This window comes from Bufo bufo, chromosome 4, assembly GCF_905171765.1.
Source record: "Bufo bufo chromosome 4, aBufBuf1.1, whole genome shotgun sequence".
Lineage (NCBI taxonomy): Eukaryota > Metazoa > Chordata > Amphibia > Anura > Bufonidae > Bufo > Bufo bufo.
In genome coordinates this window covers 35,801,394-35,873,482 of record NC_053392.1, presented here as the reverse complement: position 1 = coordinate 35,873,482, position 72,089 = coordinate 35,801,394, and positions in this window count along the sequence as shown.

Here is a 72,089-nt window from a genome sequence, read left to right as displayed (position 1 = left end):
GCACGGCTCTCTTGGAGAAGTAGTGAAGGCTGGGAACAACATACTGTGGGACAGCAAGCGACATGAGCTGTTTGAAGCTATGTGTGTCCACCAGCCTAAATGACCGCATTTCATAGGCCAGTAGTTTAGAAATGCTGGCATTCAGGGCCAGGGATCGAGGGTGGCTAGGTGGGAATTTACGCTTTCTCTCAAATGTTTGTGAGATGGAGAGCTGAACGCTGCCGTGTGACATGGTTGAGATGCTTGGTGACGCAGGTGGTGGTGTTGGTGGTACATCCCATGTTTGCTGGGCGGCAAGTGCCAACGTTCCTCCACAGGCGGAGGAAGAGGCCGAGGCGGCGTCAGCAGCAGAAGAGGCCGAGGCGGCAGCAGCAGAAGAGGTAGCAGGGGGAGCCTGAGTGACTTCCTTGTTTTTAAGGTGTTTACTCCACTGCAGTTCATGCTTTGCATGCAGGTGCCTGGTCATGCAGGTTGTGCTAAGGTTCAGAATGTTAATGCCTCGCTTCAGGCTCTGATGGCACAGCGTGCAAACCACTCGGGTCTTGTCGTCAGCACATTGTTTGAAGAAGTGCCATGCCAGGTAACTCCTTGAAGCTGCCTTTGATGGCGGCGGTCAGTAGCAGGCGGAGTCTCTTGGCGGCGGGTGTTCTGCTTTTGCCCACTGCTCCCTCTTTTGCTACGCTGTTGGCTTGGTCTCACCACTGCCTCTTCCTCTGAACTGTGAAAGTCAGTGGCACGACCTTCATTCCATGTGGGGTCTATGACCTCATCGTCCCCTGAATCGTCTTCCACCCAGTCTTGATCCCTGACCTCCTGTTCAGTCTGCACACTGCAGAAAGACGCAGCAGTTGGCACCTGTGTTTCGTCATCATCAGAGACGTGCTGAGGTGGTATTCCCATGTCCTCATCATCAGGAAACATAAGTGGTTGTGCGTTAGTGCATTCTATCTCTTCCACCCCTGGGGAAGGGCTAGGTGGATGTCCTTGGGAAACCCTGCCAGCAGAGTCTTCAAACAGCATAAGAGACTGCTGCATAACTTGAGGCTCAGACAGTTTCCCTGATATGCATGGGGGTGATGTGACAGACTGATGGGCTTGGTTTTCATGCGCCATCTGTGCGCTTTCTGCAGAAGACTGGGTGGGAGATAATGTGAACGTGCTGGATGCACGGCCACCCAATTGACTAATGCCTGTACCTGCTCAGGCCTTACCATCCTTAGAACGGCATTGGGCCCCACCAAATATGGCTGTAAATTCTGACGGCTACTGGGACCTGAGGTAGTTGGTACACTAGGACGTGTGGCTGTGGCAGAACGTCCGCGTCCTCTCCCAGCACCAGAGGGTCCACTAACACCACCACGACCATGTCCGCGTCCCTTACTAGATGTTTTCCTTATTGTTACCGTTCACCACAATAAGAAAAATATTATTCGGGCCAATGTATTGAATTAAAATTCAGGCCTTTTTTTACAGACACCTAACACTAAGTCTATCTGGCTATCTATTTAGGTACCGTATTACACTAATACACGCACACCAGTAATGACAGATTTAGCTGAATATAAATTTGAGGCCTATTATTTAGGCGCTGGGTGACAGGTATACGTTTAATCACAGAATTAGACTTGGATCTGCACTGTAGCGTGTGTGTTAAGTTTTTGAGAATTACCCTATCAGCACCTTAAATCTAATATACCCTTTTAGGGATAGATTTAAAGTAGGCCTGATACAGCAGAAACCACTAATTTTGAGAATTGCAAATTTGGGAATTGTTTTTTAACCCAGAACAAAAACTGTGCTTTGACGGACAGTAAAACTAACTTGACCAGCTAAAACAGTACAGATTTGGATGAATATAAATGTGAGGCCTATTTTTTAGGCGCTGGGTGACAGGTATACGTTTAATCACAGAATTAGACTTGGATCTGCACTGTAGCGTGTGTGTTAAGTTTTTCAGAATGACCCTATCAGCACCTTGAATCTAATATACCCTTTTAGGGATAGATTTAAAGTAGGCCTGATACAGCAGAAACCACTAATTTTGAGAATTGCAAATTTGGGAATTGTTTTTCAACCCAGAACAAAAACTGTGCTTTGACGGTCACAAACAATAACTTGACCAGCTAAAACAGTACAGATTTGGTTGAATATAAATGTGAGGCCTATTTTTTAGGCGCTGGGTGACAGGCTCAACTTGCCCCTGATGTAGTATATGTCCAAAAAATAACCACACTATTGATGGTTAAATGCACTTGATGAAAGCTTGACCCTGATGTAGGATATATCAAAAAATAACCACACTATTGATGGTTAAATACACTTGGTGGTAGCTTGTGCTGGCGCACCACAAGCCACAAAATGGCCGCCGATCACCCCAGAATAAAGTGATATAAAAACGCTCTGGGCAGCCTAAAAACAGTGAGCAATTGAATATCAGCACTTCAATGATCCACAGCTGTAGATCGATCACTGAATGAAGTCTTTTGGAGGAGTTAATCTGCCTAATCTCGCCCTAACGTCGCAGCAGCAACCTCTCCCTATGCTTGAGTCAGCAGAGTGACGTGCAGCGCTACGTGACCCAAGCTTATATAGAGGCTGGGTCACATGCTGCACTGGCCAATCACAGCCATGCCAATAGTAGGCATGGCTGTGATGGCCTCTTGGGGCAAGTAGTATGATGCTTGTTGATTGGCTGCTTTGCAGCCTTTTAAAAAGCGCCAAGAAAGCGCCGAACACCGAACCCGAACCCGGACTTTTACGAAAATGTTCGGGTTCGGATCCGTGTCACGGACACCCCAAAATTCGGTACGAACCCGAACTATACAGTTCGGGTTCGCTCATCCCTACTTATAACTTGTTTGGCCTCTCTCTGCCTAATCTTATAAATTTGTCTGTCATCCTCGTTTTGTTTTTTTTTATAATTCCTAAATGCTATCTTTTTGTTTTTAATGATTTTGGCCACTTCTGCTGAGTACCACAGTGGTCTCTTCCTTTTTTTGCTTTTACTGACAAGCCTAATGCAATCTTCTGTTGCCTTCAATAGTGCCACTTTTAGGTAGTCCCATTTCTCCTAGACTCCAATTAAACTGTTCCAGTCTGATAGGGACTCGTATACCACTAATCTAATTTTAGAAAAGTCAGTTTTTCAAAAATCTAAAACTTTTGTTTTTGTGTGGTGTGACTCAGTCACTATACTTATAGTAAACCACACTGATTGGTGATCACTAGATCCCAAGCTTTCCCCTACAGTAATATCATATACCAAATTCCCATTTGTGAATACTAAATCTAAAATGGCCTCCTTCCGGGTTGGCTCCTCCACTACTTGCTGTAGAGATAATCCCAGTAGGGAATTTAGAATATCTGTACTCTTGGCAGAACTAGCTATTTTGGTTTTCCAGTTTACATCTGGAAGATTGAAGTCTCCCATAATGATAACTTCCCCCTTCAATGTAATTTAAGCTATTTCCTCAACTAGTAGATCATCTAATTCTTTGACTTGGCTAGGTGGTCTATATATCACAACTACACGAGTTACCTTATGATTATCAAGCTGCAAGGTAATCCAAACTGACTCTAAATTGTTCTCACTAACTTGTATCAAATTAGATTTTATGCTATCTTTCACATACAGGGCCACCCCTCCCCCCTTCTTGCCTTCTCTGTCTTTCCTGTATAGAGAGAACCCTGGTATTGATATATCCCAGTCATTACTCCCCTTGAACCACGTCTCAGTAACAGCCACTACATCTATATTCTCATATGCCATTATAGCCTCAAGCTCATTGATCTTATTCCCTAGACTGCGAGCATTTGTAGACAAGACTCTGAGCTTGTCATTTCTTAACCTTTGTGCTACTGGCCTCTTCTGGCATTGTTCCGGGGGGCAGTCGGACTGCTGGAATATCACTCTTTTGCCCCCCTTTCCTAGTTTAAATGCTTCTTAGCAAATACTTGGAACTGTTCAACGAGGACATTCAGTCCCTTGAGAGAAAGATGCAAACCATCTTTCTTGTACAGTTCTTTTCCATTCCAACAAGAGCTATCATGAGACACAAAGCCAAACCCTTGGTTCAGACACCATTCACCAAGCCATACATTGAATTCCTTAATGCGCATCTTCCTGTCATGCTGAAGGTTATGCACAGGCAAAACTGCAGAGAATGAAACAGTTGATGCAACCTCCCGTATATCCTTTCCAAGTGTATGAAAAGCTTCTTTCACCTTTGAAACCTCATTGCAATCCAGATCGTTTGTCCCAAGATGGAGAATAACATCCACTTCCCTTTCCTGCTTTGCTTGCCTAACAATATTTAGGATCCGTCGTCTATCCCTGCTAGCGGTAGCACCAGGGAGACATCTCACAACACCATTCTCCTCAAACTTCACACCTCTTATGATGGAATCGCCCACCAACAGCTGCTTACTATCAATCCTCACCTTCTCCTTTTTGTCTTTGGCTGAAGTCTTACATACTTTAGGCATGGGAGATGATTGTTTCTCACCCACTGTGCTTGAGCCATCCTCCATGTTGCTCTTGCACTCTGAAAGTGCTGCAAATGAATTATGGAGAGCCACAGACTGTGGAACATGCCTTCTATCCACAACTCTCAGTCTACCTGAACCTACAGTAACCCATCTTCCATTTCTAGGGGGCCTCTGTGGCAGTGGCATTGCAATGTTCTCAGCCTGAGTCTGTTTAGTGGTTAATTTAAAAATCTGTTGTTGGATTGTTGGAAGAAGTTGCTGTTGGAGGGTGTTTTGGTACCATTCTTTATTCATGGCTGTGTTTTTGGCCAAAATTGTGAGTGAGTCCACTCCCTTGGATGAGAAGCAACCCCACACATGAATGGTCTCAGGATGCTTTACTGTTGGCATGGCACAGGACTGATGGTAGCGCTCACCTTTTCTTCTCCGGACAAGCCTTTTTCCAGATGCCCCAAACAATCGGAAAGAGGCTTCATCGGAGAATATGACTTTGCCCCGGTCCTCAGCAGTCCATTCACCATACCTTATGCAGAAGATCAATCTGTCCCTGATGTTTTTTTTGGAGAGAAGTGGCTTCTTTGCTGCCCTTCTTGACACCAGGCCATCTTCCAAAAGTCTTCGCCTCACTGTGCGTGCAGATGTGCTCACACCTGCCTGCTGCCATTCCTGAGCAAGCTCTGCGCTGGTGGCACTCCGATCCCGCAGCTGAATCCTCTTTAGGAGACGATCCTGGCGCTTGCTGGACTTTCTTGGACGCCCTGAAGCCTTCTTAACAAGAATTGAACCTCTTTCCTTGAAGTTCTTGATGATCCTATAAATTGTTGATTGAGGTGCAATCTTAGTAGCCACAATATCCTTGCCTGTGAAGCCATTTTTATGCAACGCAATGATGGCTGCACGCGTTTCTTTGCAGGTCACCATGGTTAACAATGGAAGAACAATGATTTCAAGCATCACCCTCCTTTTAACATGTCAAGTAAAAATATAGAGTTCGGACCGCGCATGTCATCAAGGTCAGTATGCAAACAATTTTCCTTTCTTCCTTCTCCCTTTTGACAGAGAACCAAGGGCTGCAAATACCCTTTTGTATGGATATCCTGCAACTAATAAAAGTTTAGAATAGTGTAAGTCCGTATGATTAGGTGACCTGCACTGCACAGATTATACTTACACAGCGCTATGTCAACCAAGGCGTGTATATAATCCCTCCGTAGCTTGCTGTTCTTATTTTGGCGGAGATCCACGTTCTTGGCATTTAAGACGCTGGGATTTTTAAATGCCAATTTTGAAGAGCGTGTTTAAACCTCTAGGAAAAGAAATCGAGATAAAAAACAGCAGATTCACCTGGGGTATATCTGAAACTCCGTGTGCAGATCCTGCGGTATTGCATGAGAACGTGGATCTCCGCCAAAATAAGAACAGCAGGCTACGGAGGGATTATATACACGCCTTGGTTGACATAGCGCTGTGTAAGTATAATCTGTGCAGTGCAGGTCACCTAATCATACGGACTTACACTATTCTAAACTTTTATTAGTTGCAGGATATCCATACAAAAGGGTATTTGCAGCCCTTGGTTCTCTGTCAAAAGGGAGAAGGAAGAAAGGAAAATTGTTTGCATACTGACCTTGATGACATGCGCGGTCCGAACTCTATATTTTTACCTGTTTAAACGTGATTGATCCCACAACACTTTTCGGACCTGCAGCACAGCATTGTTGCGGACTGGTGACTAATTTCTTTTATATTTTAACATGTCAAGTCTGCCATTTTAACCCAATCAGCCTGACATAATGATCTCCAGCCTTGTGCTCGTCAACATTCTCACCTGAGTTAACAAGACGATTACTGAAATGATCTCAGCAGGTCCTTTAATGACAGCAATGAAATGCAGTGGAAAGGGTTTTTTGGGATTAAGTTAATTTTCATGGCAAAGAAGGACTATGCAATTCTGATCACTCTTCATAACATTCTGGAGTATATGCAAATTGCTATTATAAAAACTTAAGCAGCAACTTTTCCAATTTCCAATATTTATGTAATTCTCAAAACTTTTGGCCACGACTGTACATCATCTCTACAAGTCAAGAACAGCCAGACAAGCAGCCGAAAACCAATGCCATTGTCTGAGATAAGGAAACAGAAGGTTAAGGGGTATTATCAAGGTCAATGCATGGGCAAAGATAGTGCATGTTTTTTTAGGCTGTGGACTTTATTGCATTAGGTTGTGGAGAAGTCTTCAGTATCTTGCCTGCTGGGCATTGTAGCACAATTCCCTCCTCTGGGCATTGTAGTGCCATACGGAGTGTGAGAATTTATTGCACCCCTTGGCCAAATAGGGATGTTTGCTTGGATTCAGAGAGGTATTCATTGTGCAGCCTGTATCCCCATATACAGGCTTGGGAAGATTACATTATGCATGTAACTTGGAATAACTAAACTTATTTTTTGCAAGCGCCTGTGTGTGACTTATGCTCGAATTGCCTCAGTAAATTATGGTGGACTTGTTACACCAACAATGGCCTCCACATTGCATTGTCTATCTGAACTGTCACAATATTGCCTCTCTTGTTGGTATCACAAGGGAGCCCTGAATTTAAACCTACTGACGTCAAGGACATCCAACCTACCACCAGGCAGGAGACCTCAAGCCAGGATGTTCCCAGAGGAGAAAAAAAGGATGTGCCCCTAGCTGGGTGCAGCCCAGAGTGAAGATTGCTAACATGACCATGAATACTCCTTACCTTGCCATCTTCATCACTCCTGTCCTCTTCTTCTCCCAGGTCGCTGCACAAACCCTCATTACACAAGGACATATTTTGGCGTCACATAACTTCCAACTTGTACAGAGGCCTAATAGAGCACCTAAAAATCTATATTCTGTACCTTCGCATTCCAGCTTACATACAGACTTAGAGGCACTTGCAGTTTTTTTATTGCTTCTAGAGGAGAATATCTATGACATAAATCACTGCATGAAGCACTTTAAATAAAGGGCACAAGATTGTAATATGTATCTTATCCGTGGGGCTCCAACCACTTGTGATTAGTGCAATGGTCAGGAATGCACTCTGCCACTCCCTTCAGCTCTATGGGACTAACTAAGAGAAGCAGGGTATAGCACAAAGCTACCTCTGACAGTCATATAGAGATACACGAACCATTAGGATCACCTATCGTAGTCGTCAATAAATTTACTGTACTTTATTAAAAAATAATCTCAGGAGTGGAAGAGGTGGATTTCTACAAGTGACTGGAAATAAAAAATTAAGACTCAACAAACTTTTGATCACTGATATTGTAAATTTTTTGAGACGTGGAAGGTTTTGTGGATTTCTGTTTCTATTTCTCTCTGTCAACTTCACTTTATTCATTTTTTTGCTTGTGTTTCATGGCTTTCTTTATTTGGTTGTAACTTTTTACCTATTTTATTTATTATTTCACTTTCTTTATGTCAAAACGAGATGATAGGAAGATAGCCCCTTCTTTAGAACTAATGTCTCTTTGAATCTGAAGAACAGGTTTATGCCCTGAGACATGTCATTTTGAGATCAATAAATGATTCTATTTCTTGATAAACTGGATTATGTCCATGATTGGGGTAACTCTGTTACAGTGGTGGCATGAGGCTGCCATTGCCTTGAACCAATGCCCCCTGTGGCACGGACCAGCCTGTTCTTCTCTTCCTGCCTGGGCTCCCTAGTAGCTCTGTCTCTCCATGCAGGCTGCAGCCTGCTTGTTGGCTCAGATTTTCTGACTATGCCCATAGCACATTTACCTCTGCTTCTAAAGGGCATGCTCACCCTAATCTTCACTAGCTAATGGCTGACCATTTTGGGGTATATAAAGCATGTTTTCCCTCCAGAAAGGTGCCTGAGCAATAAGTTCTAGTCTGCTAGTGGCCTGCAAAGGTGTATTGTATTTGCATTTGTCAAGGGTGTTGGGAGGTGGTCTTGTTTTATCACCTCAATGGCTTCCACATTTAAATAGCATAATCCATAAGATCTAAAATGACTATGCAATACTGCTCATGTAGGGGATAACATGGTGCTGTACAGATGCAACATTGTCAGGTTTAGGAAAAAATACTTCATCATTGAAACACCTCACATTTTTTTCTGAAGGGAAATCCATATGAATCAATAAGAAAATAACTTTGTATCCTTCATTATAAAAATTGGTGGTGCATGAAGGCTCAGTATCCAGCAATCAATTTCTATCAGTTGTATTTTATGGCCCTGTACAGCACAGACTTCATACAGAACTCTTGGAAGAAGGTGAGCATGTTTGAATTACTGTGAGAAGGAGAGGAATACAAATCTCCGCTCCTCTCGGGTTCATGTTTGTTAGTCAAGTAAAGTCTAGTGGTCAATGCTGGTAAATAATTTAATATAATTACAGTATTAATTGACAGCTGTCTTCAGTCCCCTTTCTATTTCACATTTTATTTTTTGCTAAATAACCGTAGAGCCCCAGTTATGGGTCTTCAACACAATGAAAGCCAGATATCCCTCAAATGAAGGAAAACCAAGCAAAGGGGTGTCTCCATTACATAGTTCACCAGATCCACCATAATAAATGGCTCCTATGTCAAGATCCCGCTATTTTACAAGCCTTAAGGATGTGACAGGGGAAAACCTAAGCCAGTTATCCATCCACAGAAAACTGTTTCAGGGGTGTTGCCCCTCATCAGTGTGGAGTAGGATTCTGACTAACCAGGAGCAATGCCTTGGAGACTACTCAAACACAACAATAGCTGATCTTAGCGAGACCAGCTACAAAAAACACCATGGAGCCTCATTAAAGAGTCTCAACACAACAATTCAAAGTGCAAAGCTCCCTGGGGCAACACCCCGAAACAGCTGTCTGGTTTTCCTTCCTTTGAGATATATCTGACTTTCACTGAATTGAAGACCCATAACTGGGGCTGCACATTTATTTTGCATGTTACTGTTTCCCAGGGAGCTTAGCACTTTGTGTTGAGACGCTTAAATGAGGCTCCACTGTGTTTTTTTTGTAGCTGGTCTCCCTAAGATCACCTATTGTTTTGCTTGACATTTTATTGTTTGTGACCTTGTGCTCAAATAAAAAAAAGTTTTCCTCATCATAGTGCACTTAATACCCCATAATAACAAAGTAAAAACAGAATTTTAAGCATTTTTGCAAATTTATTACAAAGACAGAAACTGACATTTTGCATGGACATAAGCATTCAGACCCTTTTCTATAACACTTTATATTTAGCTCTGGGGCCTCCTGTTTATCTTGATCATCTTTGAGATTTTTATACACCTTGATTGGAGTCACCTCTGGTAAATTCAGGTAAATAGACATGATATGGAAATACACAAACCTGTCTATAGAAGGTCACACAGCAGACAATGGATATTATTGGAGCAAAAACCAAGCCATGAGGCAGAAAGAACTGCCTGTAGATCCCAGAGACAGAATTGTGTGGAGGCACAAATACTGTAGTTACAAAAAATTTATGCAGCACTGAAAGTTCCCAAGAGCACAGTGGCCTCTATAATTCTTAAATAGAAGAAGTTTGGAACAACCAGGACTCTCTTCCTAGAGCTAGCAGCCCCATCCACTAAGTTATTGGGGGAGAACATCCTTATAAGGGAGGTGATCAAGAACTTACTGATGACTTTGGATGAACTCCAAAGATCCTGTATGCAGATGTGAACTTCCAGAAGATCAGCCATCACTGCAGCACTCCACTAATCTTTATGGCAGAGTGGCCAGAGAGAAGCCTCTCTTCAGTAAAAGACACATGGAAGTACTCCTGAAGTTTGCAAAAACATGTTAAAGACCTCACACTGTGAGAATCAATATTCTCTGGTCTGATAAAGTCAAGATTCAATAAAAGGGGCTGAAGATTTTCCAAATGCACTGTAATATCATTGACCCTATTTAAGATCTTTTACATTGACAGCTTAGATTTCCATCCCTCTTCTCACTAAATGTAATACACCAGATCTGTGGGTATTTGCAATTGATATACTTTATATGTATTACTATGTATTTTGTATGTATTGGCTATGTATTCTACCAGAGGAGGTAATGGTTGACAATGGTTGGCAAGAACAGGGCTAACTCTATTGTTCCTCCTCTCTTGATAGGAGTGGGCTGGTCCTGCTTCCTGCCAGGGGGGGATGTTGTAGTTCAAAGATAAAAGGGAGAGAGAGTTCCTGTTCTGATAGTGGGAGAGTGAGGAAGCACATGCAGAGTAGTTCCCCTGTGAGTAGGGATGAGCGAACCCGAACTGTATAGTTCGGGTTCGTACCGAATTTTGGGGTGTCCGTGACACGGACCCGAACCCGAACATTTTCGTAAAAGTCCGGGTTCGGGTTCGGTGTTCGGCGCTTTCTTGGCGCTTTTTGAAAGGCTGCAAAGCAGCCAATCAACAAGCGTCATACTACTTGCCCCAAGAGGCCATCACAGCCTTGCCTACTATTGGCATGGCTGTGATTGGCCAGTGCAGCATGTAACCCAGCCTCTATATAAGCTTGGGTCACGTAGAGCTGCACGTCACTCTGCTGATTCAAGCATAGGGAGAGGTTGCTGCTGCGACGTTAGGGCGAGATTAGGCAGATTAACTGCTCCAAAAGACTTAATTCAGTGATCGATCTGCAACTGTGGATCATTGAAGTGCTAATATCGACTTGCTCACTTTTTTGAGGCTGCCCAGAGCGTTTTTAGATCACTTTTTTCTGGGGTGATCGGTGGCCATTTTGTGGCTTGTGGTGCGCCAGCACAAGCTATCACCAAGTGTATTTAACCATCAATAGTGTGGTTATTTTGTGCTATATCCTACATCAGCTGCAGGCTGAGCCTGTGTCACCGAAGTGCATTTAACCATCAACAGTCTGATTATTTTTTGGCCATATACTACATCTGGTGCAGGCTGAGCCTGTGTCACCCAAGTGCATTTAACCATCAATAGTGTGGTTATTTTCTGGCCATATACTACATCAGGGGCAAGTTGAGCCTGTCACCCAGCTCCTAAAAAATAGACCTGACATTTCTATTCAACCAAATTTGTACTGTTTTAGCTGGTCAAGTTATTTGTAGTGACCGTAAAAGCACACTTTTTGTTCTGGGTTGAAAAACTATTCCCAAATTTGCCATTCTCAAAATAACTAGTTTCTGCTATATGAGGCCTTCTTGAAATCTTTCCCAAAAATGCTATCTTACATTGAAGGTGCTGATAGTGTCATTCAGAAAAACCTAAGACACACGCTAGCGTGCAGATAGAAGTCTGATTCTGTGATTAAACCTATACCTGTCACACAGCGCAAAAAAAAACAGGCCTCACATTTCTATTCAACCAAATCTGTACTGTTTTAGCTGGTTTATTTGTAGTGACCGTAAAAGCACATTTTTTGTTCTGGGTTGAAAAACTATTCCCAAATTTGCCATTCTCAAAATTGTGGTGAACGGGAACAATGAGGAAAACATCTAATAAGGGACGCGGACGTGGACATGGTCGTGGTGGTGTTAGTGGACCCTCTGGTGCTGGGAGAGGACGTGGCCGTTCTGCCACAGCCACACGTCCTAGTGAACCAACTACCTCAGGTCCCAGTAGCCAGCAGAATTTACAGCGATATTTGGTGGGGCCCAATGCCGTTCTAAGGATGGTAAGGCCTGAGCAGGTACAGGCATTAGTTAATTGGGTGGCCGACAGTGGATCCAGCACGTTCACATTATCTCCCACCCAGTCTTCTGCAGAAAGCGCACAGATGGCGCATGAAAACCAAGCCCATCGGTCTGTCACATCACCCCCATGAATATCAGGGAAACTGTCTGAGCCTCAAGTTATGCAGCAGTCTCTTATGCTGTTTGAAGACTCTGCTGCCAGGATTTCCCAAGGGCATCCACCTAGCCCTTCCCCAGGGGTGGAAGAGATAGAATGCACTAACACACAACCACTTATTTTTCCTGATGATGAGGACATGGGAATACCACCTCAGCACGTCTCTGATGATGACGAAACACAGGTGCCAACTGCTGCGTCTTTCTGCAGTGTGCAGACTGAACAGGAGGTCAGGGATCAAGACTGGGTGGAAGACGATGCAGGGGACGATGAGGTCCTAGACCCCACATGGAATGAAGGTCGTGCCACTAACTTTCACAGTTCGGAGGAAGAGGCAGTGGTGAGACCGAGCCAACAGCGTAGCAAAAGAGGGAGCAGTGGGAAAAATAAGAACACCCGCCGCCAAGAGACTCCGCCTGCTACTGACCGCCGCCATCTGGGACCGAGCACCCCAAAGGCAGCTTCAAGGAGTTCCCTGGCATTGCACTTCTTCAAACAATGTGCTGACGACAAGACCCGAGTTGTTTGCACGCTGTGCCATCAGAGCTTGAAGCGAGGAATTAACGTTCTGAACCTTAGCACAACCTGCATGACCAGGCACCTGCATGCAAAGCATGAACTGCAGTGGAGTAAACACCTTAAAAACAAGGAAGTCACTCAGGCTTCCCCTGCTACCTCTTCTGCTGCTGCCGCCTCGGCCTCTTCTGCTGCTGCCGCCGCCTCGGCCTCTTCCTCCGCCTCTGGAGGAACGTTGGCACCTGCCGCCCAGCAAACATGGGATGTACCACCAACACCACCACCTGCGTCACCAAGCATCTCAACCATGTCACACGGCAGCGTTCAGCTCTCCATCTCACAAACATTTGAGAGAAAGCGTAAATTCCCACCTAGCCACCCTCGATCCCTGGCCCTGAATGGCAGCATTTCTAAACTACTGGCCTATGAAATGCTGTCATTTAGGCTGGTGGACACACACAGCTTCAAACAGCTCATGTCGCTTGCTGTCCCACAGTATGTTGTTCCCAGCCGGCACTACTTCTCCAAGAGAGCCGTGCCTTCCCTGCACAACCAAGTGTCCGATAAAATCAAGTGTGCACTGCGCAACGCCATCTGTGGCAAGTTCCACCTAACCACAGATACGTGGACCAGTAAGCACGGCCAGGGACGCTATATCTCCCTAACTGCACACTGGGTAAATGTAGTGGCGGCTGGGCCCCAGGCGGAGAGTTGTTTGGCGCACGTCCTTCCGCCGCCAAGGATCGCAGAGCAACATTCTTTGCCTCCTGTCTCCTCCTCCTCCTACTCAGCTTCCTCCTCCTTTTCTTCCACCTGCTCATCCAGTCAGCCACACACCTTCACCACCAACTTCAGCACAGCCCGGGGTAAACGTCAGCAGGCCGTTCTGAAACTCATATGTTTGGGGGACAGGCCCCACACCGCACAGGAGTTGTGGGGGGGTATAGAACAACAGACCAATGAGTGGTTGCTGCCGGTGAGCCTCAAGCCCGGCCTGGTGGTGTGCGATAATGGGCGAAATCTCGTTGCAGCTCTTGGACTAGCCGGTTTGACGCACATCCCTTGCCTGGCGCATGTGCTGAATTTGGTGGTGCAGAAGTTCATTCGCAACTACCCCAACATGTCAGAGCTGCTGCATAAAGTGCGGGCCGTCTGTTCGCGCTTCCGGCGTTCACACCCTGCCGCTGCTCGCCTGTCTGCGCTACAGCGTAACTTCGGCCTTCCCGCTCACCGCCTCATATGCGACGTACCAACCAGGTGGAACTCCACCTTGCATATGCTGGACAGACTGTGCGAGCAGCAGCAGGCCATAGTGGAGTTTCAGCTGCAGCACGCACGGGTCAGTCGCACTGCAGATCAGACCCACTTCACCACCAATGACTGGGCCTCCATGCGAGACCTGTGTGCCCTGTTGCGTTGTTTCGAGTACTCCACCAACATGGCCAGTGGCGATGACGCCGTTATCAGCGTTACAATACCACTTCTATGTCTCCTTGAGAAAACACTTAGGGCGATGATGGAAGAGGAGGTGGCACTTTCAGGCCAGTCTCTTCGAAGTGACTCAGAGGGAGGACTTTTGCAACACCAGAGGCCAGGTACAAATGTGGCCAGACAGGGCCCACTACTGGAGGACGAGGAGGACGAGGATGAGGAGGAGGTGGAGGAGGATGAGGATGAAGCATGTTCACAGCGGGGTGGCACCCAAAGCAGCTCGGGCCCATCACTGGTGCGTGGCTGGGGGGAAACGCAGGACGATGACGATACGCCTCCCACAGAGGACAGCTTGTCCTTATCTCTGGGCAGCCTGGCACACATGAGCGACTACATGCTGCAGTGCCTGCGCAACGACAGCAGAGTTGCCCACATTTTAACGTGTGCGGACTACTGGGTTGCCACCCTGCTGGATCCCCGGTACAAAGACAATGTGCCCACCTTACTTCCTACACTGGAGCGTGATAGGAAGATGCGCGAGTACAAGCGCACGTTGGTAGACGCGCTACTGAGAGCATTCCCAAATGTCACAGGGGAACCAGTGGAAGCCCAAGGCGAAGGCAGAGGAGGAGCAAGAGGTCGCCAACGCAGCTGTGTCACGGCCAGCTCCTCTGAGGGCGGGGTTAGCATGGCAGAGATGTGGAAAAGTTTTGTCAACACGCCACAGCTAACTGCACCACCACCTGATACGGAACGTGTTAGCAGGAGGCAACATTTCACTAACATGGTGGAACAGTACCTGTGCACACCCCTCCACGTACTGACTGATGGTTCGGCCCCATTCAACTTCTGGGTCTCCAAATTGTCCACGTGGCCAGAGCTAGCCTTTTATGCCTTGGAGGTGCTGGCCAGCGTTTTGTCTGAATGTGTATTCAGCACGGCAGGGGGCGTCATTACAGACAAACGCAGCCGCCTGTCTACAGCCAATGTGGACAAGCTGACGTTCATAAAAATGAACCAGGCATGGATCCCACAGGACCTGTCCATCTCTTGTGCAGATTAGCTATTAACTACCTCCCCTTAACAATATATTATTCTACTCCAGGGCACTTCCTCATTCAATACTATTTTTATTTTCATTTTACCATTATATTGCGGGGCAACCCAAAGTTGAATGAACCTCTCCTCTGTCTGGGTGCCGGGGCCTAAATGTGTGACAGTGGCCTGTTCCAGTGGTGGGTGACGTGAAGCCTGATTCTCTGATATGACATGAAGACAGATTCTGCGCTGACATAAGGCCAGATTCTCTGTTACGGGACCTCTCTCCTCTGTCTGGGTGCCGGGGCCTAAATGTGTGACAGTGGCCTGTTCCAGTGGTGGGTGACGTGAAGCCTGATTCTCTGCTATGACATGAAGACAGATTCTGTGCTGACATAAGGCCAGATTCTCTGTTACGGGACCTCTCTCCTCTGCCTGGGTGCCTGGGCCTAAATGTGTGACAGTGGCCTGTTCCAGTGGTGGGTGACGTGAAGCCTGATTCTCTGCTATGACATGAAGACTGATTCTGCGCTGACATAAGGCCAGATTCTCTGTTACGGGACCTCTCTCCTCTGTCTGGGTGCCAGGGCCTAAATGTCACGGATGGTGTACAGGAAACAAGACAATACAAAATAAACAATGACTCACTGGATCCACAACTAAGGAACAAAAGGGAGACCCCTGCAAGAGACCTGCCGCTCTCCTTTATTGCTCAGCCTATGCGACCACCCCAAAGGTGGATGGGTGCATATCCACGTACCTCGACTATCTTACACCTGAAGACCCTACAATAGTGAGGGGACACGACCACCGGCTCCCTACACAGACACGGAGGGAGTCAGGGTCACCTGGATCCAGAAAACAGAAAATAATAAATACATAAACAGAACTTATCTTGCAGACGACTGGGGACTGTGGACTGGGAACTAGGAACAGCATGCACACACACTTCAGGAAGTTGTATAAGCCGCACACTACTGCATTCTGGGGAGGAACTTAAAGGGCAGCAATCAGTCCAACTGCATGACAGCTGAGATAGACTAACGAGATGAGGAACTTAACCAAAACAAAGAAACTCAAGGAGGAGGATCTGGAAAGCTCCTGTCAGAGCTTCTCAACTGTCTGGTTGTGACAGTACCCCTCCCTCTACGAGTGGACTCCGGACACTCAGGGCCCACCTTCTCAGGATAGGACCTATGGAAAGCCCTGATGAGACGAGTGGCCTTAATGTCCATCACTGGGACCCACATCCTCTCCTCAGGACCATAACCCTCCCAATGAACGAGGTACTGGAGGGAACCGCGGACAAGACGAGAATCCACAATCCTAGAGACCTGAAATTCAAGATTTCCATCAACCATAATCGGAGGAGGAGGCAAAGGCGAGGGTACAATAGGTTGAACATAAGGTTTCAATAAGGACTTATGAAAAACATTATGGATCTTCCAAGTCTGAGGAAGATCAAGACGGTAGGCAACAGGATTGATGACAGACAGGATCTTGTAAGGCCCAATAAACCTAGGACCCAACTTCCAGGAGGGAACCTTCAATTTGATATTCTTGGTAGACAACCACACCAGATCACCAACATTCAGGTCCGGACCAGGCACACGTCTCTTATCTGCCACACGCTTATATCTCTCACTCATGCTCTTTAGATTATCCTGAATCTTTTGCCAAATAGATGACAAAGACGAGGAGAATCTGTCCTCATCAGGTAAACCAGAAGACCTCTCTCCCGAGAAAGTCCCAAACTGCGGATGAAACCCATATGCACCAAAAAATGGTGACTTATCAGAGGACTCCTGACGACGGGTTTTTAAAGCAAACTCAGCAAGGGACAAAAAAGAACACCAATCCTCCTGATTCTCCGCCACAAAACAGCGCAGATATGTCTCCAGATTCTGATTGACACGCTCTGTCTGGCCATTCGACTGCGGGTGGAAAGCAGAAGAGAATGACAACCGAACCCCCAAGCGAGAACAGAAAGCCTTCCAGAATCTGGAAACAAACTGCGTGCCCCTATCAGAGACTACTGTATGTCTGAAGGAATACCATGCAATTTGACAATGTGGTCAATAAATGCCTGCGCCAGCGTCTTAGCATTGGGCAAACCAGGAAAAGGGATGAAATGCACCATTTTGCTAAAACGGTTCACCACCACCAGAATCACAGTCTTCCCCGAGGAACGAGGCAAGTCCATTATGAAGTCCATGGACAGATGTGTCCAAGGACGGGAAGGAATGGGTAAGGGAAGGAGAGGACCTGATGGCCGTGAATGAGGGACTTTGGCACGAGCACAAGTCTCGCAAGCTGCCACAAAACCCTCAACCGACTTACGAAGCGCAGGCCACCAGAATCTCCGAGCGATGAGATCCAGTGTGGCTCTTGCTCCCGGGTGCCCAGCAAGGACCGTATCGTGGTGTTCCTTAAAAATCTTGTGTCTCAAAGCGAGAGGCACAAACAACCTCCCAGGAGGACAAAGATCAGGAGCCTCTGACTGGGCTGCCTGCACCTCTGCCTCCAATTCAGGAAAAAGAGCAGAGACCACCACACCTTCAGCCAAAATGGGACCCGGGTCTTCAAAATTCCCACCTCCCGGAAAACAACGTGACAGGGCATCTGCCTTCACATTCTTAACCCCAGGGCGGAACGTGACAACAAAATTAAACCTTGAAAAGAACAAAGACCATCTGGCCTGTCTCGGGTTCAGACGCTTGGCTGACTCCAAGTAGGCCAGATTTTTATGGTCAGTAAACACAGTAATAGGGTGTCTGGCTCCCTCTAGCCAATGGCGCCATTCTTCAAAAGCCAACTTGATGGCCAACAATTCCCTATCTCCCACATCATAATTTCTCTCTGCGGAGGAGAGTTTCTTTGAGAAAAAGGCACACGGTTGCCATTTGGCAGGAGAGGAACCCTGAGACAAGACCGCACCCACCCCTACCTCAGAAGCATCAACCTCAACTATGAAGGGTAACCTCAACTATGAGCGGAAGCAAAACTCTCCTTGATATTAGAAAAGGCCTTACGCGCCTCTACCGACCAGGAAGAAAAATCTACCCCCTTTCTGGTCATATCAGTGAGTGGTTTAACAACAGAGGAATAATTCAAAATAAATTTCCTGTAATAATTGGCAAAGCCCAAAAAACGCATCAGCGCCTTCTGATTCTCAGGAAGCTCCCACTGAAGCACAGCGCGGACCTTCTCGGGGTCCATGCGAAAACCAGAAGTGGAGAGAAGAAACCCCAGAAATTGAATTTCTGGAACCGCAAACACACATTTTTCCAGTTTCGCGTATAATTTATTCTCCCGCAGGATGAGCAATACCTGACGTAAATGTTCCTTATGAGTCTTGAAATCAGGAGAAAAAATCTAAATGTCATCCAAATACACTAATACAAATTTTCCCATTAAATGATAAAAAATGCTGTTCACGAAATGCTGAAAAACGGCTGGGGCATTCATCAAACCAAAAGGCATAACCAAATTCTCAAAATGGCCCTCAGGGGTATTGAAAGCCGTCTTCCATTCGTCTCCTTCTCTGACCCTGACCAGGTTGTATGCCCCTCTTAGGTCTAATTTGGAAAAGACTTTAGCCCCAACAACCTGGTTAAACAGGTCCGGGATCAGAGGAAGCGGATAAGGGTCACGAATAGTGATACTGTTCAGCTCCCTGAAATCCAGACAAGGTCTTAAAGAACCATCTTTTTTCTTAACAAAGAAAAAACCAGCGGCAACAGGTGACTTCGAGGGTCGTATGTGTCCTTTTCTCAGACTCTCAGAGATATAAGCACGCATAGCGACCCTCTCAGGTTGGGAAAGATTGTATAAACGAGATTTAGGCAGCTTGGCGCCTGGGATGAGATTAATAGGGCAATCGTACTCCCTGTGCGGGGGCAAATCCTGAACTCCACTCTCAGAGAAGACATCCGAAAATTCAGAGAGGAAAGGTGGTACAGTCTTAGTAGAAACCTCAGAAACAGATGTCATGAGGCAATTCTCTCTGCAAAAGTCACTCCAACCATTTATTTGCCTCGCTTGCCAATCAATGGTGGGGTTATGTTTAGTGAGCCAGGGTAGCCCCAACACTAGAGGAGTAGGCAAACCGCTAAGGACGAAACATGACACATCCTCAACATGAGCATCACTCCCAATTAAACGGATATTGTGAACTATGCCCTTTAATGATTTCTGAGAAAGTGGAGCGGAATCAATAGCAAAAACAGGAATATCCTTTCCCAAAGTGCATACCTGGAAACCATGAGTTATTGCAAATTGATTATCAATGAGATTGACAGCTGCTCCACTATCCACAAAAATCTCACAAAAAATGATTTTGCTCTCTAGCGCGAGGCATGACAAAACGGGAACTACAAGCAAACGGAAAACCTTCAATTTCTGCTTCAACCCTGCCAATAGTAACAGACGGAACATTTTTAAAAGATTTTTTCCTTTTTTGTTTCTTTATTACTCCCAGAAAACTGCCTGAATCTCCTAGAGGGACAAACATTTGCCAAATGATTTATACCTCCACAACAAAAACAAACCCTCCCATGCGGGCTGAATCTTCTATTGTCAGAGGCAATCAACCCCAGCTGCATGGGCTCCTGCTCAGAAGGGGCTGACAGCGACTGAGACCCCTGCGCACAGAAAGAGACCGCTGCACTGTACCGGGACTGAGTATGACAGGAAGGAGAGATCTCTCCTCTCTCTCTAAGACGCCTGTCAATACGAACGGCCTGAGACATAGCAGAATCCAAGGAGGTAGGTCTCTCATGAAAGGCAAATGCATCTTTCAATCTCTCTGAAAGACCCTGGCAAAATTGACTTCGGAGTGCAGCATCATTCCAACCAGTATCAGCTGCCCATCTCCGAAATTCTGAGCAGTATATCTATCACGGTCAGCGTGGCTATCACATACGTGACACAGAGGGAGGGAACGAGGAAGGCCCTGCCCAAGTGAGAGGGAAGATGGTGACCCCTGACTCACCTGGCGGCTGGCACCTGGCTGCCCTGACTTCCCTAGACGGGTTCCTCACCCGTACGCCGATCATGTGCCTAAAGCCCTGGCTTTCCCTGAGCTGAGCCCTAGGTAGTGAACAGGGCGATGGGAACACTAGTCCGCACCACTAACTCTAAGGGAAAACACCAAGGGGAAGACAGACAACACAGACTCAACATATATACCCAGGTGGGCGACAACAGGAGACAACAATAAGCCCAACAGGGATCCGGAGGGTAGCACTCAGGAGCGACAACCAGGATTAACCACTCCAGTGGGTCAGTATAGATGTCCAGGCAGGAAGCTCTATAACTGGCAACTAGAGAAGTGTGAGGGGAGAATATAAGGAGGTAGGGAGTGGCAGACAAGAAACAGCTGAGGAGGAGAAGCTACGGATCCCTGAGAGAGACAAAAAGGATAGCAATGCAAACACAGAAAACAATCACAAAGAAACAACGTGATCTTTAGATATAGAGCGCGCAGCCACCCGCTGCAACTTCCTGACCCCGGGTATAACGGAGTCAGACGTGGCTCTTGATACCCTCGTGACAGTACCCCCCCTTTCACGAGGGGCCTCCGGACACTCAGGACCAGGTATCTCCGGATGAGAGGCATGGAAAGTCTGAATTAACCTGTTGGCGTTTACCTCTGACGCTGGAACCCACATTCTTTCCTCGGGACCGTAACCCCTCCAATGCACCAGATACTGAAGAGAGCGGCGGACCCGACGAGAATCAACAATTCTGGCAATTTGAAACTCCAGATTACCAGCCACAATGACAGGAGGAGGTGGCAGCGGCGATGGTTCTAGAGGTGGAACATACTTCTTGAGTAACGATTTATGAAAGACGTTATGGATCTTAAAAGTCTGAGGTAGCTCCAGGCGAAAAGCCACAGGGTTAATGACGGCTACAATTTTATAGGGACCAATGAACCTAGGACCCAGTTTCCAAGAAGGAACCTTCAACTTAATATTCCTAGTAGACAACCACACATAGTCATTCACTCCTAGGTCCGGACCTGACGACCGTTTCTTATCGGCCATGCATTTATATTTACCACTCATCTTTTTCAAGTTAACTTGCACCTTCTGCCATACCGATGAAAGAGATGAAGAAAACTTTTCCTCTTCGGGAACCCCAGAAGACCCCCCTCTTTGAAAGTACAAAATTGGGGATGAAAACCGTATGCACCAAGGAATGGTGACTTGCCAGTGGACTCCTGATAATGATTATTTATGGCAAACTCAGCTTACGGTAAATATGATGACCACAACTCTTGGTTTTCAGACACAAAACACCTTAAATATGTTTCTAGGTTTTGGTTGGTACGCTCAGTCTGTCCATTCGACTGAGGATGGAAAGCTGAGGAAAAGGACAAGTGAACCCCCAAACGGGAACAAAAAGCTTTCCAAAACTTAGAAATAAACTGGGTTCCCCGATCCGAAACCACATCGGAAGGGACCCCGTGAAGCTTCACGATTTCACTGATAAACACCTGAGCGAGAGTTTTAGCATTAGGAAGTGCGGGTAGCGCAATAAAGTGTACCATTTTGCTAAACCTGTCTACTACTACCAAGATAACTGTTTTACCCGCCGACAACGGTAAGTCTGTGATGAAATCCATTGACAGATGTGTCCATGGCCTATTGGGGATGAAAAGTGGCAATAAAGACCCTGCTGGACGTGTATGAGAGACTTTCGCGCGTGCACAAGTAGAACAAGTAGACACGAAATCCATAACATCCTGACGCAACCTTGGCCACCAAAAATGACGAGATAAAAGCTCCAAGGTTGCTTTACTACCCGGGTGTCCAGCAAGTGCCGAATTATGATGTTCTTTTAATAATTCAAGACGCAGGTTTAACGGTACAAACAATTTCTCTGAGGGGCAAGAGGCCGGGGCGTCCCCCTGAGCCTCTAACACCTTTCCCTCTAGAACAGAGTGTACAGCAGAGACAACCACTCCTCTTTGTAAAATAGGTACCGGATCACAAACATTACCCCCCCAGGGAAACTACGAGATAATGCGTCTGTCTTGGTATTTTTTGCCCCAGGACGATAGGTGATTACAAAGTTAAATCTGGTAAAGAATAGCGACCACCTAGCTTGTCTAGGAGTGAGACGCTTAGCCGATTCTAGGTACAGAAGGTTCTTGTGATCCGTAATCACCGTGACGGGGTGGATTGCTCCCTCTAAGAAGTGACGCCACTCTTCAAGCGCCAGTTTAATCGCCAACAGTTCCCTATTTCCAATATCATAATTCTTCTCTGCAGAAGATAATTTTTTGGAAAAGAAAGCGCAAGGACGCCATTTGCCAGGAGACGGACCCTGAGACAATACAGCTCCCACTCCCACCTCTGACGCATCTACCTCGACAATAAAAGGCTGGGAGACATCAGGTTGAATTAGAACAGGTGCCGAGGTAAACCTCTCCTTTAGAGAGGAAAATGCATCTTTAGCGGCTTCAGACCATTTGGAAAAATCCGTCCCCTTCCTAGTCATGTCGGTAAGGGGTTTAACAATCACTGAATAATTTTTAATGAACTTTCTATAGAAATTAGCGAAACCCAAAAACCGTTGTAGGGCTTTAAGGTTCTCAGGAAGATCCCAATCTAAAATTGCCTGGACCTTCCCAGGATCCATGCGGAAACCTGAAGCAGATAATAGATATCCCAGGAACTGTAATTCCTGAACAGCGAAGACACATTTTTCAATTTTCGCATATAATTTATTCGTCCGTAGGACCTGCAGTACTTGCCTGACATGCACCTCATGTGTTTTCAGATCAGCCGAATAAATTAAGATATCATCTAGGTATATGACTACAAACCTGCCGATGAGATGACTAAAAATATCATTAACGAAATGTTGGAAGACAGCAGGGGCATTGGTCAGACCGAAAGGCATAACTAGATTTTCATAATGCCCCTCAGGGGTGTTAAAAGCTGTCTTCCACTCATCCCCTTCCCTGATACGAATCAGATTGTAGGCCCCCCTAAGATCAAGTTTGGAGAACCACTTAGCACCCGCAATCTGATTAAAAAGGTCAGGAATGAGAGGAAGAGGGTATGGGTCACGGATGGTTATCTGGTTTAACTCACGGAAATCTAAGCAAGGACGCAGGCCCCCATCTTTCTTTTTAACAAAGAAAAACCCTGCAGCCACGGGTGAAGAAGAGGGTCTGATGTGTCCCTTAGCCAGACTCTCGGAGATATAATCTTTCATGGCTTGTCTCTCGGGACCCGAAAGATTATACAACCTGGACTTGGGTAATTTTGCCCCGGGAATCAGGTTAACCGGGCAATCATAAGGACGATGAGGTGGTAGTTTCTGACAACCCTTTTCAGAAAAAACGTCCTCAAAGTCCGAAATAAATGTAGGTAGGGAAGCTATGGAGGCGATTAGGCAATTGTTATTTAAGCAATTCTCTCTGCAATGCTCACTCCACTCCAATATCTCCCTGGCCTGCCAATCCACCACTGGATTGTGCGCTACCAACCAGGGAAGACCCAATACCACCGGAGAGGGAAGGCCCTCCAGAACGTAACATGAAAGACACTCATTATGGTGGTCCCCAACCCGAAGGTGTAAATTACGAACAATGTGGGTGAGGTTTCTCTGAGACAGAGGAGCAGAATCTATAGCGAATACGGGAATAGGTCTCTGCAGCGTACAGAGAGACAAACCCATAGTGCGGGCAAAATGGGCATCAATCAAGTTTACCCCTGCTCCACTGTCTAGAAAAACAGAAATAGACTCCGTCTTAACACCAAAAACAATGACCGCTGGTAACACAAATTGAGATGTTCGTATGGAGGAAACGTATACCCCCCGGCTGACATCCTCCGCACAGCCCGGGGTTGGTAGTTTTCCGACGGTCTTTTGTTTTTGAGAAAGGAGGGACAGACATTAATGAAATGACCCCTCCCCCCACAGAAAAAACAAGCCCCCCCTACGGCGAACCTCGGGAGGACGGACCTGACGAGAAGTTCCGCCTAGCTGCATAGGCTCATCTAAGTCAGTACAGGCTGACTGTTGCTTGGGAGAGGTAACCAATTGCTCCGGAATTTTCGATCTCTCCCTAAGACGTCTATCTATTCTGATAGAGAGGGACATAACAGCATCAAGGGAAAAGGGGGTCTCATACAGCGCCAGTGCATCCTTAACCCTTTCAGATAACCCAGAGCAGAACTGACTCCTGAGAGCCGGGTCGTTCCACTGAGTATCCGTAGCCCACCTACGGAACTCTGAGCAATATTCCTCTGCTGACCGATCTCCCTGTAGGAGTCTCCATAACTTCGACTCAGCCAGGGCGACTCGGTCAGGGTCATCATATATGAGACCCAAAGCCCCAAAAAATCCCTCCACTGACCGAAGAGCCTGAGAACCAGGGGGTAACGAGAACGCCCAGGATTGCGGATCCCCCTGAAGCAGGGAAATGACAATCCCTACCCGCTGTTCTTCATGACCTGAGGAGTAAGGGCGCAACTTAAAATATAATTTGCAGGCCTCACGGAACGTCGCAAATTTGTCCCTTCCCCCAGAAAATCTGTCGGGAAGAGCAACCTTGGGTTCAGTGACAACCTGGTTACCCATAGCAACCGCTGGGGGTGCGGTCTGCTGCATTTGCTGCTGTTGTTGGAGAACAGACGCCTTCAATCCTGCCACCTCCAAAGACAGGCTTTGAAGCTGTTATTTTTTTTTTCTCAAAAAGTAAGGGCCAGTTATAATATCACGGTCGGCGTGGCTATCACATACGTGACACAGAGGGAGGGAACGAGGAAGGCCCTGCCCAAGTGAGAGGGAAGATGGTGACCCCTGACTCACCTGGCGGCTGGCACCTGGCTGCCCTGACGTCCCTAAACGGGTTCCTCACCCGTACGCCGATCACGTGCCTAAAGCCCTGGCTTTCCCTGAGCTGAGCCCTAGGTAGTGAACAGGGCGATGGGAACACTAGTCCGCACCACTAACTCTAAGGGAAAACACCAAGGGGAAGACAGACAACACAGACTCAACATATATACCCAGGTGGGCGACAACAGGAGACAACAATAAGCCCAACAGGGATCCGGAGGGTAGCACTCAGGAACGACAACCAGGATTAACCACTCCAGTGGGTCAGTATAGATGTCCAGGCAGGAAGCTCTATAACTGGCAACTAGAGAAGTGTGAGGGGAGAATATAAGGAGGTAGGGAGTGGCAGACAAGAAACAGCTGAGGAGGAGAAGCTACGGATCCCTGAGAGAGACAAAAAGGATAGCAATGCAAACACAGAAAACAATCACAAAGAAAAAACGTGATCTTTAGATATAGAGCGCGCAGCCACCCGCTGCGACTTCCTGACCCCGGGTATAACGGAGTCAGACGTGGCTCTTGATACCCTTGTGACAATATCTCTGCGGATTGTTTACCCTGGCATAACAGACGTAGTCTAGACTCAGCCAGAGCAATACGATCCGGATCATCATATATCTGACCCAGGGCTAAAAAGAATTCATCCACTGAACGGAGGGGCCGTGCCCCCTACGGCAGCGAAAAAGCCCAGGATTGAGCGTTACCCCTGAGCAGCGATATAATGATCCCCACCCTCCGTTCTTCATCACCAGAGGAATGAGGAAGAAGGCGAAAATGGAGTTTGCAAGCCTCTCTAAAACGCACAAAATACTCACTACACCCGGAGAACGTATCCGGGAGCGAGATCTTAGGCTCAGAACAAACTCCATGAACGCAAGCTGAACCGGTCACTTGAAACTGAGAAATAGTCTTACGGAGATCAGCTACCTCCAATGAAAGACCCTGGAAGCGCTCAGCCAAAAGTGAAACCGGATCCATGCTTGAGACGGTTTTGGCGGCTTATAATGTCACGGATGGTGTACAGGAAACAAGACAATACAAAATAAACAATGACTTACTGGATCCACAACTAAGGAACAAAAGGGAGACCCCTGCAAGAGACCTGCCGCTCTCCCTTATTGCTCAGCCTATGCGACCACCCCAAAGGTGGATGGGCGCATATCCACGTACCTCGACTATCTTACACCTGAAGACCCTACAATAGTGAGGGGACACGACCACTGGCTCCCTACACAGACACAGAGGGAGTCAGGGTCACCTGGATCCAGAAAACAGAAAATAATAAATACATAAACAGAACTTATCTTGCAGACGACTGGGGACTGTGGACTGGGAACTAGGAACAGCATGCACACACACTCCAGGAAGTTGTATAAGCCGCACACTACTGCATTCTGGGGAGGAACTTAAAGGGCAGCAATCAGTCCAACTGCATGACAGCTGAGATAGACTAACGAGATGAGGAACTTAACCAAAACAAAGAAACTCAAGGAGGAGGATCTGGAAAGCTCCTGTCAGAGCTTCTCAACTGTCTGGTTGTGACACTAAATGTGTGACAGTGGCCTGTTCCAGTGGTGGGTGACGTGAATCCTGATTCTCTGCTATGACATGAAGACAGATTCTGTGCTGACATAAGGCCAGATTCTCTGTTACGGGACCTCTCTCCTCTGCCTGGGTGCCGGGGCCTAAATGTGTGACAGTGGCCTGTTCCAGTGGTGGGTGACGTGAAGCCTGATTCTCTGCTATGACATGAAGACAGATTCTGTGCTGACATAAGGCCAGATTCTCTGTTACGGGACCTCTCTCCTCTGCCTGGGTGCCTGGGCCTAAATATGTGACAGTGGCCTGTTCCAGTGGTGGGTGACATGAAGCCTGATTCTCTGCTATGACATGAAGACTGATTCTGTGCTGACATAAGGCCAGATTCTCTGTTACGGGACCTCTCTCCTTTGCCTGGGTGCCTGGGCCTAAATGTGTGACAGTGGCCTGTTCCAGTGGTGGGTGACGTGAAGCCTGATTCTCTGCTATGACATGAAGACTGATTCTGCGCTGACATAAGGCCAGATTCTCTGTTACGGGACCTCTCTCCTCTGTCTGGGTGCTGGGGCCTAAATGTGTGACAGTGGCCTGTTCCAGTGGTGGGTGACGTGAAGCCTGATTCTCTGCTATGACATGAAGACAGATTCTGTGCTGACATAAGGCCAGATTCTCTGTTACGGGACCTCTCTCCTCTGCCTGGGTGCCGGGGCCTAAATGTGTGACAGTGGCCTGTTCCAGTGGTGGGTGACGTGAAGCCTGATTCTCTGCTATGACATGAAGACAGATTCTGCGCTGACATAAGGCCAGATTCTCTGTTACGGGACCTCTCTCCTCTGTCTGGGTGCCGGGGCCTAAATGTGTGACAGTGGCCTGTTCTAGTGGTGGGTGACGTGAAGCCTGATTCTCTGCTATGACATGAAGACTGATTCTGCGCTGACATGAAGCCAGATTCTCTGCTATGGCATGAAGAGACTGATTCTCTGCTGACATGAAGCCAGATTCTTTGCTATGGCATGAAGAGACTGATTCTCTGCTGACGTGAAGCCAGATTCTCTGCTATGGGACCTCTGTCCAATTGATATTGGTTAATTTTTATTTTTTTAATTTTTATTTTAATTCATTTCCCTATCCACATTTGTTTGCAGGGGATTTACCTACATGTTGCTGCCTTTTGCAGCCCTCTAGCTCTTTCCTGGGCTGTTTTACAGCCTTTTTAGTGCCCAAAAGTTCGGGTCCCCATTGACTTCAATGGGGTTCGGGTTCAGGACGAAGTTCGGGTCGGGTTCGGATCCCGAACCCGAACATTTCCGGGAAGTTCGGCCGAACTTCTCGAACCCGAACATCCAGGTGTTCGCTCAACTCTACTGTACCTGTGAGGCAAACACTCAGGGATACTCAGGAACTAGATCTTATTCTTCTTTGAGACCAACACTCCAGAGACATCAGCAAAATTCAAGAGCACACTTTCAAGAAAGCATAAGTGCAACAAGACAGCAGAGTGATCAATAAAATATAGCTTTACAGACAGTGCTGCAAGGAAGAGGGCTACGGGTCAGACACCAGCACCTACCTAAACCATCACTAGGCCAGACTAACATCAAGCATGCATTATAGTGTACAGTTATGTCTACAAGTGCTTGCTAGTGCTTTTGAATGTCATACTGCTGGATGTGCCACAAGTTATATTTGCACTAAGTAAAGAGAAACTGTTATATGTTTACTTCTGGCTTGAATCTTCAAACTACACTCTCACTGTACCAATCGGTACCCCTCAGGAAGTGATGGCTTAAGGGGGTACCCTGTGACACAACACCTCACCAGAACAACTACCACTCCCATCCTCTACACTGGCTCCTCAGGGATTCACTACTCAAACACCTTACTCCAAAAGTCCTCCAGAACCAATATCTAGAATATCTTGTGCTTCTTCAGTCACTGGCTAGACAAGAAGTCTCAGAACCTTGCTTACTACTTTAATTGGGGAAATATCTCCTTGTCTGCATTGAATATTCTCCGTCCACCTCAAATTTGCCACAGTCTATGTGGTGGAGATACAGCCACCAGCTAATCCAGTCAGCTACCAACTTCTTTTATCTGTCACATACAGTAGGTACTGAACATTGTACATATGATGCTCTTTAAGCACATCATTCATGTTTGATGGTCAATAAACAGCTATATGCTTCAAGAAATCTGGTAGTCTGCTAACAGAACTCTAAACAGGCTAGGTTTTTTCTTCACAAGTTGATGTCATTGAACTCAGTTGTGAAATGCCACTATTTTCTCAGGCTATCTATGCTTTCTACAGCCATATTATAGTTGGTTTCCAAAGATCTTTACAAGGAGCATGCCCTCACAGACACATGACGCTCAATAAATCAGATTAATTCGTTTTCTGTTTGAAATTTTCTTTATTTACATTTTACACTTATTTTTTTCTTTGATAAATAAGTCAAAATGTACACATATGCACTCTCTTAAAGGTGTTTTCCAGATTCTAACAAATAATTATTTTCAGTCTTAGGCCTCATTAACATGACCGTGTCCGTACTGAGAATGGAAAACCATGGATCCGCAAAACATGGACACTGGCCATGTGCACCCCACATCGTGATGCGGACTCGTTGACTTCAATGGGTCCGCAATCCATATGTTGCGGCCAAAGATAGAACGTCCTATCTTTTGCGGCACGGGCACATGGACCTGGAAGCACACTGAAGCCACTGGCAAAAACACTAAACTTTTCTGGCACAGGAGCTTCGATGCATTACTCCCGCAGTAAAAAGTATTTTGGAATAAGAGGCCCTAGTTTATTAAGAGGGGTGCTCCACCCATCCTTGGTCTGTCCATGCACTACAAATTACAATCTACATCACTTGCTGTAGATATCAGCTATAATTTATCCAATTTTCTAACTCAAAATTATGATAAATTTGTTGGGCCCCAGCCTTCCATCAAACCCTACCCAGTGTTTTAAATGTAGTGTGAGCGGAAAACTGGCACAGACGTTATTAATAAAGTACCCATTTAATGCACTAAATCCTAAGGATAGGTCATCAATAGTGTTGATAGCGAATATTCGAATCGCAAATTTTAATCGCGAATGTCACCACTTTGAGAATTTGCGAAGATTTTGAATATAGTGCTATATATTCGTAATCTCGAATATTCTAGATTTTTTTTTCATCAGAACCCTCCCTTCCTGCTTATGGCCCAATTACAAGGCTGCAATGTCTTTGTCTGAGCTTAGAAACATCTCTAGAGACCAATAGGAAAGTTGCCTATCGCTTACTATATAAGAACCTCCCCGGCAGTTGTTTTTGCAGTTCTGAGAGAGACAGCAGTGACATTGCTGTGCTCTGTGCTTAGCTGTTTAATTACATTAGATAGTTAGTTAGTTAGTTAGTTAGTTAGTTAGTTAGTTATCTCATATATATAATACAGATAGTTGGTGGGAGATAGTTAGTGTAGGTTAGATTGATCTATAGTGTAGCTGATAGGTTCTGCTGTTCATACATACATGAATACGTGAATATTCGCCCAAATATTTCCGAAATATCGCAAATTCGAATATTGCCCCTGCCGCTCATCACTAATCATCAATATCTAAGTACTGGAAAACCCTCTTAAAATTACAGTTCTCCTAGAAAATAAAGGAACTTTTATATCTATTTCCAAAGTTCTTGGAAAAAGTCAACATTTTTGATAGAGCCCTAATTATTGGTGTAATTCACATTTTGCAATTACTAGGATTATTGTGTATAACTAATCCCAGTTGGTATTGTTTTTTTTTTTTTTTTATAAGCTATCTCTACAATGGTCTGATTGTGCATAAAAATGTGGCTTCCAATCTGTTCATTGTGCTTTTGCTTTTCTGACTTTGATTTCATCTCCTGTCCATGTCTGTGATTATATTGACTGGTTCTTAGTGTACACTAAAGAGGTAAGTGAAAATCGCAATAGATTGAATACTAATTATTTTAATAAAATAAGCTCTGCAATTAAAGAGTTATATTTTGGGAAATCACCTAAAAGGCAACAAAACAAAAACAAAAAAATCCCACAACAAACGTAGGTCCATTTGCTGATCGGATGGTGTACTTCAGTCATTATATGATTTATAAAAGTTTTCTTAACTTTTTCCAATTACATAAATTAAGATTAAAGATTACTGAAATTTACAATTTGAACTAGAACCTAGAACTATTTCCTGGCTATTCTCCTGCCTTTCTTTACTGTGCTGTTTGTGTCTTTTGAGTTGACCCCTGATATGGATACTGATTACTGAATTGGCTTTGACATTTTTCCTCTCTGGATCTGGTTTTAGCTAGTTTGACCATTCTACCTGTTCACTTCACCTGTCAGCAGCTACTCTGTGAACCCAACGTATGAAGCAATACCACCCGTACGAACCACTTGGGGTGAACCAGTTTACGTTCTTGAGTGAGAACGCCCATATTGGGGTGGTTATTCTGCTGTCCTGCTTAAAACATAAAGAACCCATAAATATAGATTCTTATTCTTAACTCTGACCCTATGAGTCTTAACTTTACCAACTTTAACCCTACTAATTATAGCTCTACAAACCCTTATCCTACTAATTAGAACTTTAGTAGCCCTAATGTTAAATAACTCAACCGTACTGTCCATGCAAACTAAACTTCCTATAACTGAGCCTACAAAACTCACCTCTGCTATCTTCATTTTACTTGTTTTAACCCTACTAAACTTGAAGGAGTTGTCCAAGATAATTAAAAATTCTTGAAATGCACGTGAATGCTGTAAAAATAAAAAATAATAATAAAAAGAATACCTACTCATGTCTTTCTCTTGTGGTGTTCTCTGTACTGTATTGAACTGATCATTAAAGATCTTGGTGTTGTTAAAGGGGGACTCCCTTCAAACAACAAATGCTACCCTGTCATTTCATTTTCCAGGTCTGCGATCATACACTGACAGCTTGTGGCCCCCAGGTCCATACCATGCTGATGCCTGCTGAAGCATATATATGTATGCACTGGAAAACTACCCATCTGTTGTATATTGACAGTCTGCAATCCAATGCTATACAGAAGTACTGTATGACATTAAACTGGGAAGAAGGCAAATATACATTCATTAAAAAGTTTTCTAAATAAACACAATAAAGCTTTTTTTGTCTTGTGTTCATGTTTTGTATGCATTTTGACAATCTAAAAAAAAATCATATATTTTAAATGCCAATTTATGTGTTCCTAAAAAATAACAGCACACCGTATGGTTAGGAAGGGTATTACAAGCCTAAAGTCTAATAAAGCCAAAGTCAAACTAATTCAATCCATAAGACATAAAGACATAAAACAATTATTTGCCTACAACAATAAAAGTTTTATGAAGAATATATTTATAAAATATAATATGACAAGTTAAGAAAGTGATGAAACACATTGGATCATTTCTCAAATGTGCCATGAAATATTTACTATGTGTTATGCTAATATGGTAGATACTGATGGACAAACACCGGCCGGGACAGTTCGCAAACGTGTTTTCGCGATCAAATGTTCGCGAATCGCATGTTCGCGGCGGACTTCACTGACTTTAAAGGCAGGCGAACCTGAAAAACCTTCAGGTCATATTTGCAGCCACCAAATACTTACTAGAAGTGCACAAATAATCCGACAACATGGACAATGACATACCATAGGAGGATCATGCAAAAATTCCCACAAAAAAGATGTATTTTAATCAGGGGCCATTTTTATGTGGCTTAAAGGGAAAATCTCAATAATGTGCCCTGCTAGAGCCTAGAAAAAAAAAAATTTAGGCCACGGGAGTACAGGCCCCAAAAATTAGGCATTCACCTAACAGAAAAGAACTTGTGATTATGTGGCTGGACGTACATTATGCGGTCACTGGATAAAATTTTGCTGTAGGCCCCAGTACAGGCCCCAAAAATTCGACATTCACCTGACAGAAAAGAACTTGTGATTATGTGGTTGGAGGTACATTAGGCAGTCACTGAATACAAATTTTACTGTAGGCCAGTACAGGCCCCAAAAATTAAGCATTAACCTGACAGAAAAGAACTTGTGATGATGTGGCTGGAGGTACATTAAGCGGTCACTGGCTAAAAATGTTATTGTAGGCCAGTACAGGCTCTAAAAATTAGGCATTAACCTGACAGAAAAGAACTTGTGATTATGTGGCTGGAGGTGCATTAGGCGGTCACTTAGATAAAAAAATTTACTGTAGGCCAGTACAGGCCCCAAAAATTCGACATTCTCCTGACTGAAAAGAACTTGCGATTATGTGCTGGAGGTACATTATGCAGTCACTGGATAAAAATTTTACTGTAGGCCAGTACAGGCCCCAAAAATTAGGCATTCACTTGACAGAAAAGAACATGTGATTACGTCACTGGAGGTACATTAGGCAGTCACTGGATAATATTTTTACTGTGGGCTAGTACAGGCTCCAAAAATTAGGCATCCACCTGACAGAAAATAACTTGTGATTATGTGGCTGGAGGTACATTAGGCGGTCACTGGATAAAATTTTTACTTTAGGCTAGTACAGGACCTAAACATTCAGCATTCACCTCACAGAAAAGAACTTGTGATGATGTGGCTTGGAGGTACATTAGGCAGTCACTCGATAAAAATTTTACTGTAGGACAGTACAGGCCCCAAAAATTAGGCATTAACCTGACAGAAAAGAACGTGTGATTATGTGGCTGGAGGTGCATTAGGCAGTTACTAGATACATTTTTTACTGCAGGCCAGTACAGGCCCCAAAAATTCAGCATTCTCCTGACAGAAAAGAACTTGTGATGACGTGGCTGTAGGTACATTAGGCGGTCACTGGTGAAATGTTCACGAACCGCGCGGTTGCGGAGGACCACATTGGCTTTAATGGCAGGCGAACCTGAAAAACATTCAGGTCATATTTGTAGCCATACAAACTGAAAAGAATGGCGTGGTATTAAACAAGCAGGACGTGCTCAAACCCACATGCAGTTGTGAATATATATAGGGGAGCAGATCCTGCACTTGTGGCCCGTTGCTAATGACGATCCCCAGCAAAAATGCATACGGTGGAGGATGCCCGCAGCGAACCACAAGTACCACAATAGACATCCTACACAAGATAGCAATTATGTGGATGTGATAATCAATATAACACTATAACAAAATAATAGCAAAGACAGGTGCACTCTGCGGTCTTACTAAACCCTCAAACTATCTTTGCTATTATTTTGTTATATTGTTATATTTGTAGCCACCAAATACTTACTAGAAGTGCACAAATAGTCCCACAACATAGACAGTGACATACCAGAGGGGGATCATTGGCATAAATTCCCACAAAAAATATGTATTTTAATCGGGAACCTTTATGCTAATCATGCAAATTAGGCATTCACCTGACAGAAAAGAACTTGTGATTATATGACTGGAGGTACATTAGGCGGTCACCGGATAAAAAATTTACTGTAGGCCAGTTCAGGCCCCAAAAATTCAGCATTCACCTGACAGAAAAGAACTTGTGATTATGTGGCTAGAGGTATATTAGGCAGTCACTGGATAAAAATTTCACTGTAGGCCACTGGAGTAGAGGCCTCAAAAAATAGGCATTCACCTGACATAAAAGGCATTTTATGCTGCTGTATATACATAAGACAAGGACCATTCTTTGATCTGTGTGGTGGCGGATATGTGTGGGCTGGCATGAGGAAATTTAATTACACGTGGTCGTCCTAGGTGTTGAATTCCTCAGAGATCCATGCCTTATTCAGTTTTAGAAATGTGAGGTAGTCCACACTGTCGTGGGCATTTATCAGTCACGATCCACCCTGCTGCGCTGAACGTCCTTTCGGACAGGACACTCGACGAGGGGAAAGCCAAGAGTACCATGGCAAATTGTGGCAGCTCTAGCCACAGGTCAAGCCTGCACACCTAGTAGTTCAGGGGTTCCACGCTTCTCAGAGCGTCCACATTGGCCGTTAACACGATGTAGTCAGACACCTGTCGGTCTAGGCATTCCCTGAGGCTAGATCTGGAGAGCGGCTGTCGATGGGTTGACTGCAAGAATGATCTCATATCTGAAATGACCAACACATCTTCAAACCGTCCTCTTCTTGCAGGTGCGGTAGAATTGGTACCCGCACTTGTTTCGCTGTGAATGGAGATTCCTCTGCCAGCGCCTGCAGCAGCAGAATGCAGCATCTCTCACAGAAAGGCCTGGAAATGCTGCTTTCTGACAGCCCTCGGTGATGCTGGTAACATGTCCGCCATTTTGTGTTTGTACCGGGGGTCTAAGTACGTTGCCACCCAGTGCTGGTCATTGCCCTTTCTGCTTTTTATACGAGGGTCTCTCTTCAAACACTGGAGCATGAAGGCCCCCATTTGCATTAAATTGAAAGCGGTGAAGCACCCTGGCTCCTGCTTATCGCCCAGGAGAATGTCGTCCTTCGTCTCCTCCCCCCAGCCATGGACAACACCAGGGATCCCCGAAAAGTTTTAAGTCCCGTTCAAAGGATGATCTTCTTGCTTCTCCTCCTACCCCCAGCCACCATTGAGACTTCCAGCTCCTGATCCTCGACGGCTTGATCAATGACAATCCCTGCAAGTCTCGGCCTCCTAGCTCCAAGGGAAGCCGCTGGGGGCTAGAAAGAATGTCACTGATAGCGCCCTGGCTGCGACTGACCAGTTTGGTGATCTCATCTAATTGCCGCAGAAGTCTGCATGTGTCACGCATGAGCAGCCATTGGCGTGGTGAAAAGAAACCAAGCTCCCCAGAACCTGTCCTGCTGCAGAATTATAGCTAGTTGTTAACGGCATGTTGCTGCTGGAGCAGCCTATCAAGCATATACATGGCGGAGTTCCAGCGCGTCGGGCAGTCACAAATCAGACATCTGATTTGGTGTCGCCACTGAATGCCAGCAAGGCGAGCCATGGCCATGTAAGATCTTCTAAAATGGCCAGAGATTTTCCTGGCCTTCAGCAAGACGTCCTGGACCCCAGGGTATTTGACAACGAATCGCTGCACGACTAAGTTCTGGATGTGTGCCATGCACAGCACGTGTGTCATTTTGCCCTTTTTCAGCGCGCTCAGCAGATTGGCATCGTTGTCACACACCACTTTACCAACTGTCAAATTAAGTGAGGTTAGCCACAGATCGGCCTGTGACTACAGAGCTGAAAGCAGTGCAGGACCTGTGTGGCTCATGGCTTCCAGGCACAACAGCCACAGCACAGCATGGCAACATCTCACCTGGCACGTCGAATAGGTTCTGGGGAGCTTGGGGGGACGCAGCGGAAAAGGCGATAGCAGTTGAAAAGGAGGAGCCAGCCTAGGAGGAGACGGAGGATGGAGTAGGAGAAGTAGCAGGCCTGCATGAAATACGTGGCGGTAACACCAAATCCACACGGGAGCCACGGGTAACATACTTGACGGCCGTCAGAAGGTTCACCACTGGGCAGTAAAAGTTATGTGCCTTCCTTGCCCGTGTTTGCTAGACCACATGTCTGTGGTCAGATGTATCTTGGCACCGACACTGTGTGCCAGAGATATATTCACTTGCCACTGAACGTGGCCATATAGCTCTTGGATGCCCTTCTGGGAGAACTATTTCCTTCCAGGGACCTTCCATTGCGGTGTGCCAATGGCCACAATTTTTCTAAAGGCCTCTGAGTCCACTAGCTTATATGGCAGTAGTTGGCGGGCTAGCAGTTCCGACAAGCCAGCGGTCAGCCGTTAGACAAGAGGGTTATCTGGCATCATCATCAACTTTTTACGCTCAAACATTTGGGCTACAGAAGCATGCCTGCTGCCAGATGACCTCTATGACGGCGCAGTGGAAGGTGGCGTCGAGGACAAATGGGAGGAGAGAGGAGAAGAAGAAGAGGCAGGACGTGGAGCACCGGGAGTGTGGCTTTGTGGGTTCTGACGGCGTTGCTCCCACTGGGCTCGCTGATGGGAGGCCAGGTGCCTTCTTAAAGCTGTCATCCCTAGGTGAGTGTTGGGCTTACCGTGACTTATGCGTTGACAGCACAGGCTGCAGATGGCAACACTATTGTCAGCAGCTGACACGTTAAAAAAGCCCACACTGCAGAGCCTTGTGCCGGCGTCCTGGGAGTGCCAGAAGTGACCGTGCATGGTGGATGGCTTGCTCCAGATACATTTGCAGTCTGCTTTTTGCATCCTGTGTCCTGCGAGTTCTGTCTGCTTCTCCTCCTTCTCCTCCCTCTCTGCTGCTCCTTCTCTCCCTCTGAACTCCTCTCCTCTTCCTCTCTTGTGGGCACCCATGTGATGTCCATCGACACGCCATCATCGTCACCTTCACCACCTCTGACATTTGAGATCTCAGAGTAAGCAGCAACAGTGGGGACCTCCCTCCTTGGGCTGATCTGGGTACTGTCGTCAGACCCCTGGGTGGCGGCTGTTGCTACCTCCTTTTCCTCATCCGATGTCAAGAATGGCTGCTCATCGGTAAGGTCTGGGAATGGATGGGAAAATAATTCCTCTGACTCGAGTGGAGGGGCTTTAGTCGTGGTGGTGTCTTTGGGGTGCACACAGCAGAGAGTGAGGAGGGTGCAGATACAGAGGATGAGAAGGGTGCAAAAGTGGAAGGCTTAGTGAGCCACTCAACCAACTCTGGTGCGTCCTTTAACCACCTCAGCTCCCCTAGCTTAAACCCCCTTAATGACCAGACCACTTTTTACAATTCTGCACTACACTAATTTCACGGTTTATTGCTCGGTCATACAACTTACCACCCAAATGAATTTTACCTCCTTTTCTTTTCACTAATAGAGCTTTCATTTGGTGGTATTTCTTTGCTGCTGACATTTTTACTTTTTTTTGTTATTAATCGAAATTGACCGAATTTTTTGCAAAAAAATGAAATTTTTCACTTTCAGTTGTAAAGTTTTTCAAATAAAACTACATTTCTATATAAATTTTTCTCTAAATTTATTGTTCTACACGTCTTTGATAAAAAAAATGCAATAAGTGTATATTTATTGGTTTGTGCAAAAGTTATAGCGTTTACAAACTATGGTACAAAAATGTGAATTTCCGCATTTTGAAGCAGCTCTGACTTTCTGAGCACCTGTCATGTTTCCTGAGGTTCTACAATGCCCAGACAGTAGAAACACCCCAAAAATTACCCCATTTCGGAAAGTAGACACCCTAAGGTATTCGCTGATGGGCATAGTGAGTTCATAGAAGTTTTTATTTTTTGTCACAAGTTAGCGGAAAATGATTTATTTTTTTATTTTATTTTTTTCTTACAAAGTCTCATATTCCACTAACTTGTGACAAAAAATAAAAACTTCCATGAACTCACTATGCCCATCACGAAATACCTTGGGGTGTCTTCTTTCCAAAATGGAGTCACTTGTGGGGTATTTATACTGCCCTGGCATTTTAGGGGACCTAAAGCGTGAGAAGAAGTCTGGAATCCAAATGCCTAAAAAATGCCCTGTGAAATCCTAAAGGTGCTCTTTAGAATTTGGGCCCCTTTGGGCACCTAGGCTGCAAAAAAGTGTCACACAAGTAGGGAAATGTGTTTTGGGGTGTATTTTTACATATACCCATGCTGGGTGAGAGAAATATCTCTGTAAAAGTCAACTTTTCCCATTTTTTTATACAAAGTTGTCATTTTAGAGAGATATTTCTCTCACCCAGCATGGGTATATGTAAAAAGACACCCCAAAACACATTGACCAACTTCTCCTGAGTACGGCGATACCACATGTGTGACACTTTTTTGCAGCCTAGGTGCGCAAAGGGGCCCAAATTCGAAAGAGTACCTTTAGGATTTCACAGGGCATTTTTTACGCATTTGGATTCCAAATTACTTCTCACGCTTTAGGTCCCCTAAAATGCCTGGGCAATATAAACACCCCACAAGTGACCCCATTTTGAAAGAAGACACCCCAAGGTATTCCGTGAGGGGCATGGCGAGTTCCTAGAAATTGTTTTTTTATGGCACAAATTAGCGGAAAATGATGATTTTTTTTTTTTCTTACAAAGTCTCATATTCCACTAACTTGTGACAAAAAATCAAATTTTACATGAACTCACCATACCCCTCACGGAATACCTTGGGGTGTCTTCTTTCCAAAATGGGGTCACTTGTGGGGTATTTATACTGCCCTGGCATTTTAGGGCCCCTAAAGCGTGAGAAGAAGTCTGGAATCCAAATGCGTAAAAAATGCCCTGTGAAATCGTAAAGATACTCTTTGGAATTTGGGCCCCTTTGCGCACCTAGGCTGCAAAAAAGTGTCACACATGTGGTATCGCCGTACTCAGGAGAAGTAGAGCAATGTGTTTTATGGTGTATTTTTACATATACCCATGCTGGGTGAGAGAAATATCTCTGTAAATTGACAACTTTGTATAATTTTTTTTTAAAAGTTGTCATTTACAGAGATATTTCTCACACACAGTATGGGTATATGTAAAAATACACCCCAAAACACATTGCCCTACTTGTACGGAGATACCACATGTGTGACACTATTTTGCAGCCTAGGTGCGCAAAGGGGCCCAAATTCCAATGAAAATCTTTACGATTTCACAGGACATTTTGTACGCATTTGGATTCCAAACTACTTCTCATGCTTTAGGTCCCCTAAAGTGCCAGGGCAGTATAAATACCCCACAAGTGACCCCATTTTGGAAAGAAGACACCCCAAGGTATTCCGTGAGGGGCATGGCGAGTTCCTAGAATATATTTTTTTTGGCACAAGTTAGCGGAAAATGTTTTTTTTTTTTTTTTCTCTTATAAAGTCTCATATTCCACTAACTTGTGACAAAAAATAAAATTTTACATGAACTCGCCATGCCCCTCACAAAATACCTTGGGGTGTCTTATTTTCAAAATAGGGTCACATGTGGGGTATTTATACTGCCCCGGCATTTTAGGGGCCCTAAAGCGTGAGAAGTCTGGAATATAAATGTCAATTTTTTTTTACAGATTTGGATTCCGTGAGGGGTATGGTGAGTTCATGTGAGATTTTCTTTTTTGTCACAAGTAAGTGGAATATGAGACTTTGTAAGAAAAAACAAAAAAAACAAAAAAAAAATATCTTCTATGAACTCGCCATGCCCCTCAAAAGTGATCTTTATAGCGCCGCAGCGATTGTACGGTGTTTTTTCAGTGATCAGAAAAAAAAATATTCTGTCACTGCGGTGGGGCGGACTGAACGCAAGTGTGCGCACAAGATCAGGCCTGATCGGGCGAACACTGTGTTTTTTGTAGAGCCTATAGAACATGTCCTATTCTTGTCCGCAATTGCAGACAAGAAAAGGCATTTTCTATATAGTTCTGGCATGCGGAAAGCACATTGCCGGTGTCCATGTTTTGCGGATCCGCGGTGTCCGTGTTTTGCAAAACACATACGGACATCTGAATGGGGCCTTACAGGGGGGTGATCAATGACAGGGGGGTGATCAGGGAGTCTATATGGGGTGATCACCCCCCTGTAAGGCTCCATTCAGACGTCTGTATGTGTTTTGCGGATCCGCGGATCCGTGGATCCGCAAAACACATACGGACGTCTGAATGTAGCCTTATAGGGGGATGATCAATGACAGGGGGGTGATCAGGAAGTCTAATATGGAGTAATCAGGGGTTAATAAGGGGTTAATAAGTGACAGGGGGAGGTGTAGTGTAGTGGTGTTTGGTGCTACTTTACAGAGCTGCCTGTGTCCTCTGGTGGTCGATCCAAGCAAAAGGGACCACCAGAGGACCAGGTAGCAGGTATATTAGACGCTGTTAATAAAACAGCGTCTAATATACCTTTCAGGGGTTAAAAAAATCGCATCTACAGCCTGCCAGCGAACGATCGCCGTTGGCAGGCTGTAGATCAGCTTGTTTACCTGCCGTTCCTGTGAACGCGCGCTCCTGTGTGCGCGCGTTCACAGGAAATCTCGCGTCTCGCAAAATGACGAGCCGGCGCATCAAGGAGGAATGAATCGACCGCCTCTGGAATGCAATCCTGCGTTAAAGTAATCGCACGCGTTCTCCAACTTCCCACTTAGGCTCCGGCCTGGTGCACCTGCCCGACCACTACCCCCCCCCTGCCTCTTCCTCTGCCTGTCATTTACAAAATTAACCTGTGCATAAGTTCCTAGAGAAGAGCAGTATTTGTGGAAGCAGGTATATCGCAGGCCTCAATCAATATTTGGTGGAAACAGATATATCAAACCCCTTAATCAGTATTTTGTGGAGGCAGGTATATCAAACCCCTTAATCAGTATTTTGTGGAAGCAGGTATATCGCAGACTTCAATCATTATTTGGTTGAAACATGTATATCGAATCTCTTAATCAGTATTTTGCAGAAGCAGGTATATCGCAGGCCTCAATCAATATCTCGTAGATATAGGTATATCAAACCCTATAATCAGTATTTTGTGGAAGCAGGTATATCGCAGGTCTCAATCAATATCTCGTGGAAACAGGTATAGCAAACCCCTTTATCAATATTTTGTGGAAGCAGGTATATTGCAGGCCTCAATCAATATTTGGTGGAAGAAGGTATATCAAACCCCTTAATCAGTATTTTGTGAAAGCAGGTATATCAAACCCCTTAATCAGTATTTTGCTGAAGCAGATATATCGCAGGCCTCAAACAATATTTGGTGGAAACAGGTATATCGAACCCCTTAATCAGTATTTTTGTGGAAGCAGGTATATCGCAGCCCTTCAACAGTATTTTGTGGAAGCAGGTATATCACAGGCCTCAATCAATTTTTGGTGGAAACAGGCATATCGAACCCCATAATCAGTATTTTGTGGAAGCAGGTATATCGTAGCCCTAAATCAATATTTGGTGGATGCAGGTATTTCAAACCCCTTAATCAGTATTTTGTGGAAGCAGGTATATCACAGCCCTCAATCAGTATTTTGTGGAAGCAGGTATATCAAACCCCTTAATCAATATTTTGTGGAAGCAAGTATATCGTAGGCCTCAATCAATATTTGGTGGAAACAGGTATATCGAACCCCTTAATCAGTATTTTGTGGAAGCAGGTATAACGCAGCCCTCAATCAGTATTTTGTGGAAGCAGGTATATCGTAGCCCTCAATCAATATTTGGTGGATGCAGGTATATCAAACCCCTTAATCAGTATTTTGTGGAAGCAGGTATATCGCAGCCCTCAATCAGTATTTTGTGGAAGCAGGTATATCGCAGCCCTCAATCAGTATTTTGCGGAAGCAGGTATATCAAACCCATTAATCAGTATTTTGTGGAAGCAGGTATATCACGCCCCTGAATTATTATTTTTTGACACAACAGTTATATCACACCACCCTGTTTATTTGGGGCAACAGGTATATCACAGCCATCAATCAGTATTTTGTGGAATCAGTTTTTTGGGGGGCAACAGGTATATCACACCCGTTGTCCCTCTATATAGCTGCGGTATCGCAGCGGAACCGCACACAACTGCTGCACAATACAAATGCACTATAATATACTTTCTATGCTAGAAAGTATAAGTATATCACATCCCTCAGTATATCACACCTATTAATAGCACACCTATACCAGTCTTTAAAAGGACTTTTGTGGCCTTATTAGCTAGCGTTTGATGTCCCTGCTCCACAAAGCAACCTCTCCCTACACTGGCAAAACACAGAATGTAAAATGGCTGCCAGATCTGGTTCTGTTATAGGGTGGGGGTGTGTCCATTTGCTAAAACGTCTCAATTGGCTGTCCTGTCCCACCTAATAGATGTGTCATGGGTCAAAGTTTGGCGCAATGCAAAAGAATATGGCGCCGGCGGACATCGCCATATGTTCGGCTAATCGCGAACGCGGCAAAGTTCATCGCGAAACGACTGCCAGGCGAACCGAAAGGCCATCTCTAATGGTAGACAATTCAATATCTTTATCTTTCATAGGGATAAGAAGACTATTGGGATATTGACGCTTCCTCTGAAATGATTTTGTCTTATGTTATTCTTGATGGCTAGAATATACCTGTTGAGAAGTGCATTTATCGCTTCTCTATCAATTTCTTTCTATTTTACTATTGTCTTTTGTCTTTGACCTTAAACATATATATTTTTTTATCTTAAAAAAGTTTTACGTTTAAAAAAAACACTAACATTCATGGTGATGCTATAAGATGAAGGTCACAAATAACACAATCGTCACTGAACTGATTCTACTAGGCTTTTCCAGTGATGTAAAAATAAACATTTCTCTTTTTTTTATATTTTCCACGGTTTACATGATAACAGTTATTGGAAATGTTCTTATAATGTATGTGGTGTATATAAACCCTCACTTAAGGACCCCCATGTACTTCTTTCTTGTCAATCTGTCTTTTATCGACGTGTGCAATGCTTCCTCAGTGGTACCTAAGCTATTGATAGACCTCTTTTCTGCTTACAAAAACATCTCCCTCAGTGCTTGCCTCATACAGTTCAAAGCTATATTATTGATAGGGACAACAGAGTGCAACCTATTGGCCGTCATGGCTTATGACCGGTATGTTGCTATCTGCCACCCTCTTCACTATCCATTAAGAATGAGGTGGAGTGTGTGTTACTGGTTGATCGTCTTTGTTTGGTTAATTAGTTTTATTATTGCTGTTATGCCATCCTTTGCATTACCCCTATTACTATGTTATCCAAACCAGGTCAATCACTTTATGTGCGAGATCCCGGCATTGCTCAAATTGTCTTGTGATGATACTCGTATTAAAGAAATTGTGATATTTTCACTTAGTTTTATCACTATATTTCTCCCGTTCATCTTTATTATAACATCATATGCTTGTATTGCGTACACTGTCCTCAAGATTCAGTCTGCTAAAAGATCTAAGGCTTTTTCAACGTGCACCTCCCATATTATGGTGGTGGCTTTGTATTTTGGCACTGGGATAGTCACATACTTTGGGCAATCAGACAATGAATCAATAAATCGGGAGAAATATGCCTCAGTTTTTTATGTTGTTGTTACCCCAATGTTAAACCCCCTGATTTATAGCTTGAACAACAGAGAAGTCAAAAGAACAAAAGTCTTCTTTATAAGGTTCTCTTGAAACATATCAAATTTTATTTCTGTTTCTAAACAGTCGTCAATTTACCTTGAACAGAAGAGTCAACAAAGATTCCAATAAGAATTTTTTTTATATTTTTTTTCTGCTTTAAATAGAGTGAATTGATGCTTAAGAATCAAAATTTGACCAGAACTTTTTATATTGGGATTCGTTAGAATCAGAATTTATTGAAATTCAATGACAGACTTTTCTATGCTTTTGAATTACTTTCATTTCAAGTAGTTTTGTTTGAATCACAAGGTCAAACCCGAAATGAAGTTTAAGAAATTCGCACTTCTCTAGCTGTCATCTTAATTCAACAAAAACAAAATAATTGTGCCATATGTTGTGAAAATAATGTAAAGGAGGGACTTTAAAATTGTGAAGAAATGAGAGAAACACTGACATTTTACTTCACCAACAACTAGTCAAATCTAAGCCATGGATTTGATGCACTTTAAATCAACAATAGAAAAACATGTACTAAAGATAACAATTATTCCCATATACCAGTTTTGATGAATCATCCCCATAATCTTTATCATGGATTATATAGATCCATAAGATGAATCCTTATTCTTTTTGAAGAAAACTAAAATGAAGTCTAAAAAATATGGATTAACCTTTCTAAACTCAGTTGCCTATGGGAAGAACATTTTTTTTATTTTCATCAGGACCTAAAGATGCACTTAATGTGTTAAGGGGCATAATTTACATACCAAATTTAGCTGAAGACAGCTTGAGAAACGCCACTCTCATTGAGGCAAGAACAACATTTCTGAAATTCCTATTGGTTCCAATTCTAAAGATCCAGTCTTCAGATTAAATCTGATTCAAATTGAAGGTGCCCCATTTGTACTGAAAAGTTGTGAATCACAGTCTGAAGTCTCCTAGGACTGTATCCAACCTCTTAGGAATGTCAGAGTGACAGTGACATATATAGCTATAGGTAAAGGATTGTATCCAGTCCTAACGAATAGCCCATTTAATAAAGATACTGTACAGTTGGGTTTTTTATGATTTTCAAAATGAAGAAATTGTCAAAAAACTATCTCTTTTTGGAGACAAATGTCTGCCTCAGTTTATATACACATAGAAGAGTTGGAAGTAGCAGTGCATTTTGGATAAAAAATTATTCCCTTTTGAAGAGTAGAAATAGGTTTAGTGTTTTTAACTACAGTATACTACAAGGTATACTTCAACTGTGAGAGACGGAATAAAAATAAAAAAAAATCCAGAAAATCACATTGTATGATTTTTAAATAATTAATTTGCATTTTATTGTTTGAAATACGTATTTGATCACCTACCAATCAGCAAAAATTCTGGCTTATACAGACCTGCTAGTTTTTCTTTTAGAAGCCCTCCTACTCTGCATTCATTGTCTGCATTATTTGCACTTGTTTGAACTTGTTGCTTGTATAAAAGATTCCACACTCCAACCTTTCCACCATGGCCAAGACCAAAGAGCTGTATAAGGACACCAGGGACAAGATTGTAGACCTGCACAAAGCTGGGATGGGTAAAGGACTATAGGCAAGAAGCTTGGGGAGAAGGTAACAACCGTCGATGCAATTATTAGAAAATGGAAGAAACACAAGATGACTAAATCTTTCTCGGTCTGTGGCTCCATGCAAGATCTCGCCTCGTGGGGTAAAAATTATTCTGAGAAAGGTCAGGAATCAGCCCATAACTACACTGAAGGATGTGGTCAATGACTTGAACAGAGTTGAGACCACTGTCTCAAAGATTACCGTTAGTAACACACTACACCGTCATGAATTAAAATCCTGCAGGGAACGCAAGGTCCCCCTGCTCAAGCCAGCACATGTCCAGGCCTGTTTGAAGTTCCCCAATGACCATCTGGATGATCCAGAAGAGGCATGGGAGAAGGTCATGGTCAGATGAGAGCAAAATAGAACTTTTTGGTATTAAAGCCACTCGCCGTGTTTGGTGGAAGTAGAAGGAGTACAACCCCAAGAACACCATCCCAACTGTGAAGCATAGCGGTGGAAACATCATATTTTGGGGGTGATTTTCTGCAAAGAGGTCAGGATGACTGCACTGTATTGAAGGGAGGATGGGTGGGGCCATGTATATCGATATTTTAGCCAACAGCCTCCTTCCATCAGTAAGAGCATTGAAGATGGGTTGTGGCTGGGTCTTCCAGGATGACAATGACCCGAAATACACAGCCAGGGAAACTAAGGAGTGGCTCCATAAGAACCATTTCAAGGTCCTGGAGTGGCCTAGCCAGTCTCCAGACCTGAACTCAATCAAAAATCTTTGGGAGGGAGCTAAAACTCAATGTAGCCCAGCAACAGCCCCGAAACCTGAAAGATCTGGAGAAGATCTATATGGAGGAGTGGGCTAAAATCCCTGCTACAGTGTGTGCAAACTTGGTCAAGAACTACAGGAAGCGTCTGACATCAGTAATTGCAAACAAAGGTTTCTGTACCAAATATTAAGTTCTGTATTTCTATTGTATCCAATACTTATTTCATGCAATAAAATGCTAATTCATTATTTAAAAATCATACAATGTGATTTTCTGAATTTTTTTATATTGTGTCTAACAGTTGAAGTATACCTACAATAAAAATTACAGAAAACTTGCAAAATCACCAGTGTATCAAATACTTATTTTTCCCACTGTATATATAATTCAGGAAAGTGAAGAACCAGTCAATTATTTTATATACAGTCAAAAAATTCTATTTTTTGGGAGCAGTCTGAGGGCTGTTGAGGGTAGGGTTCCAAGAATCAGAATTACAGTGTGAAACTTGATGAAGAAAGTAGGATATGTCCCTCCAATGTACAAACCCAGAAAACATGGCAGATCCTGGCTGGGATTTTATATAGTGCCTATGGCTTGTCCATTGATATCATAGCTGTAATCCCTCATGATAGGCTGAGGCTGATTGCAAGGTATTATGGGAAAGCCCTCCAGAATAGGGTCAGGCCATCCTCCTTTATTGTCTCATCCTCCTTCTATTCTATGGTGATTTGAGCAAGATGAATCTCCAAAGCTTGCTTAGAATTAAATTAAAAATCTCTAGGCTCCATTCTCTGGTGGTATCTACTACATCTCCTGCTGTCTGTCCTTATTCTGAATCCATGGGATTGTATGTAGGGAATCTTTAATATGAAGCTTGGGATGGGAAGAGGTCAGTTCCTGTATTAAAGACAGGACATGCTATTAGTAAAGGTGACACCAGAAATGGTGGAGGCTGTAGTGATAGACCTATTTCTTCATTATTTAAGTCTATATTTGTCTGCTTTTGTGGTGAGTGGTGGCAGTTGTATCTTGGAGGATGAAGTATGGGACATGAGATGTGACATACATACTCTGTCTTATTAAGTGAGGTGTCACTTGTAACTTATACGTTGTACATAAGGTAGATACTAACACAGACCACTAGCAGTATTTTGTGTTTCATTGGGTTTCGGAGGGGTAGTCATTAACCCCTTAAAGGGGTTCTGTACTTTCATTTAACTGATGATCTATCCTCTGGATGGATCATCAGCTTCTGATCGGCGGGGGTCCGACACCCGGGACCCCCGCCGATCAGCTGTTTGAGAAGGCAGCGGCGCTCCAGCAGCGCAGCGGCCTTCTCACTGTTTACCGCCGGGCCGCCGGCCCACTGACGTCACGACTAGTATCAACTAGCGTGGGCGCGGCTAAGCTCCATTCAAGTGAACAGAGCTTAGCCGAGCTCACGCTAGTTGATACTAGTCATGACGTCAGTGGGCCGGCGGCCCGGCAGTAAACAGTGAGAAGGCCGCGGCGCTGCTGGAGCGCCGCTGCTTTCTCAAACAGCTGATCGGCGGGGGTCCCGGGTGTCGGGCCCCCGCCGATCAGAAGCTGATGATCTATCCAGAGGATAGATCATCATTTAAATGAAAGTGCAGAACCCCTTTAAGGACTCAGCCCTATTTCACCTTAAAGAGGACCTTTCACTAGAATAAAAAATGTAAACTAAGCATACAGACATGGAAAGCGGCGCCCAGGGATCTCCCTGCACTTACTATTATCCCTGGGCGCCGCTCCGTTTTCCCGGTATAGGCTCCAGTATCTTCATATGTTCGGCTCAACTGGGTGGAGCCTGTCGGCGTCTCCTTTTCCCAGGCTGTAGCGCTGGCCAATCGCAGCGCTCAGCTCATAGCCTGAGAGTTTTTTTTTTCTCTCAGGCTATGAGCTGAGCGCTGCGATTGGCCAGCGCTACAGCCTGGGAGAAGGAGACGCCGGCAGGCTCCACCCAGTTGAGCCGAAACTGTGAAGATACCGAAGCCAATACCGGGAGAACGGAGCGGCGCCCAAGGATAATAGTAAGTACAGGGAGATTCCTGGGCGCCGCTCTCCATGTCTGTATGCTTAGTTTAGATTTTTTATTCTAGTGAAAGGTCCTCTTTAAGGACTTGGCCATTTTTTGCAAATCTGACCAGTGTCAATTTAAGTGCTGATAACTTTAAAACGCTTTGACTTATACAGGCCATTCTGAGACAGTTTTTTTGTCACATATTGTACTTCACGACACTGGTAAAATGAAGTCAAAAAAATTAATTTTTATTTATAAAAAAATACCAAATTTACCAAACATTTTGAAAAAAATAGCAAATTTCCAAGTTTCAATTTCTCTACTTCTATAATACATAGTAATACTTTAAAAAATAGTTATTACTTTAGATTCCCCATATGTCTACTTCATGTTTGGATCATTTTGGAAATGATATACTGTAATATTTTTTGGGGATGTTACAAGGCTTAGAAATTTAGAAGCAAATCTTGAAATTTGAAATGACGCGTAGGGTTCTGTGTTGGAATGTGCGAGGGCTGTGGGATAGAATTAAAAGGACAGTGGTGGCTGATGTTATTGCTCAGCATCTCCCGGCAATAGTGACCTTATTGGAGACGCACGCAATGGTTGAGAAGCTCCCCCAATTAAAAAGGCGTTGGGCGAAATTGGAATACCACTCATGCCTCTCATCATATTCGAGGGGTGTGAGTGTGTATATCCATCACAGGGTTGATTTTCATCTGTTGGATGTTAGGGTGGACAGGGCGGGTTGATTTGTCTTCCTCCACGGTCAGTGGAGTGGGCAGGAGACTATTCTAGCCTTTGTGTATGTGCCTCCCCCATTTGCATCCACTGTTCTATCTTTGCTCTCTACGTTTACTTGTAGCAAACCTCCCTGTCCGCTGTTGCTGGTAGGCGATTTTAACACGGTTTTGGATCTGGAGCTGGATAGGGTATCTCTCTCTCTCTGAGCAGAGGCAGACTCAATCTCTTCTGGGCACTCTTACTCAGGAGTTGGCATGGGTCGACGTTTGGCGCTATTCGTATGGAGAAAAAAGAGTGTATTTATGCTTTGGCCGGACGTACAGGTCAATGTCAAGATTCGACTTGGCGTTCGCAAATGGGGCTATGTCTGATCAAGTTGTGAAGATTAAATATGAACTGCACGAAATTTCTAAAAATTCTCCGGTTCTGCTTCTGCTCAGGGGAGTAGGGTCAAATATGGGTCCTAATAGAGCCTTTAGATTGAATCCATATTGGTTGGAGGTTATTGGTGAGTGGGATCTTATCAATGAAGAGATCCTTGAATTTTGGCATCGTAACGAGGGCTCAACCCATATCCATTTTGTATGGGACGCTTTGAAGGCCTATATTAGGGGCCTTTATTGCGGTAAAATAAAAAGACAACGAGCGGAGTTCCATAAGCAGGAAAATGCAATGAAGGAGACAGTAAGGAGGTTGCAGGGCGAGTTGATGAAATACGGTACGGACCCTTTTCGCATACAATTGAAAGCCGCTAATCTACAGTATAGGACTCTTATGGTAAATAAGGCCCAACATAAACTTTTTTTTCAAGGACAGAGACGCTTTAGTGAGGAGGGGAAAACAGGAAAACTGTTAGCTGCATTGGTCGCCAATCAAAGGGGTGGGAATAAAATTAGGCATATTAGGAACACTCGGGGCCAGATAATTAACGATCCAGATCAGATCAGACAGGAATTTGTCGAGTACTATTCCACTATATATAGATCTGAAATGATATGTAGTCCTTCTGAAATTGATGACTACTTGGACCAATTAGAAATGCCTTTTCTCTCGCCTCAGGAAACTGGAATGCTTGATCACCCTATACAACAGGCAGATTTAGAGGACGCTCTGCGTTCCGTTAAATATAATTCTTCCCCTGGGGCGGATGGCTTGCCATTTGAACTGTATAGCTACCATGCTAAAGTACTCCTCCCTATTCTGTTGCAGGTTTTAAATTAATCATGTAGTTATGGCTCTCTGCCCCCATCCTTCAGGGAGGCAATTATTACTTTAATTTAAAAAAAAGATAATGATGGTAGTGAGGTTGGGTCCTACAGGCCCATATCACTCCTTAATACAGACTATAAGATCTTCACAAAATCTTTAGCAAACCGTCTTAAACAGGTAATTGCAGCCCTGGTTCATTCCAACCAAACAGGATTTATACTTGGGAGACAGATTCAGGCGAATCTATATGGGGTGTATTTGAACCTGTTGGCCTAAAATTTGCGCCGTCAGCCACTTTGAATAAATTTGATACCTATATAGGTATCCAAAAATTTATTCGAAAGATCTGTTTAAATAAATATTTCATCAAAAATCCACCAGTTATAGAATTATCAACAAAAGATCCCTATATCCACACACAGTTGAAAAATAAATCAAAAATTTTTCCGAGAGCTGAAATTGGTCCAGAAATGGCCACATTTCAAAAAGTGTGGAAGTGGATTTGGAAAAATAAAAAATAAAAAAAGGACATTATGGACACACCAGGGAGACTACCTATATTTTATTGTCTACCAAAAGTCCACAAGAATATTGTGGACCCACCAGGTCGCCCCATTATTTCGGGGATTGGTTCCTTGACTGTAAATCTGTCTCAATATATAGATACCTTACTTCAACCTGAAGTGAGAAAAATCAGGTCCTACATACGTGATACAACCGAAATTATTGGTATTTTGGAGAGACTGTGTGTCCAAGACCATTGGATTATGGGTACCTTGGACATCCAGTCCCTCTATACCATTATAAATCATGATCAGGGCATATTAGCCCTAAGGGAACAGTTATCCAAAAACAAATTATGGAATAAGGAACAGATCGATTATGTACTGGACGGAGTAGATTATATACTACACCATAATTATTTCTTATTTTCCGAACAATTTTACTTACAAAAGAGAGGCACCGCCATGGGTACCAGGTTTGCCCCCAGTTATGGCAACTTATTTTTGTCGCATTGGGAGACTAACAACATCGATCCCAAACTGGGGACAGACCTGGTCCTATGGCGGCGGTACATAGATGACATTATTTTTATTTGGGGTGGAACAAGAGAAAATCTTGAAATTTTTGTCAGAAAAATGAACGACAATAAAAACAACTTAAAATTTACTTCCAACATTGGCTGTGAAAAGACCGAATTTCTGGATATTGCGATTACACGGAAAGAAAACAAGTATATATGTAATACATTCCACAAACCCACAGCAAAAAATGGGTATATCCCCTTTACAAGCTGCCACCTACCAAGGTGGCTAACAAATGTCCCTTTCGGACAGTTACAAAAAAAGTGACAAAATCAGGCTTTATGCCGATGATATTATACTTTTTTTGGATCAGGGCTGGAACGCTGTCCCCTATGTTATGCAGGTGATAGAGGAGTTTAGCCAATTGTCTGGTTATTCAATTAATTGGGCTAAGTCCTCACTCCTCCTGCTATATCGAAATGTCCCCGACGGTGGCTCCCGGATCCGGATACTATCGTTGGATGACTCTCTCGACTATCTGTGGATAAAGATAGGTGTCCCTATAAGTAGATTCTCTGAATTAAATCTTTCCCCGGTAATGGACAAAGTAAAGGGGAAAATTAGAGCCTGGCAAAAATTGCTAATATCGCAATCTGATCGACTGGCACTAGTAAAAATTATCATACTACCTCTGGTTTTATATCCGATCTGCGCCTCCCCCATTAGGATAGAGGACGCATTTTTTTTATACATTGGAAGCTTTAATAAATGATCTAATTTGGGGGAGGAAGAGGGTCCGAATAAAGTAGAGGTATCTATGGCTGGCTGAGTCAGAAGGGGGACTGTCACTCCCTTTTTTTCAAGAGTATTTTTTTTCTGCGCAGCTACAAAGATGTTGTTATTCTGGAGAGAATGCACTAGGGCAGTATTTAACTAGGGTAACAGGTAGGTCAATTGAGAAGATTTTTATGTACTTAGAAACGACACAATTTGGTGTTTTGGACACTAGATGTGTAATCCCTAGAACTCTACAGAAGGTCTGGGATACATTGACAACGATTTTGCAGGTGTCGCATGCTTTTCATTTCACCCCGTTGTGGGATAATCGGAATTTACTGGAATTTTTGAAAATAACGGTTTACACTTATTGGAGTTGTAGGGGTATTTCTAGAGTGGCACACTTGTTTGTTGGAGATTGCTTTAAAGTTTTAGGGGACTTTAATTTCACAAACACTTTCTTAGACCAAGTTATGTACGCACGTTTAAAACATGCACACGAAGCCACACTTAATAAAACATATATGATCAGTCAACAACATTCATTCTTTGATTATTGTTTCCTTCACTTAGGGAAAAAGATTAAAATGGCACAGATTTATTTGAAAATGCGAGAATCACTGTCCACTGTGTTCCCTTTTAAAAGTATACATAAATGGGAGCAGGAACTGAAAACCTCCCCCTCCCCTGGCCACAGATTTTTAAAAACATCAAAAGGGTAGTATCGGCATCCAGCTATAGATTGATTCTGTTTAAGATCTTACACAGGCTATACTACACACCGCAAATGCAGGCTATGTTCGCTAACAACAGAGGTCGTGAATTTTTCTGTCAAAAGTGCGGTATCCCCAATGTTGGATACACTCATCTTTTATGGGAATATAGTTGATAAAGTGCTTTTGGGAGCAGGTATTTACAGCATTGCAGGGCGATTTCCCCCAATCATGTGCACCGGATATGATCTCCGTAATTCTGGGTGTCTGTATACCAGAAAATTCTAACTCTTCTATACATCAATTGAGTTGGCTGAAGGGTTGTCTGATCGGATTCGCTAAGGCTTTGATAGTTAAGAGATGGGGATCCCCCATTTCTCCGGTATTTGAGGAGTGGAGACGGATTATGTCCCAAATAAAGATCTATGAGGAGGTCGAGAGGCAGAGAAGGTTGGGCATGCGTCTCTTTTCTGTTTTGTAGAGGCGAGATGGATTGACTATGTTGGTTTGACGGGCGGACCATCAGGACGGGTATGTGGGGGGTATGGGGTTCGGGTTACCAGCGACAGCAACTAAGGGAAGGGTGGGGGGAGAATGGATGGGCTCAAAGGTACTAGGTTTTAGTCTATAGAGATGGATCTAATGGAATTGTTTGTAATGATGTTGAAACTATAGTAATATGTTTTTTATATGTGTATAACCCTCTTTTGGTATTTTTGTGTTTCTGGTTCTGTTGAAAAGTTTTTGTAATCACTATTGAAGAAAATAAAATATTTAATAATAAATTTTTTTTTTTCTAAAACCAAATTTTTAGGGACCAGTTCAGGTCTGAAGTCACTTTGCGAGGCTTACATAATAGAAACCACCCAAAGATAACCCCATTCTATAAACTACACCCCTCAAGGTATTCAAAACTGATTTTACAAACGTCGTTTACCCTTTAGGTGTTCCACAAGAATTAATGGAAAATAGAAATACAATTTCAAAATTTTACTTTTTTGGCAGATTTTCTATTTTAATAATTTTTTTCCAGTTACAAAGCAAGGGTTAACAGCCAAACCAAACTCAATATTTATGGCCCTGATTCTGTAGTTTACAGAAACACCCCATATGTGGCCGTAAACCACTGTACGGGCACACAGCAGTGCGCAGAAGGAAATAAATGCCATACGGTTTTTGGAAGGCAGATTTTGCTGGACTGTTTTTCTTGACACCATGTCCCATTTGAAGCCCACCTGATGCACCCCTAGAGTAGAAACTCAAAAAAAGTGACCCCATTTTAGAAACTACGGGATAGGGTGGCAGTATTGTTGGCACTAGTTTAGGGTACATATGATTTTTGCTTGCTCTATATTACACTTTTTGTAAGGCAAGGTAACAAGAAATAGCTGTTTTTGCACCGTTTTTATTTTTCACGGATGCGGCGATACCTAATATGTATACTTTTTTTTATTTATGTAAGTTTTACACAATGATTTCTTTTTTGAAACAAAAAAAATGATGTTTTAGTGTTTCCATAGTCTGAGAGCCATAATTTTTTCAGTTTTTGGGCGATTACCTTGGGTAGGGTATGATTTTTGCGGGATGAGATGACGGCTTTATTGGCACTATTTTGGGGTGAGTGTGACTTTTTGATCGCTTGCTATTACACTTTTTGTTATGTAAGGTGACAAAAAATGGCTTTTTTTACCCCGTTTTTATTTTAATTTTTTTACGGTATTCACCTGAGGGGTTAGGTCATGTGATATTTTTATAGAGCAAGTTATTACGGACGCTGCTTTTATTTATGTAAGTTTTACACAATGATTTCATTTTTGAAGCAGAAAAAAACTTTTAGTGTTTCAATAGTCTGAGAGCCAAAATTTTTTCAGTTTTTGGGAGATTACCTTAGGTAGGGTATGATTTTTGCGGAATGAGATGACGGTTTTATTGGCACTATTTTGGGGTGCGTGTGACTTTTTGATCGCTTGCTATTATACTTTTTGTGATGTAAGGAAACAAAAAATTGTTTATTTAGCAGTTTTTATTTTAATTTTTTTTACGATGTTTATCTGAGGGGTTAGGTGATGTGACATTTTTATAGAGCAAGTTATTACGGACTCTGCGATACCTAACATGCATACTTTTTTTTATTTATGTAAGTTTTTCACAATGATTTCATTTTTGAAGCAAAAAAAACATGTTTTAGTGTTTCCATAGTCTGAGAGCCATAATTTTTTCAGTTTTTGGGCGATTTCCTTGGGGAGGGTATGATTTTTGTGGGATGAGATGATGGCCCTATTTTGTGGTGCGTGTGACTTTTTGATCGCTTGCTATTACACTTTTTGTGATGTAAGGTGACAAAAAATGGTTTATTTTGCACAGTTTTTATTTTTTTATTTTTTACGGTTTTCATCTGAGGGGTTAGGTCATGTGATATTTTTATAGAGCCAGTCCATACGGACGCGGCAATACCTAATATGTATACTTTTTTTTTATTTATGTAAGTTTTACACAATAACAGCTTTTTTAAAACAAAAAAAAATGATGTTTTAGTGTCTCCATAATCTGAGCCATATTTTATTTTTATTTTTTGGGCGATTGTCTCAGGTAGGGGCTAATTTTTTGTGGGATGAGTTGATGGTTAGGTTGGTACTATTTTGGTGGGCAAACGCCTTTTTGATTGCTTGGTGTTGTACTTTTTGTGATATAAGGTGACAAAAAAATGGTTTATTTAGCACAGTTTTTTTTTGTATAATTGTCTTTTTATTAAAGAAGTTATCAGAATAAAAGAAACATACATATTTCCTTATGAAATCTGCTGACCATCAGGTGATCAGTAAATATGAAAAATTTGACAGCGCAAGTAAATCACATAAATGCATATCAAGCAATTCCAGTTCCATCAATACTAATTCGTATACAACCCGATCACCGGAGAAATAGTAATATAACTTGGCAGGAACTGCCCACGACTATGCAAACACAGTGTATAACATTGTCATTACTATGAACAAGGGACAGTACAAGACACAGAAGGGTAGACAGAGGGAGGGGGGGCGAGAAGGATACTATTCAGCGATCTCTGTGAATGTGTCCCAAGGTTGCCATTCCTTATGAAATTTGTCTATAGAGTTATTGATAAGCGCAGTTAAATATTCCATTCGTCTAACCTCCATAATACTAGAGAACAGATCAAGCCGAGTCGGTATGTCCTGTCTCTTCCAGTATTTAGCTATAAGGTGTCTAGTACCCGACAATATGTGAAGTACTAAGCAGAGTACGGGTTTCTTTAGTACTTTTGGGGTCATGTTCAGTAAAAACATATATGGGTCCAGTGAGAATTTTGTATTAATTAGTTGCATTATAAGGTGTTGGGCCTCTCTCCATAGTGGGAATATAGCATGACAATCCCAAAAGATGTGGAACAAAGACCCTTGGCCAGAGCCACACCTCCAACAAGTACTAGAGACAGTAGGATTCAGGTGCCTGAGCATCTGGGGAGTATGATACCAAAACATCAATAGCTTATAGGAATTCTCTCTATAGGTCACACAAGTGGACGACATTGCTGCTCTACGCCATATAAGCTGCCAATCACTCGGTGGTATTTCCTTCTCCAAGTACCTCTCCCATTTAGACATATACGCATGACGCATAACCCGTGGGGATTCCCGAGTTGAGAGAAGAACATATATGTCTGATATAAGACCCCTGGTGGAGGTCGAGAGTTTACAAAGTCGTTCAAACATTGTCGGAGTAGATACCTTCGTATCATTAAATAGGGTTCTAAGCAAATGTTGAATATGTACAGGGAGTGCAGAATTATTAGGCAAGTTGTATTTTTGAGGATTCATTTTATTATTGAACAACAACCATGTTCTCAATGAACCCAAAAAACTCATTAATATCAAAGCTGAATATTTTTGGAAGTAGTTTTTGTTTTTTTTAAGTTTTAGCTATTTTAGGGGGATATCTGTGTGTGCAGGTGACTATTACTGTGCATAATTATTAGGCAACTTAACAAAAAACAAATATATACCCATTTCAATTATTTATTTTTACCAGTGAAACCAATATAACATCTCAACATTCACAAATATACATTTCTGACATTCAAAAACAAAACAAAAACAAATCAGTGACCAATATAGCCACCTTTCTTTGCAAGGACACTCAAAAGCCTGCCATCCATGGAGTGTGTTTTGATCTGTTCACCATCAACATTGCGTGCAGCAGCAACCACAGCCTCCCAGACACTGTTCAGAGAGGTGTACTGTTTTCCCTCCTTGTAAATCTCACATTTGATGATGGACCACAGGTTCTCAATGGGGTTCAGATCAGGTGAACAAGGAGGCCATGTCATTAGATTTTCTTCTTTTATACCCTTTCTTGCCAGCCACGCTGTGGAGTACTTGGACGCGTGTGATGGAGCATTGTCCTGCATGAAAATCATGTTTTTCTTGAAGGATGCAGACTTCTTCCTGTACCACTGCTTGAAGAAGGTGTCTTCCAGAAACTGGCAGTAGGACTGGGAGTTGAGCTTGACTCCATCCTCAACCCGAAAAGGCCCCACAAGCTCATCTTTGATGATACCAGCCCAAACCAGTACTCCACCTCCACCTTGCTGGCGTCTGATTCGGACTGGAGCTCTGTGCCCTTTACCAATCCAGCCACGGGCCCATCCATCTGGCCCATCAAGACTCACTCTCATTTCATCAGTCCATAAAACCTTAGAAAAATCAGTCTTGAGATATTTCTTGGCCCAGTCTTGACGTTTCAGCTTGTGTGTCTTGTTCAGTGGTGGTCGTCTTTCAGCCTTTCTTACCTTGGCCATGTCTCTGAGTATTGCACACCTTGTGCTTTTGGGCACTCCAGTGATGTTGCAGCTCTGAAATATGGCCAAACTGGTGGCAAGTGGCATCTTGGCAGCTGCACGCTTGACTTTTCTCAGTTCATGGGCAGTTATTTTGCGCCTTGGTTTTTCCACACGCTTCTTGCGACCCTGTTGACTATTTTGAATGAAACGCTTGATTGTTCGATGATCACGCTTCAGAAGCTTTGCAATTTTAAGAGTGCTGCATCCCTCTGCAAGATATCTCACTATTTTTGACTTTTCTAAGCCTGGCAAGTCCTTCTTTTGACCCATTTTGCCAAAGGAAAGGAAGTTGCCTAATAATTATGCACACCTAATATAGGGTGTTGATGTCATTAGACCACACCCCTTCTCATTACAGAGATCCACATCACCTAATATGCTTAATTGGTAGTAGGCTTTCGAGCCTATACAGCTTGGAGTAAGACAACATGCATAAAGAGGATGATGTGGTCAAAATACTCATTTGCCTAATAATTCTGCACTCCCTGTATATGCTGCAATTCAAACGGTATAATCTCAAGGGTCCTATATTCCACTACATCAGCAAATCTGAATAATTTGTTGGAAAACCACGGCTTAAAAGATGTGTATTGTAACCCTAACGGGAATACAAGATTAAATAAAAACGAGGTCATGGAGGATTTATCAGATACCAATGGGAATTTCTGCTTGCAACTTTTCCAGATATTGTATGTTAGTGACATAGGAATCAACAATTGGGTAGTACAATTGGCCGGTAATGGTGACCACAAAAGGGCATTAGGGTGAATAGGGGCCAACCATAGCTTCTCAATTTCCACCCATCTAGAAAATGCCAGGAGGGAAGCCCACGCAGGGATACAACGCAAATGTGTCGCCCAGTAGTATTTTGTTATATCAGGGAGCCCCAGACCACATTGTGATTTGAGGGCGGTAAGAGTACTGCAAGAAATGTCTTTTTCCAATCCAGACAAACCTAAGGATGGAAGATTGCAAAGCTCTCAGATCCCTCTTAGGTATGGGAACTGGAATAGTTTGCATCACATATAATAATTTAGGCAATATGGTCATTTTGACCGCTGCAATGCGTCCCAGCAAAGAAATTAGCAAGGGCATCCATTTAGCCATAAGCGAATTAAGTTCCTGGAAGAGAGGAACAAAATTATGAGCATAGAGGGTGTTATATGTTTTTGTTAACTGCACTCCCAGATATTTGAGAGTGGTATCATTCCATTTAAAATGGAAATTACTTTGTAGGGCACTCAGTACATCTGGCGGGATATTAATAGATAAAGCCTCAGTTTTTGATGTATTAATCTTATACCCAGACAGTCTGCTATAATCCCCTTTTGTCCGAAATAAATTTGGCAGTGAAGTATGTAGGTTTGTCAACGTAAGAAGGATAATATCAGCGAAGAGTGATAATTTAAAGGACACCTTATTGACTTCTATTCCTTGAATATCAGGATGGGCTTGTATTAGCGCTGCTAAAGGCTCTATGCAAAGTACGAAAAGTAAGGGGGATAACGGGCAACCCTGCCTAGTTTCGTTTTGAATAGTTATCATGCTGGACTGGGCATGTGTTGTTTTCACATAAGCTGTTGAGCGGGTGTAAAGAGCACAAATGGCATTCAAGAAAGGCCCCCCTATACCAAAACACCGTAATGCAGAAAACATAAAAGGCCAACTTAGGCGGTCAAAAGCCTTTTCTGCATCAAGGCCCAATATTATCGCCTGTTGTTTCCGCCTGTTAACAATGTCTATCAGTCCTCCTCGTATTATCGCCTCCTTGGCGATTTAACACAAAGCCAACCTGATCTTTATGGATCAAACTCGGGAGCAGGTTAAAGAGCCTGTTTGCCAGAAGTTTCGTAAATATCTTTAAGTCTGAATTAAGGAGGGCTATAGGACGATAGTTGGCGCAGTCCGTATGATCCTTCTCTGGTTTTGGTATAAGGGTGATGAAGGATTGAAGCATTGTGTCCGGTATAGGAGAGCCCTCTAGGAAAGAGTTAAAAATCTTGACCATATATGGAAGGAGGGTATCTACATATGTTTTATAATAGAGGTATGGCAGACCATCCGGTCCAGGTGACTTGCGATTAGGAAGGTTTTTTATCACTTCTGATATTTCATCAGCTGTAATCTGAATGTTAAGGGTAGCTGCTAGGTCACTAGTTAATTTAGGTAGCTGACATTGTTTGAGGAAGGAGGAAAACATTTCCCATTGCCTCAGAGGGTCCTAAGGGACCTGCTGGGGGAGAGAGTTAAGATTTTCATAGTATTTCTGAAAGAGGGCCATAATTTTATTGGGATCATAGGTAATAGTGCCATCTGCTTGTCTCAAGGCAGTCGGGGTGCTTGTCATAGAATCTCGCAACTGTTTCGCCAAGAGCGTGTGCGATTTATTTCCCCAGGCATAATAGCGTTGCCGAGAATACAGAAGTAGTTTATCGGTTTTCACCAAAGCTAGATCTCTCAACTTAAGTATGCGCCTTAAAAGGTGACGAGAGTTGCGGGATCCCAACTGATCCTCCAAGCGCTCCAGATCTTTCTTGATAGAACAATACTGCATATTTCTATCCTTTTTCATTTTAGCTCCAATGGCTATGCAATTACCCCTAAAGACAGCTTTATGCGCCTCCCATAAGGTAGACATGGAAGAGACTGATTGTTGATTAATACGAAAATATTCTGACAAGCCCTCCTGTAAGGACTGTCTAGGTATAGGGTTAGAAAGAAGACTCTCGTTTAAACGCCAGTGGAAAACCTTAGTAATTGGATGTCTAGTGTTTAACGTAAAAAAAATAGGCGCATGGTCTGACCACGTGATAGACCCTATATCAGCGTCCATCATTAAGCGCATTGTGGGGATATTACCTAGAAAGTAATAAATTCGAGTGTGTGTACTGTGAGGATGTGAGTAGAACGTAAACGTCATGTCACTGAATAGTTGTCCTACTAAAACTTAACTTTTAGTTATTAGCATTTAAAATAAGTCCCACATAAGTGTATAGATGACTGCATATGTAAGATGCACCGGGTATAGAAACAGGAATAGAGAGCACGATTTGGACTAGATAGTCCCCACTCACGGTTTGATGATTTTTCTGTTATTGAGATAGGTCGTACCACAGCAGGATGTTCGTGTTTGGGGTAGAAATGTCCACAGGAACGGTATAGATGGGTGTTCGCTGCAGATATCACAAAAAAGATGTTGTCAACGGCTCTTCTAATGCAGGACAGATGGGTAACTGGGAAGATAGTATCCCTAGCCGACTAGTGAGGCCCTGCCTACAAGCGGAGAGGTCTCCCGCCTAAATGCGGGAGAATCACCCCCAAGGGAGCGACCCCACTTATCGACGGCTATCCCTATTGTTCTGTCCCTAAAAGTGATTTCTCCCAGTGTCAGTGCAGCCAAAAAGAGTAATAGGATGGAGTAATCCCAACGCGTTTCCTCCGATGATAGTGGATGTGTATCACCGGATTCTTCAGGGGATATCAAAAATAGAGATAGAGATACATCATTGGCACGATAGCCGTCAGCCCAATAGCTCTTTGTCAATAATATCCAACTGGGTAATGCAGTCCAGAGTGATATCTGCGACTGCCACCTTTATATACCAAACCTAATCAACATAATAGATTAACATAGGTACCTCATGATCTGTGATGTGCGGCGTGCGTTCCACCGTCGTCCATGCCGAAACCGGAAGTGCGTCATTGGTGTGGGCGCCGACCGTTAGCATTGGCTGATGGTGGAACGCAAGCCAAAACCGGAAGTGCGTCATTGGTTTAGACGCCGACCGCTATTATTGGCTGCTGGTGGAGCGCAAGCCGAAGGTGGAACGCATGAGGAACCGGAAGTAGACAGACGTAGGGTAATTCACTCGCCACAAGTCATACAACGCAAACTTTCTCACCAAACGTCTAAAAAGGCGTGAAAGCCTAGCCTGATCCCTGGAAGAGTTTTTTTCTGCTAACGTCTGCCTGTCTAGCGTTTCAGAGAAGGAGACATTAAAATCACCTCCCACAATAAGTGCTGCTGGAATTAAATGAGATACCTTCGTGAGCACCTTAGTGAGGAAGGAGATCTGTTTGGAATTCGGAGCGTATAGATTACAGAGGACAATGGGGGTACCATGCAAGGTTGCTTGCAGGATAATATAACGACCCTGAGGGTCAGATATCTGTGAGGTCACCTGGAGTGGACAATTAACAGATAAAAGGATCGCAACTCCAGCCTTTTTTTTATCATTAAATGCTGAGTACGCTTTGGGGAACAGTCCAGCTGCAAATTTAAATGTTCCCGTCGCGTCAAAGTGTGTTTCCTGGAGGAAGACTACCTCAGCTTTTTGAGTACGACACTCCGTCAAGGCCAGTCTCCTCTTAACATTGGAGTTCAGCCTTTGACGTTTAAAGACATACAGTTAATCATGGCGGAAAGATTGGCTGGGCCATATACTTGCTATTTTGAGTGCAGAAGATAGTCCTCCAAGAAACATCACTCCAGTCACCCCAACAGAAAATCTGCAAGAAAGCATAGTCAATAGTGTTGATCACGAATATTCGAATTGCGAGTTTTAATCGCGAATATCGGTACTTTGAGAATTTGCGAATATTTAGAATATTGCAAAATATATTCGTAATCGCGAATATTAGATTTTTTTTTTATGCAAATTTTTGCAATCAAGAAAATAATGCCTGGAGATCATGAATTCGCGAATTCTGGAATATATGGCGAATATTCGCCCAAATATTCGCGAAATATCGCAAATTCGAATATTGCCCCTGCCGCTCATCTCTAATAGTCAATATCCTTAGGTACACCGAACAGATAATAGGACATGGGACACACGAGGGTACAAGGGGACACACAAGACAATAGCATAGAGAAGAGACTGATAGGAATAATCCAAACATTGGTCTTCAACGTCCAGGCGGGGGCAGTCAGAAAAGGTTTGAAACTTATGATATGGCCCTGTCTCATTTCCTCAGTTCCCGAAAGAACAAAGGAGAGGAAGAGGGCAAAAAAGGTCAATCCCCCCTGTGGTGGCATGGTTGAACATACCCGGCATAGAAAACAAAACAATGTTAGAGCGGTATGCATAGAACGTTACACTCTAACAGTAAGGCAAGAAAAACATATGAAGAACATCAGCCGCCAATCAAAGCGACTAAAATTTTAGGAGACGAGCATTAAGATACTACTTAGATCACAGCAGATCAGGTCAGTTCATCTCTCAATGTGGATCCCTGGGTTCTTCTCCTGACAGGGACCTACGGTTCTTGCTTCGTACTTGCTCCCAAACTGGGGGGGGCGCCATCAGCGGGTCAGGGACCTCCCAGTCATCAATAGGAGGTACAGGAACCCCCAGCGTTTCGCAGAAAGCAGACAAGTCCGCATGAGTCCTCAAAGGCACAGCTTTCCCATTTTTATTAGCAATAAGCGCAAATGGATATCCCCAATAGAGATGTCCTGATTAGTTCGCCGGCGAATAGTTCCTGGCGAACATAGCTTGTTCGCGTTCGCCGCGGCGGGCGAACATATGCGATGTTCGGACCGCCCCCTATACATCATCATTGAGTAAACTTTGACCCTGTACCTCACAGTCAGCAGATACATTCCAGCCAATCAGCAGCAGACCCTCCCTCCCAGACCCTCCCACCTCCTGGACAGCATCCATTTTAGATTCATTCGAAATCTGCATTCTCAGTGAGAGGAGGGACAGTGCTGCTGCTGCTGATCTAATAGGGAAAGCGTTAGCTAGGGCATTGTTCTGTGTCCACAGACTCATCTGCTGTAAGGACAGCGTCCTGACAGCACCCCAAAAAACCCTTTTCAGGGCTGGTACATCAGTCTGCTTTTTATTTTATTTTATTTTATATATATATATATATATATATATATATATATATATATATATTGCAGTTGCCTGCCCGTGTGTGAGAGGCTGCAGGCTCAGTCACAGACAGCACTGTGTGCACACCATTCATACAGGGTGTGACAGAAAATACCTCGCAGATAAAAAAAAATTCTATTTAATCTTTTTCTGTGATATAATCACAGTTGCAAGCCAGTGTGTGTCAGGCCCACACAGACTGTACTGTGGCCACTGGCTAGCCCACCACTCATACCGTTACAGGGTGTCACTCACTCACAAATACCTCGCAGATTAAAAATGAGAATAGAACTACAGAAAATACCACTCATATCGGGTGTGACAGTAAATTGCACGGCGCAGACGCAGTGATCGTGGCGTGGATTCAAACAAAGGGGAGGGAGCCAGCGTTTTTTTAACCATCTCCCCGTTCGAAAAATCTATTTAATAAATGGACCCCAGATTGGGGACGTAACAGGATTAAACTGATGAGAAGAGAGAACTACAGAAAATACCACTCATATCAGGTGTGACAGTAAATTGCACGGCGCAGACGCAGTGACCGTGGCGTGGATTCAAACAAAGGGGAGGGAGCCAGCGTTTTTTAACCATCTCCCCGTTCGAAAAATCCATTTAATAAATGGACCCCAGATTGGGGACGTAACAGGGATTAAACTGATGAGAATAGTACTACAGAAAATACCACTCATATCAGGTGTGACAGTAAATTGCACGGCACGGGAGTTTTGCCATGGATCCCCCTCCGGCATGCCACAGTCCAGGTGTTAGTCCCCTTGAAACAACATTTCCATCACTATTGTGGCCAGAAAGAGTCCCTGTGGGTTTTAAAATTCGCCTGCCTATTGAAGTCTATGGCTGTTCGCCCGGTTCGCCAGTTCGCGAACATTTGCGGAAATTCGCGTTCGCCGTTCGCGAACGGAAAATTTTATGTTCGCGATATCTCTAATACCCAACGGTAGGGAATTTTCTTCTGCCTCATGGAAGCTAAGAGAGGTTGAAGTAGCCATCTTTTTTGCAGGGTTAGCCATGATAAGTCCTGGTAGAGTTGTACATGGACACCATGAAAGTCAATGACTCGGAGTGCGCGGGCTTTGGACATTATAGATTCTTTAAGCTGAGACGCAGTATATGACATCTCGGGGCTGTGCAGACGCGTTTTTGGGGCGCAAGGCCCTATGAGCACGATCCATTTTGATAATGTGGGAAGGTGGAGATCCCAATATAGTATTAAATAAGTCATTCAGGACCTCATGTAGATTTTCTTCAGATTCCTGTTCAGGCAAGCCTCTCACTGTAATGTTATGTCTGCGGCCTCTATTGTCAAGGTCCTCTAAATGTCTGGTGTTATCCCGGACAGCCTGGGAGCATCTTGAGATAGTAGATTGGAGATGAGCAATATATTTGCGGGTGACATCATGTTCTGTTTCTACAGAATCCACCCGGGCCGTAACCTGTTTAAAGTCCTGACGCAAGGATGAAATTTTGGTTTTACACGTATTTCTCACTTCTTTTATGAGATTTCTAAAATCCTCCTTAGTAGGAAGGTGCTGTAAAGACTTCTGCAAAGAAGCTGACGATTGCAATAACTGCATGGCACTATCATCAGTGTCATCATTTATATCAGATTGTAAGTCCCAAGGGATATCCTCCCCATCTATTCTCCCTTTGGCCTGAAGGTGGTCCAGGGGATCATCAGGGGGCTCTGCTTAATCCTTCCTGCGCTGGGACGGTGTGGCCGAGGTATTGTTGCGTTTAGACGCCATCTTTGGCTGCATACTTGTGGCTAATTCAGACACTGGGGACTGCCCAGCGATGCCCAATGTCCCCTCTTGCGTGACAGGCCTGTATACAAACTCTGCAGCCAGCGGAGATAGGGGGGAGCCGGTTACCCGCTATAATCTGGACGCTGCAGCAGAGGAGCTTCTCCTCCGTCTCCTCCCGTAATGGCGCCCGCGAGAGTTTTGCGCCTCAGGCCCCAGGGAACAGTCGGCGCTGAAGTGCGACGGTCCAGGTATGTGGCGATGCTGTGGGTCTTAAAATTAGGTGCCGGGCTGCCTCTGGATCTTTTTGAGGGCAGCGATTTCCCCATGGGACCCGAACACCGGGCTAGTGAGGCTCCTGCAGTAGGTCAGAGCGGCGGAGCTCTCCCTCTACGCTGCCATCTTGCCGAACGTTCAAGCCACGCCCCCCAATTTTTTTGTTTTACAGTGTTCATCTGAGGGGTTAGTTTATGTAATATGTTTATAGAGCCGGTCGATACGGACGCGGCAATACCTAATATGTATACTTTTTTTTTTCCCCTATTTTTTACCAATTTTTTTTACTTTATTTGGGGAAAATGACGTTTTTGTTTATTTTTACTTGAAACTTTAAATTTTTGGGGGGGGAAACTAAATTTTTTCTACTTTTTTTTTCACTTTATTTTTTGTCCCACTTTGGGACTTGAACTTTTGAGGGTCTAATCCTTTACAATGCATTCCAATACTTCTGTATTGGAATGCATTGGCTGTATGAGTAATATAGTGTGTATTACTCATACAGCTTCCGGCCTGTGAGATCTAGGGGGCTGGATCTCACAGGCTTGTCACCGGAAGGCAGCGCGATGCCTTCCTAAGGCAGCGAGATGCCTTCCTTAGGCATCACGCTGCCTTCCATGCCATTGGGTGCCCCCTACAGCCGCATGGGGACCTGAGGGCACCGCCACACGCCGCCGCAAACCGCAGGTCTGAATTGACTGAGGTTTGCGGCGATCGCCGACATGGGGGGGTCACGGGACCCCCCCGGCGTTATGACAGGATGCCCGCTGAATGATTTCAGCAGACATCCTGTTCCTATTAACCCCCATCGCGCCGCAATTTAGTTAGTCACATGACTCTCATCCTCCGAAAATCTTGCAGCCCCTGAAGTCATGTCTTTTACCAGGTTTTCTGTTTGGGACAGATAGGATGCCGCTATTTACGGATGATTCTTCCGCAGCCCAGGATTAGGAGATGATGTGGACAAGGCCAGTACTACTTGGCTCCCTGGTCTGCTGATCAAAAGAATTCAGGAGTTTGCACATGCATCATTGAGAATAGTAGTTCTGGCTCTGTTCACAGCACCTCCGCAGTCCTGGACTACGGAGGCCCAGACCAGAGACCTGGTAAAGGACAAAATGTCAGTGGATGAAGGAACCCAGAAAGCCCTTTTGAAGGTAACCATGCACATTTAAAGGGTTTCTGTCATGGGGAAAATCGTTATGTAGCTGACTGACATTAGCGATGTGCTAATGTCAGCAGTACATAACAGTATGTTTGCTAACTCCCTGCCTGCCGCCGTTCTCTTAAAAAAACTGACTTTTATCTTATGCTAATGAAGCCTCTAGGTGCTATGAGGGTGTTGCTGCAGCACCTAGAGGCTCGGTCTACTCGCCTTTTGGCACGCCCACATCTACTTGATTGACGTCCTTCTTCTCCGCATCATCCTCATAATCCTGCGCCTGTGCCGCCAGTTTAGTATTCGGCGCAGGTGCAGTGAGTGAAGGACACTCGGCTGCTGCCAGGCAGGCCTGTGACGTAATCGGCGCAGGCACAGTGAGGAAGCTGGCAGCAGCCGAGTGTCTTTCACTCACTGTGCCTGCGCCGAATACTAAACGGGCGGCACAGGCGCAGGATTATGAGGACGATGCAGAGAAGAAGGACGTCAATCAAGTAGATGTGGGCGTGCCAAAAGGCGAGTAGACCGAGCCTCTAGGTGCTGCAGCAACGCCCTCATAGCACCTAGAGGCTTCATTAGCATACTATAAAAGTCTGTTTTTTTAAGAGAACGGCGGCAGGCAGGGAGTTAGCAAACATACTGTTATGTACTGCTGACATTAGCACATCGTTAATGTCAGTCATCTACATAACGATTTTTCCCATGACAGAAATCCTTTAATGAATTTCAACCAGACCTGACAACCTTGGCAGGAGCAGTCGACCATTTAAACTGTATGATGGTGTCCTGACTACTTTACAGATAGCATATAAATCGTTTTGTTCTCAGGGTAGATAAGCCACCACCAAAGGCTTAGTCAAGGGGCTGGTTTCGGAGGAGAGTAACGTTAGGCCAACTGCAGTCTAAATTATGTGGCTAGCTTGAGCCTATAGTGAAATAAACATGAATCCATGCTTTAAGAGATTATTTTCCAGCTTCCCAAAAGGAAGCAAAATTTGTGCAGGATCAGTTTGCTTTCAGCTGTGACCCCCAAGCCCACCCACCACTGCTTCATCTTTGTTGAGCTGATTTGCATGCCAGCTGTTTATTCACAACTGAGAAAGTTCTGTTGGATTCCAAAGATACAGCACACACAGCCTTGGTGTTTTTTTCTCCCTCTAAAAACCCCCAAATAGTATTATAAAAATAACCAAAACAGACCAAAAGAAAGAACTTTTTTCTGGTTTTATAACTTAATCCTCAGGGCAAAATGCATACAAAAAATATATAACATCAAAGGGATTTTCCAGTATTGATGGCCAGAGGCAGATTCATTGGCTCAGAGGCCCTGGGCTGCTCCTCAAGAATGGACTCACAAGTAAAAAAAAATATATACTGGGCAGTACATCTACTATTGATAAAGACATGTTTTCTAATCTGTAATCTAATGTATGGACATTAAATTCAGCTCTACCAAACATAAAGAAAAAAAATGAAATATCTGAATACTCCAGCATGTAATAGTTGAGGAGGACTATCTTTTAGGCTATGTCCGGAACATGGTCTCCATCTTGAAAGCCACCATAATGGATCAAGATGCTCCAAAGACAGGTTCCATTCTGTTTTTCATTTTTCCATTCTTCTGATAGATCAGAAGAAGTGTAAAATAAACGGTGAAGTCAGCAAGACCAAACAGGGACACTAGTGTCCCCTTCACAGAGTGGGGATGGTGGCAACAGCATGAGGAGTCAACGTAGTGGCCCAGTCACAGAGTGGGGTGGGGTGGTGGAAGTAACAGCACAAGATAGTGGCAGTAGGAAAAGATTTTAGCAGAGGCAGCAGGTGTGTGGCATAAGGCGGGTGGCAGCATCAGAATAGTGGCTGAAGCACGTGGCCAGAAGTAACAAGCCATTTTTCACAATGTTTTGGTGTGGCACTCAGAATGATCTAGTCTGATGCATCAGGCACTGGCGTGTGGAAATCCTGGCTGATCCATTCCTGATTCATCTTTACAAAGGTTAGTCTCTCAACATTATTGTGTTGAAAGGTTAGTTCTCTTTGGGGTAACTATGCCTCCCCGCACTAAACAGCCCCCACACAGGTGGCGCACTACTGGCCGGGCAGGAAAACTTGTCCGGGGCAAACTCGGCCAGGTGCGGCTGCCCAGGGGATTTTGTATCTGGGGTAAGAGGGTGCAGTCCAAGTATGCCACCACCTGGGGGTTGAGGTTCTGCTCCATGTCCTGCTGCTGCTGGTGCTGGATGGTTTCTTCAGTAGGCGGGTGAAAAAAAAGTTCTCACTAGAGACTCCAGACTTAAGTTGCTGCTGATGGATCTGGTTCTGCTCCTGCCCCCCCACCCCCCTTCAGCAGTCATGGAAGTGGAGTGTGAGCTCAGAGGGCCCCCCCACGGTCAGACCTTTATAAGGATGTGTGATGGCACACATAATCAGCAACCAGCTGACTACATAGGATGTCTTGATAGTAGTTCAGTTTATCCTCCCTCTCAGCAGGTGGAAAAAAGGCCCCCATTTTAGACTAGTAGCGAGGGTCTAAAATAGTGTAGAGCCAGTAGTCATCCCTCTGCGGAATGGTGATAATACAGCTGTCATTATGCAAGCATGCATCTGCCCATTTGTGCAAAGGAGTCAGACTCATAGTGACTCCCTGCCTTCATCTACATTGCATACTGCCATGGTGTGTCAAGCTCCTCCTGCTCTTCCTGCTCCTCTCCTGTCACTTGTGCAGATAAACCACCCATTTTTATATACAATGTTTGCGTGTGAATGTCCTCCTCCTCTTCCAGTTCAGCCCCCACAGGGCAGAGGTGACCCTGAGATGTAGGTGCCAAGTTTCCTGTCGCCTGGCTAGCCAGATTTTTCAGCATCTGCTCCAGAACGTGAAGGAGTGCAATTAAGTTGTCCAAAAAAAGGGAGGGGGGGGGGGGTTTATATCTTAGTTCTTTTTTCTTATATATTATTCTCTCTTTCTATAATGGAGCATATATAACGACTTGTCTGAGATCGCTGTTCTTCTTTTACTTCTACAATTGTATTTCCATTTTTACTTTTCTATTTATTTTCCCTTTCTATTTTCATTCTTATATTCTCATCCCTTTGTCATCCCTAAATATGGTCCATCTGAAAATATAAAAATGAAAATAGAAAGGGAGAATAAAAAGAAAAGTAAAAATGGAAATGCAATTGTAGAAGTAAAAGAAAAACAGCAATCTCAGACAAGTCATTATATATGCTCCATTGTAGAAAGAGAGAATAATGTATAAGAAAAAAGAACTAACATATAACCCCCCCTTTTTTTGGACATTAGTTGAATAAAAAAATAATAATAATGAAAAAAAAAACTAAAACACTGAGTCATATATCTTCAAGGTTAAAGATGATAGACACAGGTCCCTGATGTAAAAAAAAATATATAAAAAAAAATGGGCAATTTGCCCATTTGGTGAAAGAAGAAAGAAAAAAAAACATATAGAAAATATATTAAAAAGATAATGAAAATGCAAGCACATTTTTTGTAGCATATTTTAACTACTTGAGTTTCCAAAAACTATGAAAGCAAAAAAAGAACAGCTCTCTTAAACGAGTAGTTAGATGTGTTCTAAAAAAGTTTGTAAGAAAAAGAGAAACAAGAACAAAGATATAAACTCCTAAGAACAATGTGTGAATAAAAAACATCTACTCACATGTCATTGAGATAAAAAATAAATGATTATAGGTCTCCTAGGTCAAAAAATAAAGAATCTATTTTTGAAAAAAATACATAGAAAACGCAAGTGTGTTTTTTGTAGCACACTTTAGTTATACATTATTTAAATATGGGTCCATCAAAAAATATGTCTCCATAAATGACATGTTCTGGTATATCAAGATTAATGATATGTCTTGATGCCTTGTTGCTCACTATGTTGACACTTGATAAATTATTTGTGTCACGAACATTTCCGTGACAGGTGCCAGGAGATCAGAAAGACTGGCAACATGATGAGACTAAGTTACGCAGCCTGCTTAAGGGAGAGCATTTAGTGGAGATCTATTGCTCAGAGTTTATGAGGTGGGCTACGGATACTGAGTGATATGATCCGGCTCTCCGTAGTCAGTTCTGTCAGAAATTATCTGAGAGGCTGAAGGACACTTTGGCCTTTCATGAGAATCCTGAGTCTTTGGAAGCCGCTATGTCTCTGGCTGTACGTATTGATAGAGGCCTGAGAGAGAGAGATCTAAGGGCCCACTCTCTCAGGACGTTCTATTACATAATGTACCGTCTTCCTTTGACACTTTGGATGAAGAGGCTCAGGGAGATGCACCAGGTTTGTGTCCCTCTGGGAAACAATTTGTGCCACCGGAATTGCATTACAAGGTGTTTGAGGAACATCATTGTACAGTTCTTATGGGACACCCTGGAAGAAGGTCCACTGCCAACCTCATATCTTGAAGATTCTAGAGGCCGGGGTGGCGTAAGTGTGTATAGGACTATGTGTCAGCCGTTATTATCTGTGCACGTGCTAAGGTGACACATACTCAACCTTCTGGATCTTTACTTCCATTACCTTTCCTGTTCAGACCATGATGTATCCATGGATTTTATCACTGATCTACCTAATTCTTCAGGAAAGACAGTTATTCTGGTGGTAGTTGATTGATTTAGTAAAATGGTACACTTTATTGCATTGCCAAGCCTACCTAATGCTAAAACTCTTGCACAAGTTTTTGTTGACAACATTGTGAAACTCCATGGCATTCCCTCTGATGTGGTCTCAGATCGTGGGACTCACTTTGTTTCCAGATTCTGGAAGGCATTCTGTACTCGACTGGGAATACAACTGTCCTTTTATTCGGCTTTTCATTCTCAGACGAATGGACAGACGGAGCGCACTAATCAGAGTCTGGAGACTTACTTGAGATGTTTTGTATCTGAGAATCAGGAGGAGTGGTCTTCCTTTTTGTCTTTGGCAAAGTTTGCCATAAACAATCGTAGTCAGGAGTCCACTGGTGAGTCGCCGTTTTTTTTGGGACATATGGGTTTCACTGGCAGTTTGGCAAAATTTTTGGTTCTGATACTTCTGGTATCCCTGAGGAAGAATGTTTTTCATCATCATTGTCATCTATATGGCAAAAAAAATTCAAAATAACTTAAAAAATATGGGCAACAAGTATAAACATGGGGCTGACAGGAAACGTATGAATGGTCTGGACCTAAGTGTGGGTGATTCTGTGTGGCTGTCCACAAGAAACATTAAGTTGAACGTGCCTTTCTGGAAGTTAGGTCAAAGGTTTATCAGACCATATAAGATAATTATTAATCCTGTAGCTTTTCGTCTTGAACTTCTTCTGGCCCTAAAAATTCATAATGTGTTCCATAAGATTTTGTTAAAGAGATATGTGGAACCTTTGTGGCCGTCTTCTTTGCCACCCGCTCCTGTCATGGTGGATGGTAGTTTGGAATTCCAGATTGCCAAAATAATCGATTCTCGAGTTCTCCGTAGACCTCTTCAGTATTTTGAGGAGAGGATGTGGGTACCGGCATCCGATGTGAAGGCCGGTCGTTTTGTGAAAGCCTTTCACAGATCTCACCCTGATAAGGTAGGTCCTGGGTGCCCGGAGGTCACCCGTAGAAGGGGGGTACTGTCACGG